We start from the raw sequence: 62050 nt of genomic DNA, 5'->3' as shown, positions 1-62050 counted from the left end.
GGTTCAGCAGCTAGGGCAGGGAGCTTTACTGGCTAAAGCCGATGTAAAGAGTGCTTTTCGCTTAATGCCTATCTGGCCAGGAGACTTTAGGTTATTAGGTTTTACTTTGGAAAACAAATTTTACTTTGACAAATGTTTACCAATGGGTTGTTCAGCAAGTTGCTCTTTGTTTGAAAGATTTTCAACCTTTATTGAATGGGCTTCAGCACGAAGATTCAGCAATGGAAAAAGCATGCATTACCTTGACGACTTCCTTTTTGGGGGTAAAAAAGCTACAAACCACTGCCAAATCGTTCTGGATTCATTCATTTCGGTATGTGCTGATCTTGGTGTACCAATAGCTACAGAGAAGACAGTGGGGCCAACAACAAAGCTAACATTTTTAGGCTTGGAACTAGATTCAGTCAACATGTGTGTGCGTGTGCCGGAGGAGAAGCTCTCTTATTCGTTAGATGCTATAGACCAATTTTTGGCACGTTCAAAGGTTAGATTAAAGGAAATGCAGTCGTTACTTGGTTTACTTAATTTCCTGTGCAACGCAGTTCCATCAGGCAGATGTTTCCTCCGACGAATGATTAATGCAACATGTGGTAGGAAGCCTCACCACCACATAAGATTGACAAAGGACATGAAGAGTGACCTAAGAGTTTGGCAGAGATTTTTGAAGGAGTTCAATGGAGTTTCCATAATGAGATCAAGGTTTTGGGCTTCAAATGCTGATCTGGATTTTTATACTGACAGTGCTGGTGGACAAGGCAAAGGTTTTGGTATTTATTTTGCCGGACGATGGACCTGTGGACCTTGGCCGAATCATTGGGTACAGCAGGGTTTGATGACTAATATTACCTTCCTTGAGTATTTTCCCATTGTAGTTGCAGTTGCGATATGGGGTCCTGAGTTACTCGGGAAAAAGGTCACATTCCATTCTGACAACCAGGCCGTAGTCGAGATCATTAACAAGATGACCTCAAGATCAGATCCAGTTATGTGTTTGGTTAGGCACCTTGTCTTGTGTTGTTTGGAGTCGAATATCACAATTAGAGGTGAGTACATTGAGGGGAAAAAGAATGTTCTTGCTGATGCACTTTCACGTTTTCAGTTAGAGAAATTCAGGCAGCTGGCTCCAGATGCAGATTTGGCGGCTACTCTTATACCAGACACAGTTTGGAAGATTGTGGAAGAGAAGTAAACCGATTACTAGTGGCGGCTATTTCACACAATACGAGGAAGGCTTACCAGGGAGCACTGACCAGCTTTTCACGCTTTCGACAACAGTTCAACTTTCCTTATCTTTGGCCGGTTCCATCAGGACAACTTACAACATATATTGCATTTTTGTCCCTGAAAGGTTTGGCCCACTCTACACAGTGTCAGCACCTTTCAGCAATAAGCTACCAACATAAGCTCACAGGATTGCATGATACCACAAGCAATTTTATCATCTGAAAGATGCTGGAAGGCTCCAAACGACTCAAGGGTCATAGGGACGGCAGGGCTCCAATCATGTATTCCATATTGATTAAGATGCCTCAAGCTCTTAATGCTCTTTGCAGTTCTCCCTATGAAGCTATTTTGTTTACAAGTGCATTTTTTCTGGCTTTTTTTGGTTTCATGAGAGTTGGCGAGTTGGTTTACACTGACCATCTTCATTTGGAACGGCCTCTTAGGATTTCAGATGTCACAGTCCAGAGGACATTTTTAGAAGTAACCGTGAGATCGTCGAAGACAGATCAGTTAGCAAGGGGTTGCACACTCCACATCCAAGGTAATGCAAGTGAAATGTGCCCACTAAAAGCAATGAAGCAATACCTTGCACTTCGTCCAGTGGGTTCAGTTTTTCTGTTTTGCCATAGGAACTGTCAACCTTTAACAAGATACCAGTTTGCAGCTATGGTTTCCAAATGCATCAGATATATGGGACTCGACCCATGTAAGTTCAAATCACACTCGTTCCGCATTGGAGCAGCCACTACTGCCGCAGACATGGGCGTGTCATCGGAGACAATACAGATGTGGGGTCGATGGAAGTCTAAGGCTTACTCAACTTACATTAGACTCTAAACTTTGAATTCACAATCAATGACTTCAGGTAATTTGCTATTTATAAATAATTATTATTATTCCAGATGTATGGATAATAGGCTCATCATTCATTTATTGGGCCCATCGTCAGTCGTTTAGGTTGAAACTGGGAAACAACCTGGGACTGGCTTACCTAGGGTTACGTTTTTACTGGTTTGGAAAGCGGGGGATGAAGTGGTCAGAACTTATGCAAGTCGTCCAGACACAATTAGGCCGTCTAACCCCCCCAAGTCTAATACTCTTGCATTTGGGATCAAATGACCTTGTTGACCAGAATATTGGTTCCCTCCTTTGCCATGTTACTGGTGACATCTACCACCTGGCTCAACTGCTGCCAAGCACAGTTCTTGTTTGGTCAGAAGTGCTACCAAGGTTATACTGGCATGGAGCTGTCAACCCAAAGGCGATAGAAAGGGCTCGACGTCGACTGAACCGAGCTGGGGCCAAAGCAGTGTTGCATTGTGGGGGGCGCTGTATTTATCACAAGCTTACCATGTCTGAAACAGGACTTTTCCGCCATGATGGCGTACATCTTTCCGAAGTCGGAAATGCGTTGTTTGTAAACACTTTACAAGAGGCTTTTCAGCACTTCATGGCAGATACTGAAGTAAAAAGTAAGGTATTTTTGGCTAATTAATCTCTTGCACCATAACGGTAATCACAGTACAAGTATTGGAGGAGTTGTGTATAGACACATCTCGTGGCGGAACACTTTTGGGCTGGGAGTTGTGATTTTGGTGTTTTGGGGGTCTTTGAGGCGTACCCTCTAGGCTCTATTGTATAATGGTGGTTGTAGAGCCTACAGCAGACCCCCTATGCGCTTTTCCCTGGGGGGTCCCATCATTTGGCTCTGTATGGATTACCCTCGGAGCCGCGTTTGCTGTTCTGTCCGGGCACCTTCGGGTTGACAGTCAGCCGTGTTTAGCGTTTCCCAGCCCGGAGTGTTCTCCAGTCCTTGTACTTTTCTGTATATAAACCTGTGGCCTTACATCCAACTCAAGTCTTTGTGTTTTGTTTTGTTTTCTTGCAATGGTGCAGCATCTACTTCTGCAAAAGCATTATCCTAAAATAATTAAGTTTATTACTAACTAATAAAATGCATTATTTTGGTAATCTTACATTATTCCAATTCAAGGGGCCTTCTCCCCCTGTTTTTGTGGTCCAGGGTCAAAGGGAAGCTACTCTTCCTGGTTTAATAGTGTAAGGCACATTATTAGTGTATTATTCAGTCTTTGCTCTTCACATGCACTAAACAAAGAGAAGTAATCCATGTTTCAGCTGAATTTAGTTGCTACATCCTCTTTTCATTCACACAACCACACCAGTAACACGCTTTTTCCCTCCCATCCCACCCATTATTTCTCATTTCAAACATATATATCTGTATAACAATTCCTCAGTTGATAGTTAATCTTATTTCATGTATTTGTATGCTTCATGTATCAGGAACATGTTCTGCTGCTTGTTTTCCTTTATATTGTAGTTGTGGACAAGTTAATATATGCGAGGCAAGAGCTGTCCTGGCACAAACGTGTCGAACAAGTCACGGGTTTGTATGTGCACAACAGGTGGGATGATCCTGGACGAGCACATTCTACACATTACATCGCACGACAATTGGTTTGTACGCGTAGCGGAACACTTTTGGGCTGGGAGTTGTGATTTTGGTGTTTTGGGGGTCTTTGAGGCGTACCCTCTAGGCTCTATTGTATAATGGTGGTTGTAGAGCCTACAGCAGACCCCCTATGCGCTTTTCCCTGGGGGGTCCCATCATTTGGCTCTGTATGGATTACCCTCGGAGCCGCGTTTGCTGTTCTGTCCGGGCACCTTCGGGTTGACAGTCAGCCGTGTTTAGCGTTTCCCAGCCCGGAGTGTTCTCCAGTCCTTGTACTTTTCTGTATATAAACCTGTGGCCTTACATCCAACTCAAGTCTTTGTGTTTTGTTTTGTTTTCTTGCAATGGTGCAGCATCTACTTCTGCAAAAGCATTATCCTAAAATAATCACCTACTCGAAAGCTAGACACATTCACCACTGGTTTGCATTGTCCTTACGTCAATTAACAGACCATCGTACTGACTGCGGGGACAATATTCACCTTCTCGAAAGCTAGACACCACACCACTGGTTTGCATTGTCCTTACGTCAATTAACAGACCATCGTACTGACTGCGGGGACAATATTCACCTACTCGAAAGCTAGACACCACACAACGATTTGTATTGACGTACACCACAAAGCAGCATACGAAATGCAAACTTAATATATTTTTGATTAATTGAAATAACATTGAAAGTGTGGGCTTTCCCGAACCAACGTGCAAACCTTTTTATCCTAGTGTGAGTATAGTACACTGAGGCAAATTACAGCTGAGTGCGAAGAAGACATTGTGTGGAATAACTTCAGAAAAACAGCATTGGGGTCAACTACAAAATCGCTAATAACATCAAGTGGCTATTCAACAACACAATTGCAGATGCTCTTCAAAACAGCGACTGAGGTCTGAAGCGTTTGTCCAAAAAATGAGACACTATGTCCGCCAGTTCATTTTTCTTCTCATGAAGGCCCTCAAAACATTGTAATGTACAATCGCGAACTAGACATGGTTTCAAAGAGTAACCGATTCAGTTTGTTCAATCAACATTATCAAACTTCTTAGATTCGCCGTCATAATGAAAATATGTATTGTTGGCACATCTCCTGCATATTCAAATACTGTGAATGTCAGTTAGGTTCCAATCTCCGGGTCGTAGAGTCCTTACTTGTCTCTAAGAACAATTAAATGTCATCAGCTACCTTAATGGTGAAGTAAAATGGAGCAATATGAAGACTCACTGGGGAGGTCTATGTACAGTACGTTTGACGTGAGATGTCCAAGCAAACAATGGCATATGTCAAAGAAGTGGACAGAGTGATATGTAACCAACACGTTTATAGCAGGTTGTAAACTAGAGCAATTGTTTTAGGTTTGTAATGTGGTCAAACATACAGTATAATTGTGTCTGAATAGATGAATCGGTAATCTTATATTACTCCAAAATTCAACAAGCTAGGATATAAGTTGAACACACGCGTCTTACCACCTTCAGAATAATTCAGTTTTAGTAGATTAATACATTAACATGAAGACTTGGTAGCAAACAACAAAGTGGTGGTTCTCCTTTTACCTTTTCGTTATGACAGCTTGATAATTTGTTCAGCAACATCTGAATTAACGTGGCAACTAATCATCAAACAATCTGATCTTTTTCGAATTTGGCGTTAAGATGCATCACTCGGTTTGGACCACTAACATTATGTCATACTATTAGAGTATTGTGTCGAATGGAAACAGTGTGTGGACACTCACCGTACGAGAGCTCTTTCATCTGATTGAATACAGCATCAGGCCTTTCATGATACATATAAAACCATTCTGCCTAAATGGACATACGCATTGGAAATGCATACAGGAAGGCTTATATGACCTTGACATATAATATTTCCTATTGTAATTTAAAAATCAACTGTACATCAGATACATTTCCGAAAATCGAGACGTGCTATTTGCATCTATTACTGTACGTCTGTGCAAGTTATATAAAACGTTGAGAATATATTCCATATTTCATGTCTTATAAGAGTTTTAAAACCAAGGATTGAACCCATTCTATAATTACTGCAAGGTCACTTTTAAAGTTATTAATAATATATCACTCTTTTTTCGAGCAAACTGTTATGATTCAAATTCAACATTACAGTACGAGAATTTTTTTTAAATATCAAAACGGCATAAAACAAAGCATCATTGTAAAGGAACAATACAGTAGTGCACAGGAGTAAAATGAATCCATGTCACCATATCTGCTAATGATGTTAAATACACACCCCGTTATTCACTCTTATGACGCAAACATTCAGGACATTAGTATTTATTCAAAGAACAGGCAAGTGGTTGCGTCGAAGTTAGTACCTTAATAACCAACAATTATGAAAATTTCGCCCTTTTCTTATGCTAAACCAAGGAAATAATGTGTTGACCGTATTGTCGTAAGTAAACATTTCTGCTTTTAATTTATGTGTAATTTTGTTGATGTAGACGCACACACATGCATGCACACGCGCACGCACGCACGTACACATACACTAAATAAATACTAAATAAATAAACTCAATAAATACATAGACGATACATTACCTTTTATCAGATAATTGCCATCACTGTCAAAATAATAGTTTAAGATGCCAAAGTCAGGGACGAAACTGAGACAGCGAGTGGACAGGCATAATAACATCAATTATGAAGACATTATATGACATCTGTCTATATTTTGAAACGAAACAACAATGTAATAGCACGGGTGACTCAAAACAAACGTGACGCCTCATTCACTGGGGTCCGGCGCTTGCCCCACGAGACAACAGAACGAGTGATCGCGGGAAGCAGCTCAAATGCCATGATTATAGACTGGGGTATCACATGTCTCCAAATCTCTCTCCCATACATAATAGCAATCATGAAAAGCGGATATTTCAATTTCTAGTAAATGCTCCACAAATCGTATGTGTAAACTGGCATAATAAACATTCCACCCCCTATCCTTTAACTTGCTATTTTTTAGAACATCTTGTCACCGCCTGCCAATAGAATCCGGAAGATGGAATACAACTCCGTTGAATGAAGGTTTATGCAAGTTATGTGATATTTGTTTCTTTGTTTATAATGTATTAACTTATTTAGTGTATGTGCGTGCGTGTGTGTGCATGCATATGTGTGCATCAACAGGGTCAACACATTGCTTCCTTGGTTTCATGATTTAGAATAAAAATGGTTTTAAAATAAGAAAAGGGCATTCTGCACAATTGTTGGTTATGAAGGCACTAAATACAACGCCGCCACATGCATGTTCTTTGTGCTGACTAAAAACTGATGTCCTGAATGTTTGCATAATTAGAGTGTGTATTTGATATCATTTGGAAATACGGTGAGATGTATTCAATTGACTGACCGCTGTCTTGTTCCTTTTAATGGTGCTATTTAGTAGGCCGTTTTGATAAGAAAAGGTAAAAATATTACTGTATTGTAATGGTGAATTTGAATCATAACAGTTTACTCGAAAAGAAAGTTACGTATTATAGATAGAGAGAGACATTCGCAGTAATTGTAGAATTGGTTCAATCATTTTTTCTGAACCCTTATATACATGACATGTAGATTATATTCCTAATGTTTTATGTTACATGCACAGACGTACAGTTATGTATGCAAATATCACATTCTCAATTCTCGGAATTGTATAGGTAATGTATAATCATAGCAAATACACATAATTAACTCAAAATTATATGTCAAGCCCATAGAAGCCTTCCTGGCAATGTCTTGATAATATGTTGACGGCGAGGTGTTGTATATTTCGTGTGAGTCGTATGTTAATGTAGTGACAGGAAACGGACTGATCGTCGCAGCGCTACATGGACGTGGACATAACCGTATCTTAAATTACCATGTTCACATCTATTCATGATGATGTTAATACATGTATATACCATTAATGCGACAGCCCGAGATTCAAAATTACCATGTATGCACTTTCAATTGTAGCCACATTTAGACCGAATGGTATTATATGTGACAACAAATGTCGGATGCTGTACAGTAATCAGATGACACAGCTATCCTGCTGTAAGTGTACACCTTCACGATCGCAATGTTTCCATTTCCGCAGTTTTCACAGTATTGTAATAGTCTGATGTTATGTTCGTGGTAAAATCCGAATGATGTATCTCAACGCCAAGTTCGTTGTAAGATAAGATTGTTTGGTGACTAGTTGCACGTTAATTCAGATGGTGCTGAAAAAAGTATCAAGCTTATATAATGTAAGGTAAACGGAGAACCACCACTTTGCCGTTTGGTAACTCTCCCTGCGTCTTTTATGTTAATGTATTTATATTGCTCTCTTATATGAGTCTTCATATTGCTCCATACTCCTTCACCAATAAGGTAGTTGGTGGAATTTCATGATACTTAGAGATAGGTACCCGTAGGTTAGAACCTAACTTGTGCATTCACCGTTTTTGAATATGCATGAGATGTGCTTGCAATACATATTTTCATTATGACGTTGAATCTAAGAAGTTTGATGTTTATTGAACAAACCGAATCGGTTATTCTTTACAACCATGTCCAGTTCGTGATTGTACATAACAATATATTGACGGCCTTCATTGGAAGAATAATGAACTGGCGGACATAGTGTCTTATTTCTTGGCAAACGCTTGAAGACCTCAGCCGCAGTTTTGAAGTGGATCTGAAAGTAAGTTGTTAAAATAGCCACTTAATAACTTTGCTAGTTGACATCAATGCTGTCTTTTCTGAAGTTATTCCACTCAAAGTCTTCGTCACGTTCAGCTGTAATTTGCCACAGTGATAAAAGGTTTGCGTGTTGGCCTTGCTATGTTATTTTAATATATCAAAGATAAATCAAGTTTACATTTCGTATGGCGATTTTTGATGTACGTCAATGCAAACCGTTGTTTGGTGTCTAGCAAGCGAGTAGGTGTATATTGTCCCCGCAGTCAGTACGATGGTTTGTAAAATGACGTAAGGACAATGCAAACCAGTGGTTCGGTGTCAAGCAAGCGAGTAGGTGAATATTGTCCCTGCAGTCAGTACGATGGTCTGTAAATTGACGAAAGGACAATGCAAACCAGTGGTGAATGTGTCTAGCAAGAGAGAAGGTTAATACTGTTGTCCCTACAGTCCGAACGATGGTCTGTAAATTGACGTAAGGACAATGTAACTCTCTTAATGCTTTCCACGCAATGTCAACACACAGTTGAATAAGTATCTGTGTGTAATATTATGAAAGGGTAACATATATGGACAGCTTCTTAATTACAATTGGGAGAGACGTTTCGGTGTAGGTTCTAACACCGTCATCAAGCAGTGATGTACAGAGTATGTTGACAAGTTTATATACAGGTAAGAGGCAGTGTTTATACAGTAGGGAATATTTAAGGTTTAGTACACAAGAGTGGAGAAGCGCGCTATGTATACAAAAGGGTAAACGTACTGACAGTGACATATCTGATGGCGTACAATCGACACATCAAAGACCCAAATCAGTTATTTTCTGTTTGTTTATATTACTGGCTTCACTGGTCAATATAGTTACCATTTTGTGCTAACCATTGACTGTTGCATTCCGGGGACATTTTGCTGATGTAGATCGTACGAGCGTTATCGTCTTGAAAAAGATCGTGGATTGTGGATCGATAACGCGCTAACGGCACAATTATTTGAGCGTGTATGTGTATGTAGTACTGTTCAGTGTCTCTTCCATCGGCAATGGTGTACTGACAGTCACGCTGACCATATCATTACAGACCAACCCCCAAATCTGCCATGTTGCCTAACGTTGACGATTGGCCGACGTTCGCTAGGACGCCGTCAGACACGTCCACTCGTATACAGAAAATCAGGAGTGAATCCGCACTCATCTGAAAAAATACACGAGGCCATCGTCACTGAACAGCGAGATATGCCTAAAGTCGATTGCCTAAAGTCTGGTTTCTGAATAATCAATGTTGGACTTTTGTTGAGGAATAATGGAACCATGTGCGGGGCCGACGATAAGCATTGTATGTCTGCAGAAACCCGTTTCAAAGTCTGCTGACCACAGACTGAGACACACCAAACATATGAGCTACCACAAGCTGAGCCTCCTTTGAAGCATGAAAATAGCCCCTGGGCGTTTATTACGTTGTGGACTACACATTCCAAATCTGATCACAAATACTGCATTAAAAGCAAGAGTAGAGAGCCTTTGTGTTACTGTGGATAAGGAAAATCAACAATACTAATGGCTCTGAGCGATCTGACGAACTTTGAATTCAGTGTCAAAGTAAGGAATAACCCCCTGCCTACGTTCACGAAGGAATTGCATGGTCAACGTGCAAGGTTGTGGTTGTGTTGGTTTAGTTCCGAAACCGATCTAAATCTGGCAGTCATTTTTCAATGTTGATCTATCTTCTAGCGACCGATCATAACAATTATACTTGGAAATTATATATCAATATAAAACGTCAACACCAGGGAAGAACTGCCGAAAACATACGTCATTGGTCTTAAATGGCCACAATATTGGCGAAACCTATATGACTGGATCACAGACATTTTCTTGTGAAGTGCCTGAACAAAAAACAAACAAAGCCGTTTCACTAACTGTATAATTGCTTCCTACGAAATGGATAAGATATGAAAAGTATGCCGACGAATGGTTGAAGAGTATATGTGAGCCTTAAATGTTTTGCAAATCTTGAGTACGCCTTGTTTGTTGTTTAACGCCGCACTCAGCAATATTCCAGCTATATGACGGCGGTCTGTAAATAATCGAGTCTGGACCAGACAATCCAGTGATTGACGTCATTAACATCGATACGATGACATGCATCAACCAATCAGCGATCTTCACCACCCGCCTCTTTCGACACGTATAGTCACCTTTTACGGCAAGTATGGGTTGCTGAAGACCTTTTCTACCCCGAATCTTTACGGGGCCTTGAGTTTGCAATCTCTGAGCAGATTATATTATTTTAACCAAAACTGCATATTTTTCTTGGATTACGTTACGTCGACAATCATCACTAGCAATAAAATGACAGTTGGAAATCACCATTACAACTTTTGTCGTTTCAACAGGTTGTTTGGTTAACTTGCTTGTTTTTTGTGATTTAAGGCAACTGAGATTGTGGAGTGTTAGGACGTAGATCTGGTAACGAGTAACAATTGTTTTTAGCTGGGTCATGCGAACCAGTGGTTGATAGTTAGATCAACCTCACGTGCCGTCACATACGACTCCCGATCTTTATGTTATATTAAGCTAGCGGCTGTTACAACCAGCATGCGCTACCCGTGACCGGAATCCCCACATGAATGTTATGTGTAGCATGATGTAATTTCTTAAAACATGACACGCAACAAGGATAGCGAGAAAAGGGAATGATGTATTTAAAACCAAAAAGACATGTCAACTTGAATAGGTGTATTAACCATGAGCCCGTATAGAATATAGCTGAGGTAATGCAAAGGTATTCAAATATGTCCCTTTTCCCAGTCTTGCTCTCAATATAGGTAGATATTTGGTATTCTGGAACCATGGAGATTGCAACATTTAATAATAGTGGCTGGCTGACCATGTTTATCCAACAAGTAAGCTTATATCACTTATTATCGTTTTCTTTCAGAATAGTTTCCCATGAAGGTACCACAGACCATGGCCTATTATCTTGAATCCTCCAGCAAACAGAATTTGAACATGATCAGCGTTCTGAACCTGTTCTGGCAATTGCGGATAATCAAGACATTGTCCATCTTTTGTTGTTGCTTGAGTAACACTCGGATCTCTGTAGAGATCGCCTGAAGATGTCATGCGATATTTTTCCTCAGAGATGAAATCATCTATGCCACGTATGCTGAGGTCACGCCCACCGGTCGCAGCTATGAGAGCCTCTGGAAAACTTCGCGCTGTAAATGACGCACATGGCTGGCCAGAACGTTTACCTTCTGTTGGAATTGGATTGGTTGTGGATGTGTTGTCGTCCCAGAATTCTTTGAAAGATAGAACGTTCGCGAACTGTTCCTCTTTGGGGGTATTATCATAGATGTAATCTGAAATCACATCATATTGTAAAACCAGGTTAATATGAACATGCAAGTTTCTTTTTCCTGTTATGACTGATAGATTAATTGGTGTTTAACGCCGCACTCAGCAATAGTCAAGCTTTTTCATGGCGGTCTGTAAATAAACGTATGTGCACTTGACGATCGAGTAAATGACATCTTTCGCATCGATATACGCAATTGGGGTACGAGGACCTGTATCATCTTCACGGATCACAAAACGTCAGGCTAACTTGCCTGAGTGCAAACAGAAAACGCTATGTATTTACCCAGATTTGAATGTACTGTTGATATTTATATGATTACTGACTTAACATTACAACAGATGATGCAATTGTTTTGTCAAAACATTTTACAGGTGACATCTGGTGACCTTGACCTTAATAGACATGTGCCAAAATAGAATCACACATCGATAGCTGAATCGTTCAAGTCTACTGTGATCTTGGTGTTGACTTTTATTTCATGCCCAATTATGACAGCAGTACTCCTATGACATGTGCGCCTTCGAAAGCCTATTGTGAACCTGAACGAGTAATCGAGCTTGAAGGTAATTATGCCATTAGCTTAACAAGCTTTAATATGTACACACGTTACTCATCGTAACTTGTTCAAACAGCCATGGTTCATAATAAGTGTCCTAGATCGTAAAGGTCAGTCAACCACATTGTAGCAGAATTTTATGGGTAAGTACATGTACGTCTGGTCCACACACAACCTGTTCAATATGTGATTGTCAAATTCGGACCAACTCATTGATTTCCCTAATTAAATAGATAGATCCTCGGTTTCAAATATACACTTGGAAAAAGGTTAAGTATCTCTTAAGAAATATGTTCGTTTGCAACACAGTACGGATCGTTGTGGGGACAGTTTTAATGTCTCGGCCAAAACGGTTTTTTTGTTGGCTCATCATTATTGATTCATTGAAGAATGCTTCTGAGCCTATGGTGAAAGCGATCGTCATCCTTTCATCAAGACATTGCTCGTGATCATGTTATCTACAGATTGTATCTGTGTCAGTCAACTGCAACTTCGATAGCATCAATCTCTAACCATCTGGTAACATTTAATAGCAATTTGGCAACACTGCTAATACTGTATAAATCCTGGTATATCTATTAAAACGTTGTTACCAACATCATCATGATCAAAGGAATCTATGTTTTGCTGTTGTCTGTACAAACACCATTTCACGTGCAATAGTGAACAAAATATTTCCGGTTATCTTATGTGCATTCTTATGGAGTCATGACATATCTGGTTTTATAACATGGTTTATGTCATGGATACATGTTTTGCTTAAATTATACTTATACCTGTACTGGGAAATCGAATGAGCCTTGTTTAAGCTATACTAATTTAGCATTGATGAAATGACTAACCCTACAAGTCATTTTACGAAATGACTGAAAGAACTAGTCATTTTACGAAATGACTGAAAGAACTAGTCATTTTACGAAATTACTTAATTCACAGTCTGGGTGTAACATATATACCCCTATTGATAAACTCAACACTTGTATAGTGATTGCGAATCTTTGAAAATTAATCTTACCTATAGAACAGTCTTCGGTGGGGCTAGCGTACGGCGTAAAGATAACAGCATCCAGTGGAAGTCTCTGCTGGAAAACAAGAACCGACATCCCTCAGTATGTTTTGTTTAAAACTACTTTGAAAAGGATTTCATTTAAAATCACCGAGTGTCAGCTTATTGTGGTACAGGTTCGAAGGTATTTACCCCTCTGATTAAACCAGAGGACACTGTTATGGAACTTAGTATTCGAACCCACGGTAATCATTGGAATATGATATCAAGCGTTCTTTCTTCTGCTTAAATCACCGAGTGTCAGCTTATTGTGGTACAGGTTCGAAGGTATTTACCCCTCTGATTAAACCAGAGGACACTGTTATGGAACTTAGTATTCGAACCCAAGGTAATCATTGGAATATGATATCAAAAGTTCTTTCTTCTAGTTAAGTGACCAAAGCATCCCAGAGTCACGGATATTATATTACTTCATTGTGGGAACCCGTGAGATTCAGGGTCAGAATACAGGTCCCCAGTAACCTGTTACCTGTGATCAGGATTGGCAACTTGGTTGATTCCCTGATCGGTTCCCAAATGCGTGGATCGATGCTCACATAATTGCCAGGTCCGGATGCCAAGATTTACAGATCGCAGTCATATGGTGCTCCCTCAACCGGTTGTACATGGTACCGTAGCGTAAAATTATTGTCCCCCAGAGAGGGTGCGTAAGCCCATTTCATTCAAAGTACTTTATGTATACCAGGATTTTAATCGTCGAATAATTGTTTGTTTTAATTTTGGCTAAATTTCTCCATAATCACCAGTAACTGAAGGGATGGTGTAAATCCTATCGGGGTCCATGCAGGTAGCAAAGGTACTCTAAGTCCCCATGGTCCCCGGCATGGTTGCCTAACTTTAGTTGTTGGTGATCAATAGCCTGTTTTTATAATGTGTGATCTGTCATAATCCAATCATTTTATTGTTCTAAAACTAGTTTAAAAAAAGTTATAATCTGTGATGTATTGCTAGTTGTTGTACTGTCCTTTGACGACATTTTTTTAATATTATGTAATAACTTGTTCCAAGTGACGATATGGCTGAAATACTGCCGATGTGACTTAAGATATTAACTCACTCACTCACTGTACATGGTTCCTCCGCATACATTCAAACATCCAAATTGTGCGCCGTGCATCAACATGCAAGAGCAAATTGTGAATCACGACCTTAAAGTCGAGGAATGTCTTACTTTTTCCGTAAGTATAGTTGGATTATTGCTAAACGCGGCATTAAACAAACAAGGAATCAAACTAACTAGACGAACTTTATTTGGGATTGATACTCCAAGCACAAGTCGCATGGTTATCTCCCCTTTATCTGTTGACATAACTTGAGTTAAGACCCCTCCAATACTTAATGACAGCACGTGTGAATGTTGCCTATCTGCAAATGGCTGTAATGTGCCTGCTTACCTGTAATATTGATAAATGTTTGCGTTGATCCCTTCCTTCAGCTCCGTAGAAAATCATTACTCGAGCAACACGTCCTCTGTAATGAATAACGTGGTTTGTACTATGTGACATGTGACGTCGACAGAAACATCTGTGCGATGTCATCATATTTCGATACGCATATGCCATGGATACACGGATGGTACCTATTTTCCCCTAATTATAACAAGAGTCATCAGAAAGATGACATATCCCCCCGGCAGGTGTCTGTAAAGTAACCATAAGTAAATGTGCAATTCTGTAAGTAATGAGTCAAGAGTTGAATGTTCTTTAAGAAGCATACATTGTTTACCAACAAAAGATCCACCATGGTCGCATCCATATGAAATGGAAAGTAAAACGTGTGTTTCTGTGTTTTTTTAATGCAAACAAATGACAAATGACAAGAAACAAGCGTATAGTCAACGAAGTCATCTATATCCCCCACCCATTTTAACACGTTAAGGTCCCAAACCAGGTAACTGACCCAACATTTCTCTCAGCCCATGTCAAAATAGTTGCAATGGAAATTCTAAAATAAACATTTCTTAAACATCTTAATATCAAATGGCACCTGTTCAGTATGTACTTTATATATGGACCTGCAATGTTTGGCAAGGAAATATTTAACAGTTTATTTGTTATACTCCATTAGTCAACCCACCCTATATGAAAACTTAAATCCAACTTGTTGCCATGAAAACGTAAGAAAATAAATAAAAATAATTCCTAAAAAGCAAAAGGCACCAGTTCAGTATGTGCCTGGTAGACATGCAAAGTTTTGTAAGAAAGTATTTAACAGTTTTTGAGTTACGCTCCGGAAATGAACACAACCCTTTAAGAACCTAAGTCCAACTTGTTGCAATGTAAACGTAAAAAAATAAAACATTCTAAAATTCCTAAATAGCAAAAGGCACCAGTTCAGCATGAGTATGATAGACCTGCAAAGTTTTGTAAGAAAGTTTTGAATGGGTTTTGAGTTATGCTCCGGAAACGAACTCTACGCTACAGAACCTAAGTCCAACTGGTTGCCATGGAAACGTAAAAAATAAATAATATTTTTTCCCCTAAATACCAAAAGGCACCAGTTCAATATGTGCCTGGTAGACACGCAAAGTTTTGTAAGAAAGTATTTAACGGTTTTTGAGATACACTCCGGAAATGAACACCACCCTTATAGTCCAACTTGTTACCATGGAAACGTAAAAAATAGAAATTCCTCAGTAGCAAAAGGCATAACTTCAGTATGTGACTGATAGATATGCCAAGTTTCAATCAAATACACTGAATTATTTTCGAGTTCTGCTCCGGAAAAGGAAATGATTACGGACGGACGGACAGACAGAGTGGCTGATCGGTATATCCCCCCGCATTATATGCCGGGGTGGGGTGTGGGGTGGGGTGGGGGGGTGGGGGTGTGTGTGTGTGTGTAAAAACAGGCAATATACACAAGAAGGAACAACAAGATATGATTATTAGATCACAAAAAAGTATATATTATATATTTTATAATACCTGTTATACTACAAATATTCATCATAGTGCCAATACAACAATTGTTAAATGTGTTTACTAAGAAGGGGTTAGTAAAAACAATATATACTTATGGCTGTACGTCCTCACATTTCCAAGATCGAATTTGAGGAGAATTTCCGAACGAACCCGTACAAACACGATGATAAGAACAAACAGGCTGCGTCACTTTCCTCGCAAAGAAATGCCGCCACTGTTACCTCAAATAGTCACATCTTCTTACAGGTAGTGACTTTAAACGTAACTCACTCTCACTCTTGCAGGTAACTTACTTCAGTTTTGAACGTTCTTCGTCAGCTTTTTGATCGAACCACTCTGCACAGTGCTGTAACAAACGAGTGGAAATAACGTTTGTATAAAGTGCAATTGACAACAATTAGATTTCTTTATTAGTAACAACTCATTCGCTAAGCAGGCTGTGCAAACAATGTCTTTTCAGTATCAATCAAGCCATCTCGATGATCTTTACTAGATCATATTTAATATGCACATACAAAGGTTTGAAACTAATCATGTCCCATCAAAACACTTTCACTTAACAGGATTTTTTTGATAAATTGAAAGAAACATCATACTTTCCATAGGTATGAATGGGACATGAATGGTTAAATATACCCTTGGAATAATATACTAATTTTAGTATTTATTCACCAAATGGTGATTTTAGGGCAGGACAAGTTCCAGTACCGAGTTGGTATGAGGTTTGGGTAGCTACAATATGTGACCAGGCTGAATGTGTGTCGTCGTATACCTAGACCTTTGCTTCGGATAGCCTTTCCTGACTCTAGTGACAATGTTGATATTCTGCACACTGACTGAAAGCAACAATTACCAACAGGTTTACACTCATAAGCTTTTGTTTGTTTTTTGGTTAACACCACTGAGCATTATTCCACCAATATGATGACGGTCCTTCAATAATCGAGTGTAGATTAATGTTATGAGGAACGATCCGCGCCGTCTGGGTACGATGACACGCAATCAACCAAGTAAGCGAGCATGAACACCTGATCCAAACCACCTCTTACGACAAGCTTGTTCATCCGGAATCCCCAAAGGGGTCTGTCATAACCAATTCATTGTCCAATTAAGCATAAAGCATATTCAGAATTCTCCTCTGATTTGAAGAACAAATAAATTACAAAGGCCACATGAATACCTGGATGCTGAGGTCAGTGTGGGCCGTGTCCAGGTAGTAGGTCACTCCAGGCCGGGAGATTACATGGGCCCTTCCCGGGAGACTTGTTTGGGCCAAACTTAGAAAGGGAAACCAATGTCAGTACCAATAAAGAGGTTTCATTTTACACTAACTTAGCGAAATACCATCCATAAGCTATAACTATGAGTTTTACGAAAATATATAAATATATATATAATTGCATTTGAGTTAGTGACCCTTGTTTAGCTAACCAAGCAAAATTCTCTCGCGTTTACGTTTTCGCAAACCAAAAAGAAAGTGTGCCACGTACACTGGAGGACTGCTGTTTCCTTATTGGCGGATACTAGGGTAAGCGGACATTGTTGCTCAAAAGATGTCACTGATTAGGAGTTGTTTTCCACAGTGTATTATGTAAATGATCAAATAAAAAGTCCCTGAAGTTATTATTGGTGACTTGTTTCTTTATAGAAATGACTTCGCGATTTGTTTTGCGTTTTTGTATGTATAAACAATAAATATTCTTATCATTCTTGATGCTGTCAGTGAGTTTGAATCCTTGTGCCTTTTCGCTTCTTTTCATGATGACCGAGGAGATTGTTTCATCAGTTGATGTCTTGCGGAACCCTGTCACATGAAATGTATACCAATATTAACCATATGACAATTCATATTTAAAAAAAATGGCACAGCTATTGAATTGGATTTGTGAAAACAAATGTGTTACACGTTATGCGGTGTCTTTCTGAAATGTATGCCTATTTATAGCGACATGTAAGTAACATTTCGCATCACCAATGATTTCATTTCATCACAGAATTTGGATAAGAACTTAAGTTAAACATTTTGTTCCAGAAAATAATTGACAAAAAAGAACTTGTCTAAGTTGTCGTTTTTTTCAAAAAAACGCCCAAAAGTGTTTTTGCTCCAGCTTATTATAGATTAGCTCCTTACAGGGTATAAAATTGTATGTCTTTATGTGACGGACACAATCCCCCCGTTCATTCTCCAAAAACCGAGTATTAAATGATCCTACCCTTTGCATTGAGATAGCTCTATGGAGCAGGTTCCTGTAAACTTTTGTTATTACCATTTCCTCCAGCCTTCAGCCAAATCTTACACATCTGTAGTGCAAGGGAAGCGTTGACATTCTGCACGTGACCTGGAATACCCAATCTGATTGGCTCAGGTCCATTGTCATAGGAGGCCAGTGACGGGGTTTCATATAAGGCTGTCTAGTAAAAGAAACAAATAGCTGGAATAAAGCCAGTACAATTCAGGAAACATTGAATGTTTTGCTTAAATCATGTCTATAAAATCAAATCATAAAAAACGTATGTATCCAAAATGTTTGAGATTATCACGACTATATAACCCTGCTCACTGATCGATAAGCTCAACTGAAGAAAAACACGTTTTGTGTTCCGTCCACATTGGCGAATATACATAGGTAAGGTGAGGTAAAGTGAGGGGAGGCGACATGGTGTTAAACGTCGCGTTCAAGATAATCGCCCTTATGTATAGCCACCGATTTGTGTTTGGCTGTTTACTGTAGTCGTGACTAATGCTGGTTTTACATTGCTAACCCAATGAAATATTATGCCGTGGTTTAAAACGGATACCACATTCAGACACACTGCACTAATGCCAAGCTAGACAGTCTATGTTGTGTCCCATTAATGCCGGACGCCACGAAGGCTAACAACTCATACAATCTCTCTTCGTCTTTTAAGACATGGCCAGGGCATCGAAACACTGACCTTACTCTCAAGGCACCCACTCGATCTACTAGACCACGGGGAAGAGGACATAATATCCTGAATAATCGTGTCTGAGTAACTGAACATGTTTTACCCCTATTTCCTCAGCTCTGTCTTCTAGGACTTTCATTGCACGTGGGTCTTGAGGCACTGTCACTGCTGGTGTGCCTGGCTGAAATATACCGAATCGTGACCTCGACTGACGATTATAATAGTTTCAACAAACCATATGTATTTTTACTTTTACATAATGTGCACTGTATTTGACAACTATGGCACGTGTTACAGGTAATATGGATTGCATGCGAGTAGACGGAAATGAGGATCGGATGTCATTTTACAAATTAACTAGCAGTTCAGATTCGTGCTTTTCACTAACATAGACATCACAATAGATTATTGATTATCCGAACCATAAACAATATCATTTCATTATTTTATACTAGCCGTTCAGATTCATGATTTTCACTAACATGGACATCACAATAGATTATTGATAATTCAACTTTAACAATATCATTTCATTGTTTTATATCATGCACAAACCTACTTTAAAGATCCCTCCCTTGTGCCAGGCCACTGATTCTATAGTGTTTCCCAAATAATTTATATGATCCACATGCAGCGAGGTAACGCCACACACAGTAGGTGTTTCAACAATGTTCGTGCAGTCGTACTGGCCTCCTATTCCCACTTCAAGAATCAGAGCATCAACTCCTTGTGCAAGAGAAAGGTCGAAAGCCAGAAGTGTCAGAAAGGCAAATGCATGGGGCATATCGTCTTCCAATTCCTGTAAACAGTCAATTGATTTTCATTATCTCTTTTTGTTCGTGATATTAGAGACATATTCCTCGAGATGTATTTATTGAACTATTTCGAGATCACCGTGATATGTCGAGCATTAATCTGACATTGTTCTTTCTAAAGTGTGAACCAAAACGTTGAATGCAATTAAATAGAAACAGCACACATTCCATGGCCATGATCATGAGAATTAGTCCATTGTATGGTTACAACAGTATCACAAGCATGCGTTGTACCTCACAAGTTGTGAATGAGTTAACATTTATAGTCACATCGGCAATATTTCAACTATATCGTGACTAAATCAAGCTGTACAGTAATAATACATAACTATGGACTGTAAAATCTGTCGACAAAGGACAGTAAAAGAACCACAAGATGTGAAACGTAAACACCAAAAGTCAAAAAGAGCTGCTGGAACATTGCTCGACATTAACGGGAATGTGGAATTGATACTCTTGTCATACAGTTTTATGCATATGTTTATCTATATGACCTCTTCTTAACGGCATCAGGGCAGGGGCCCGTTCCACAGAGCGATCTTAGTGCTATGATTGTCGTAAGCCTGTGTTAAAGTACGGGAGTTACGATCATCTTAGCGCTGAGATCGCTTTGTAGAACGGAGCCCTGATCACCATATACCCGAAGCTTAAGTTAAACATATCTGATCCCTTGTCTTGATCAGAATTTTGACTCGTACGCATGACGAAACAGATTAGGGAGGAGGGGTACACTCTTGGTGACAAGGTCTTGCCCAAATATTCCAACCAATTCACGATGACTCATATTCGTGTTGCCTATACAATAACAATTTTCTCAGATTGTAAATATTAGTACCCTTGAGTATAAGAGTCTATTATAGATGTCCCAAAAGTGGTCCTTGAACACGTTCGTCTCGACTGGCTTGCCGTCAAAAAGGAACCTCTCTGTTATGCTCACCAGATGAGGAGAGCTATGAATGACAGAAGGCAAAATAGGTTTCGTTAATTGTGTTCATATGGTGACGAGTGAATAATGTTTTGTTTGTTTGTTGTTTAACGCCGCACTCGGCAGTATTCAAGCTATATGACGGCAGTCTGTAAACTGATCGAGTCTGGACCACACAATACAGTGATTGACAACATGAGCATCGATCCACGCCATTGGGGTCGATGACATGCATGAACCAAGTCAGCGAGCCTGACCACCCGATCCCGTTAGTCTCCTCTTAAAACAAACACAGTCGCCTTTTACGACAAGCATGGGTTAGTGAAGACCTAATCTACTTCGGATCTTCACGGGTAATCCATCTTTCTGTAAGGGACAGAATTTTTACAGTAATATCGACATTGACATTAATCATAAGATCAACATTTATATTGATCTATATTCAATAGTAGTTTCATTGTTAATCCCTAAAATGATCACCAAGGTCATATCATAGTACAACTAACTGGTCATTTAAAAACGAAATCATGTTCTCTGCCCTTCCTGTGGAATAAAAGAAGGAATGAGAATCTAATTTACGTGATGTTCATGGTGTGCATATATCCCATATTTAAGGATGCGAGTATACAAATGTGAAAAGGTTTCAAAGTGTTCTAATGTTCAATATCAATATCAATAGCTACAAAAATTGTCTTTGCAAATTAGCACAGTCAGAACGCTGATATTATGATTTAGGAAGTCCTGACATTCAGGTCTTTTCAAAATTAATCGAGACTGGAGTAAGTTAATGTTTTGTTGACAGGCTTCGATTAGTTATTTGGTCAAGCAGGAAAATGCCTCATGTATAAACCATCATATCTTGGTCACAAAACAAAAATTGAATCTTCTAAATCCTCCAATCAAATGGCAAAACACTAACAATTCAGGTGTGTAAATTTTGCTCGTGTTTACACGTCTTCTTTTGAAAGGTAATTTACCCATAATGATATTAATTAACTCGTTTGAAATATGTGTTTAACGTTCGTGTCATGCTTGGTCGGTCGGGTAGCCTGGAGGTTAAAGCGTTCGCTCGTCACGCTGAAGACCCATGTTCGGTTCCCAACATGGGGAAAATGTGTGAAAGCCTATTTCTGGTGTCCCCCGCCATGATATTGCTGGAATATTTCTAAAAGCGGCGTAAAACCTGATCACGCACTCACTCGTGTCAAGCTCTGAGTCGACCATACCTGTATACGCCAGTCTTGTAGCCATGGTGACGAAGAATGTTTTCACAAAAAGCGCTTGTTGAGCCTTTGCCTTTTGTGCCAGTGATATGCAGAACGTTCAGTTTGGAAAGGTCTTCCATCTGTAGGAAGAAAGAATTGACATCTAAACATCACCAGCTTCCATTCATTTCAGAGATATATACAGTTGTCATCAGTATAGACTGGTAGGAGGACGCTATTACCAATGTCTGCCCCATTCCAGTCAACTTATGTGAGATTTAAAGTATACATTGCACACCAATACTTATCAAATTTAAGAGAGACCTACACACCAGGCCAGGAGCATCTGAATTGTGTCCCATCTTCGTCAACACTGGTACACTCCTATAGTCGGGCATTCTCTTAAACTGATATACAGTGATATCACGGAAATGGTCTAAAGAGAAACGGATTCTTCAGTGGTTAAATGGCTAAATAGCAATGAATGAATCATTGAAAATCAGTAATGACACTGAGATAAAACGTTCCTGCTCCAACGGTAGCACCTGTCACTATCAACATTTTCACTAGTTGCCAGTGAGTAAGATGAAACCTTTCTGAAGGTCATAATGTTGGCAAGTGACATGACATGTTTGGTAAATTCCTCTGAATGTCAATCATCCAATTCTGGAATGACTTCTCCAGATCGTTGATGTTGAAACTGTGACCGAAAAGCTTAGTTGTAAGCGTAATGTGTATTTCCATACAATTTGCAAAACATGTACATGCTACTAAGTACGTAAACAATTTAGAAATGTAGACGCCACAAGCTGGACCTTGGGGTACATTGTTCTACATGAAGGGGGATTCACGATTGGAAAATCTGCTTGTACCGTTTGAAACAGAAGCTGCTATCATTTCTGTGATCCAGACAAGATATCAATATTGTGTCTCGGTTGTTTCATTGATTTCCAACGCTGATTGAAAGCTGAGGTGAAGATACGCATCTGTCGTGGAATTGTCGGAAGGAAATAAGCCATCTATTTATCTGAAACAGGTTGAACGTTTTGGCAACGCGTCCCTTCTTTGATTTACCTAATGTAGGTATAATTTTCGTTTCGAGTGTGACAAGAAACGTGTCAGCTGAGAGAGCGGAACAATTAGTACCCATGTGGATACCTAGATTGGCCACTTGTCTAAATGCCGAAATTTGTCAAAGATATCTCCTGTCAGGAAATCCTTCACCTCACACATTTAGGTATCTGAATGTTTCTGAGAAGCATTACTTTGAATGTTAACAAATGTGCTGGACCCTGCAATATATCTCGCTTCATATGAACTCTTTTGTCCATATGAACATATGCATGGTATGACTATTAACACACACGTGACAGGGCACAATTACATAATGCTTATGCGAAAAGACACGATCACACATCATACGTGCCACTCTATGCTATTCGAAATATGTTTTTGACGGAATACTGTAATCATCAACTCTGGGAACAATAATACAGTTTTGAAAAAAAACAATAAAAAACTTACATATTGGGGTATGTCTTACTTTGAATCTTAACGAGGCTGGAGCCAGGAATGCATCTCTCGTTATATGAGGGAAGGTAGCGTAGCCTCGTGTTAAAAGCATTCACTCGTCACGCCGAAGGAACACATAGATGGAATGTGTGAAGCCCATTCCCGATGTCCCCCGCCATGATATTGCTGGAATATTGCGAAGAGCAGAGTAAAACCTAACTCACCCACTCACTCTTCATATGGACTTTTATGTCCATGTGAACACATAAATGACAAGACACAATTACATATGCATATCCAAATTGACACGATTATATGTGGATCAATTGATAAAATAGATTCCTTACATTACGTCCAATCCGCTCCATCCAGTGCTTCATGTGACGGATGTTTGCGAAGTAGTTGAAGTTTGGTTTATGCAAACTATGCCAGGTTTTCATGGTTTCCTGAAACAAATCAACAAAGTGTGAATCTTGTCAGAGATTCAAAGGCTCCTCATGCATTCCGACAGTTTATCAAATATATTACAAGGATTTGATCAGATTCACCCTTTTTCGGTTTTAATCTTTTATCCTCATTCAGAGTTCATTCCTCATTTTCGGTTAGGACCCGTGAACATCCGGTGTAGGATAGGTCTTCAGCAACCCATGCTTGCTGTGAAAGGTGACTATGCTTGTCGTAAGAGGCGACTAACGGGATCGGGTGGTCAGGCTTGCTGACTTGGTTCATGAATGTTCCCCGTATTCAGCACCCCATTGCTGATCGTAAAAGGCGACCGAATTGGGCAGCCTGTTTGCCCTGTGTCGTCAGAGGAAGGGAGTATGGTGGTTGAGGGCGACGGAGCCGGCAATAGTGCTTCTTAGTCCAACATACCACTTCGACCCTAAGTTTGTCCATACATGCGATAGAATCAGCTGGTCATATCATGCCTTGTGCACACACTATTTCAAACAATCTTTATTCTTAATATCGTACGAGACGTACTTTTAAACAATAAAGGTCAATCCTCAAGGAACTATACACAAAGAAAAAAGTTATGCACATCCCTATTTCAGAACCATGACAAAAGCATACTATCAGTCACACTTTTCAGCATCAAAATTTATAGTCTCACTAAAGTATTAAACAATAGCGTTGATGGTTCACTTTCTGGGGACGATTTCAACATTTCTTGTCGTGGTAAGAATATGAATACAATAGAAAGACAGCTACAGCTCTGTCTTAACAAAATAGGCCAACGAAAATGGCTTCAAAATTTCTCAATCCAAATAAACTGTATTCACTTTTGTCGTAAATGTAAAGCTCACAAGGACTTATATTTATTGTTAGATGGTACTCCTATCGTAGTAGAACAGGCCACATTCCGGGGCCTCATACTTGACTGTCAACTCACATTCTTACCACACATCAAATATCTCAAGGCAAAGTGCCTGTAGGCTCTCGACTTGTTAAAAGCCGTTTCAAAATTCCGAGTGGGGAGGGGATCAGACAACCCTCATTCACTTGTACAGATCGTTAACACGCTCCAAAATAGACTACGGTTACATTGTCTATGGTGGAGCTTGTAAAAGCAATTTAGAAAAATAAGATTCAATACACCATCAGGGCCTAAGACAGTTTGTATGTGGGGTCTGATGAACCTTCACACGAACAGCGCCGCATTAAACTTTCACTGCCCTACATTTCTAAATTGCATTCAGATAAATCAAATCCAGCATACAATTGCAATTTTTTCACCCTCAATATGAAAACCAGTTTCAAAATCTGTCCAACTTTATTCCACCACTTAGAATCAGAATTCAACTACACACCACTGCCGCTAAAATAGACCTAAATATCATATCACCTTACCGCCTTCTCCTCCCTGGCATATGGTGAAGCCAGAGTTAGACCTCACTCTAACCCAGCTACAAAAGTCAGAAACTAATCGTGTGGTATATCTACAAGCATATAACCAATTACAATCAAAATATAATTTTCAAAGATCCATTTTTAAAGACGGGTCGAAGGATGGTGGCAAAGTTGCAAGTGCCAGAACTGTCTCCTCAAGAATCCCAGATAATAGTTTTATCTTTACTGCTGAGGCGAAAGCTATCTTTACTGCTTTGACCTATATCAAACATCAAACAAAATCTACAAATTTCATCTTCTTCTATGCCATGTCATGCCTTCAGGCACTTAAAAGTGTCTCCTCAAATCATCCTATAATCCTAGACATTGAAGAACTTTTCAATGGTCTTTCTACTTGCCAATGTGACATCGTCTTTTGCTGGTTGCCAAGTCATGTAGGTATCATAGGTAACTCAAAAGCCGATGCTGCAGCTAAAGCAGCTCTTTACGAACCGTTATCTCCACTACTTATCCCATACAGCGATTTCAAACCAACTATTAAAAGTTATAGTTGGGATCTCATGCAAAAGAGGTGGGACACCCAGGTAGGAAGCAATTAACTTCACGAATTAAAACAAACAATCGGTCAAACCTACTTGAGTTGTCAAGACGAGATCGTTTTACGATGATGTCATATTGGCCACAGTCGGTTTACCCACGAATGTCTGCTTAAGACAGACGAGGACGAACCTATCCCATGTGATGAAAGGTTCACCGCCAAGCGCGTATTGCTTGACTGTGTGCACTTTGCAATGGCAAGGGATTCACATCATCAAAGCGTAAATATAAAAGATCTCTTTTCCCGTGTCAGCGGGCATCTTCTTATCAGCTATTTGAAAGAAAATGGTCTGTATAATAAATTTTAAATATGTATATATGTGAATAAATAAATGCTTGTTCTTAAATTTGGTGTGATGCTATTATCAACTGACATTATTGAAGGCTCTGTCCAGGGGGTTAAAGTATTGTAAAATTATTGTCCCATTGTGAGACACGTAATCCTATCATAATCGATGTAAGTATCATCAACCAGTGTTTTTGAGCCAACTCATTGCTAAGTAGTTTTTAATATTGGCTAGCATTGTGCACAACCACCAACAGCTAAAGTGATGACGTAAATCCTGCTGGGGTATCATGCAGGAAGCAGAGGTACTGTAAGTCCCCATGATCCCCTGCGAGGTGGCCTAGCTTTGGTCACTGGTGGCCTATAGCCCGTGTTTCAAAACTGTATACCTGATATTGTAATGCTCAAATATGTTTCATGAATTGTTTTCGAATACTGTATGCTCAAATATGTTTCATAAATTGTTTTTAAATCTACTAAATTGTGAATAAATTAACTTGGTCTATGCTATATGGGTGAAATAATACAGATGCGACGTTAATTTTAATTCACTCACTCACTGGTTGATACATGTCATCATATCTCAATTGCGCGCATCGATGCTCATGCTGTCAATCCCTGGATTATCTGGTCCAGACTAAATTATTTACTGACCGCCGTCATATAGCTGGAATATTGCTGAGTGGGGCGGCGTTAAACAAATAAACAAACACAAAAACATTTTCGGATCTTCACGGAGCTTCATTGAGGAAATTACGTCTTAAACATTGAATATTTAAGAATGACACAATTACCCTCATGTGTTTCTACGTTGCAAATATCATCTGTAAGGAACACAGAATACGTATTCCTATTTACTATACAGAAAAATATTCTGATAATAATGTCTATAACACGTCCCATTTTAATTCTGGAAACCCAAAAGTCCAGAAACTCTACGGTCTTTGCCGACTCTCGGTCAAAGGTATTTACAAAATTAAACATACTGTTTTCATGGGAACATACCAAGGAAGAAAAAATGAAAAATAAATTGTTAAAAAACTCAATATTTACACTATCACGCCCATGGGCCTGCCCATGGTCGAAGACTGGCACATGGGTAGGCCCATGGGCGAGAATATGTTCCTTTACTCAAAACTCATGTTTGTGTTTCGCAAATACATTAAATGTATTTATTCAAGTATCATGACACAAAATTTAACTCATTTTAACTTAATTCAACTATTTTATAGCGATATTGAAATATTTCGCCCGTGGGCGAGAAAAAGGTTTGGCCCATGGGCGAGAATATGTTCCTTTACTTAAAACTCATGTTTTTGTTTCGCAAATACATTAAATGTATTTATTCAAGTATCGTGACACAAAATTTAACTCATTTTAACTTAATTCAACTATTTTATAGCGATATTGAAATATTTCGCCCATGGGCGAGAAAAAGGTTTGGCCCATGGGCGAGAATATGTTCCTTTCCTTAAAACTCATGTTTTTGTTTCGCAAATACATTAAATGTATTCATTCAAGTATCATGACACAAAATTTAACTCATTTGAACTTAATTCAACTACTTTATAGCAATATTGAAATATTTCGCCTATGGGCGAGAAAAAGGTTTGGCCCATGGGCGAGAATATTTTCCTTTGCTCAACAATTTTAGTTTCGCAAATACAAAAAGGGTTTTATAAGCATGACACATGATTCAACTCATTTTACCTTAATTCAACTATTAAAATATTTCGCCCATGTTTTCGTCAGTCCCTTTAAATAATTAACTAATTGTGTACAGAGTGTATTGTATCATGTGAAATATACTTTATATTATATCATTACATTACTATTTAAAAAGGGCCTTTGGTTGGATGTTTCCTTTACAAAAGTTTTACAAATGTCACCTTTTTTACATATTGCAACGATACGCCAATTCATTGGCCACATTTTCCAACACATTAAAGTTTAGTCAGTTTCTTTTTCATTTCCCATTTTATGTCTCGTTGAAACATCACACTGGGAAAGTAGGTGACACTAAGTATGCAATATACAGGTACACGTTCGCGTATTTTAATGGCAACAAAAAACGATTCGTCTTTCATTACATAACGTCTGGCTGAATATCTCACATTCTAACGAAATCTCGAAATAATTATTTAATTATATGCGGTGTCGAACTGACCAATGGGAATTATGTTTACAGGCGATTGAGGAAAACTTGAGTGAATAGTATAACACTAAAGCAACTTTTAAATGCATTGTCACTTTTGGTATGAAAATGGTAACAGTTCAGAAAAAACAACAGCCTTCTTATGATAATTCTCATATTCTCATTAGGACGTTGTATCCAATTATAGTGTCGGTCTTATTTACAGGTGATTCTACAATACCTGCTCTCGGTCAATTACGATCTACCACACCACGCGTGAATAAACAGTTATGCAGGTGTTGCTGTGGGCAAATACCTAGCCTGAAAATGTATATTTATTTTGTGGATACATGTTTTACAAGTTTTCGTTGATATGTGGATATATTAAGCACAAAGACAAAAAAAAGTTTATGAAAGATGAATTAGTGCCTTGAAATATTCATCGAGATGTGTATCATCGTTTAATGGGGTCATTCAATAAAAGTATGTTTGGAGGAGATATCAAAGGAGCCGCCCAATATACACAGTGTCGTCCAGTGAACTACCATCCCACCCTGTCAAAAATAGTTATGTAATCGGTACACAAATATATTTGATGCGGTGTCAGTGTGGAAGGAGTTTGAATTACGTCTCAGGTTATTATTGTTTGGTGTTCACATTTTTGGGCATTTCAGATACTAATTGAACAGAGTTCACCTGCACATGTCCACTATAGTGAGACAGACTGTAACCAAAAATGCAATGAGCCGTAGCTCCTAATCCCTTATAACAACGGTAACAACAACCAGGGTGAGGACACAGTAAGGTTAAACCGTGTCCAACAGACAATATCAGGTGGCTAACGCCATATCTCCCATCAAGTCAGCTCTGTTTTTAAGCGCATAATTATATTTTTACATATTGAAATAAAAGGAATTAAAAAAATGATATTTAACAAACCTACACATTACCAAATACAAAACCTGATAACCCTTTCTAGACTTCGTTCCAATTAACCTGGATAATTCAACTCGCTCGCGAAGGTCGTATACGACTTTTAAGTGAATACATCTACAGTGTATCATATATACTCATGATAAGCAATTATTTTCGTCCCTAATTCGAATGAGCACATTCTGAGGCTAAATCTGCAAAAGGACAGAAAAAATATTTCTTTGTACAATGCAAACGATACAAACGTAGCGGCTGATAATGGAGACAATGATTTAATAATCTGCAATATATCATTTGTTCTCGTTCAATTTATTGTAGATATTGATGTGATTGTAAAGTTTCAAGTAGTACTAAAATGTTGTGGTATTATGATGTATTTAGAATATGAATAGCGAAAAACAGTCACCATATCGGATGTACATGTATAACTTGTCTTCCATCACCACGCTTGTGCCGAGGCCAATGGTCATAAAATTAATCGGTCCCATAAAAGGAGCAAATAGTTTCGCAGATAGTACTTGCTATGGTTCACTCCCAATTGACAGACGACCTAATCATCAGACAGACCAGTCAAGTGTGACCAGTGTACCTGCCTGGTTTTACCTCCTAATTACTGAGCTGCCCAATACTGTCATACTGTGGGCAGAATAAGCGGCGCCAACTTGTTGAGTGATACAGATTAACCAGATTATGATTGTGTTTGTAAGTTGCGTTTAATCTGTGTCGGGTTGCTGTTGTTTTATTAGTCAAGACCAGGGGTAGTTTTTTCAATGAAACCTTTTAGCCGTTGAGTTTGTTATGTATTCATTTAATTAAATACATTGTTAGGTAGAATAATAACACGTTATATGGATTAAACATCTCCCTAACCTGAGTATAATCTCATATGTACTCTAAGTTCCGTACTATATTACTTTGCGGAGACATTGAGTATAATTTTTGAGTTGGCATTGTATGCTGTCTGAATGACTTTACACAAATCCCTGCGTCAATGGACCCGTGAAGATCTTCAACAATCCATTCTTGGCGTAAAAGGGCGACAGCGCTTGTCGTACACTACTGCCTAAAAGTTCATTCCCCTAACACGCGTTGAGAACGCGTGTAACACGCATGTGACACGGGTGCTCAACGGGTTGCACACGCGATTCACACCCGTTGCACACCCGTGTCCAACGGGTGTGAATCGCGTGTGCAACCCGTTGCACACGCGTGTGCCACGCGTGTAACACGGGACCGGGTTCCAGTTGAAGTTGACAAATTTATCAAATGAATAGTGAAATAAAACAAAACAGTGAGATGTGAAATTTGAGTTAATGAGCGGCCATTGAGCTGTGTTCACCAGACCGTAAATACAAGGTCGGCCCATCTTAATTAGTGTTCGGTTGCTAGACTTTTATGGCATGAACCATTCCACTAGGGTCCAGTCTAGCCATTGTGGCTAGCCGACAGTAGAACAGTAGTGAATTTAGATGCGAGTTTATTGCTAAGAAACCCCCGTGTTGACACGATTGTCGCGGGTTGGTAAATGTTCGCCATTAATAAAATAATTGTTTGTGGATTGCGAACATATTCATTTGCCCACACGAGTCATTCCATTTGATTGCAAATATAACGTTTTTCGTTCGCCAAATTTATGCTTTAGACAGTTCAATTATGACATAGCCGTCACCACTACTAATGTCTTATTATTTCACGTAGGAATATGTCCCATTTCCCCACACCCAACTTTCTGTGTTGTATTTTGAAAAATAAATAAAAGAAGGTTTTGTGTGGGACACTTTTATACTAATTATAAGAGGATGTTGTAAATGAATATGAACAGCCATGCTGTCTGACAGTTGATAAAATTTGAGATCTTCACAATCACCGGGTGTGACCATGTAGACAGAATCTCGTTAGGGTTTGTGATTTTTACATTTGCCCAATTACCATAGTGAGTATTGCTGGGGATACCAAACGTAACAGTTTATTATTAGAGGTTGTGAGTACCTATACCACGTAGATAGGATATCTTTAGGATTTTAATCCTTCTTTGAGAGGCATTTAGAAGTTGGAGTACTACGTTAGGATAAGATTTATGGGTGACTTTAATCCTTTCTTTCTCTGTGGGTAATCCTTTCACGTTCATTTGAGGAAGTCACTCAACCAGGTCATGACAGGTCGTGAGTTTACTTACTAACTACTGTGAGCGTTTTTGGCATGACATCTTTTCTTGTATAAACATAGAAACGATGCTCACTCACTCACTGTTAATCTTCTGCAGTTTGCTGGCAAAGTGGGGATAAACCTCAGTGTCAAAGACGATCAAACTTAGTTCGAATCCTTGTTTATATGTGACATCTCCCAAATGGGGACATTTTCATAAACTTGGCAAGTGATGATGAATTTTAATATTAATATTATTATAGTTTATGAAATTGTTAATAAAACTTTAATAAAATTGTGCTTCACTCTCACGAAAAATATATTGCCTGTGAGAAAATTTATTTGTCACGTTACATCGGCATTTTTCAGTGATATTGGGACTACATGAAACATGGCTGGTTTTACATTTCTGATACAGGTGCTTGACTGACTGAGTAGTTCATGATCAATAAGATATGTTTAAATCAGTCAAGTTTGCAACAATAGATGAATAAGTTGATACATTTGGACCGCAGTTACCGATTAACAACTTAAGACATAGAGACAGGGAGGAGATATATAACCAAACCTATGATCCTGTTGAGACAGTTGACAGTTAGAACGTTGGATTAAACGACAGTAACTAATTTGAACATTCCCCAGTTATATCATAAAATACATCATAACCCATAACAGTCCGAGAGACAGCTTCCAGACATATACTAGTATTGAAGGGACAATCGCTTTTGACAGTTTAAAAATAAACTCACCTTAAAGTGCTTGGCAAATCAAAACTGACCTCCCTGAATATGTTTTTTAGGTTTGACAGCAACTATGCTTGTGGATTTCAGAGATAGACATGATTGGTTAGCTAGATGTTATTACAATAAGCGAAAATGTCTTGAAAGTCCACAGTTGGTTTAATAGTACAAAAAGTGTGTTATAGATCTATCAACGTTTTCTTTTATTGAACATAATATTTGCACTATATTGCTGTAAGCTGTAAATAATCTAGCCTCCCCATGTACGTAACTTACATATATTTATGTATGGCCAGAACAGCAAATAGAGTTCTGGTAGATAGGTACCTCGGAGATATAACGTGCGCTTTCCGACTTAAGCCTATCTCGCACACGGGGAAGCACTTGTACTATTAGGGTAAAAAAAGGGTAATGATTAAATAAAGAAGTGCAATCTATTTTCTATATATATTTGTAGATATGAAGCATTCTAGTTAATTGTGGATGCACCGGGCAGACAGAATTGTGTTTATTTCCAGGCCATCCTGATCGTCGTTTACTACTATAAGGTGTATGGTTGGAGGCAAGATCAAAGGCGCCGCACAGCATTTATTAGATAACAGACGGGGTCGTCCGTTTCGCTTTGAACAACCACCCCACCTGTCTGTAGGAGTTATATAATCGGTGCGCAAATAATTGTGTCAAGTCCACTGCCGGGCTGATGCGGTGTCAGTGTCAGCGATGAACATGAATGCTCAAATTATAGACTTGTAGCACTCACAAGTTGCTTAGCCAAATTATTTGAAAAGTGTATGTTCAATTCTCTGATAACAGGAAATATAACCTTAGGAAAAGATTCAACATACAAACAATCAAATGTAGAACACAGTCCTATGCTTATTATCATTTTTTCTGGATATGATCAACCTGCGGAACCCTCTATCCGATGAAGTAACTAATGCTCGCTCATTAAAAGAAATCAAATCCTTAATTAATCGTTCTGATGCAATTATTAATAATTTTGACTTCAAATATTTTCATAGATCATGCCAAATTGTCCACTGTCGCCTTAGGCTCGGCTGCAGTGACTTAAACGCTGATAAGTTTAGACGACATGTATCAGACATACCAGACTGCACTTGTGGATATCACCTTGAAGATGCAATTCACTTTTTCTATAACTGTTAAAAAATACGATAATATCAGAAACACTGTGTATTTCTACACACATGGGTATGGTCTAAAAATTATATTACATGGCAGTAGTTAAGCAGTTCTACAAACATGACTCTTCTTAAATCAGTTCATGACATCATTGTCAAAAGCAAAAGGTTTGAGTAGCTTAAGTTTATGCATGTAGTAAAGGAAAACTGCATTACCTTATTTCAAAGACACCACTTGCTTGCTTTCATTTGTGCATTTTGTATGTTTATGTTCATCACTCTCTTATATATATCCAGCGGTTGTTAAGTTGTTACCTGGAGAGGTATTACATAAGCATGTTTTGCTTTTTTACCGATACAGATTTCTTTTGAAATAAAAATACGTTTAAGCCAACACAGCTAACGGTAAAACACATGATTGTAAACTATTCAAAAAGGGGCACTAATCTCTGGCTTCTTCTCGGGTGTCGGACTCAAACTCATTTATTCTTAGAATAACATGACATACAATTATCTACAATTTTTATTATGTACAATTTAATAAAAATAGGATACGTGGATACTAATACAATTTACCAATTGTATTGTACACATTGTTAAGGAATTTAGATAGGCCTTTAAGATTTCTTACACTGTTAGTGGTCATAATTTTCTTAAATGTTTGGAAACTTAAGATATTGCTTATTTAAGAGTTCATATCGCCGTTGGTGAAAAGCTTCACATCGGATGTAATGCAATTCATCTCCCACGGCGATAGAATCACAGAGTGGACACTGGTTGTCTTCCCTGGGAATGTTCAGCCATCGACCAGTTTCAACTGGTACTCCTTGGTTAGAAAGTTCTGACTTTTAGTATTGGGAGAAATATTGATTTTGAGAGCAGTAGATATTTCGCAAATGAAGGTTGATTCTTCAGGTAGCACGACCTTTGGATTTCCGCTTGGGCTTACTAGCTGCCGTGAGTCAATTTGCAACCGAGCGTGACAAGAGACTGGGCTACCAGTCTGCAAGGACAGCTAAATAAACTTACGCATTTTTGAAAACTGATTGGTTACCCGTGATCTATGAAGATTTCAACAAAGGGCGCATGGTAATTAATTTCTTCAGCCTAAACAAACAGACAAATAACGGCGAAAGCTCATCGGATGTCGTCATTTGGAAATACCCCTGATTGTTACAGTTTGATAATAAAAAAGTATCCCTGAGTGAAAGCATTTGCGGATTTCGGATTGCGTGGATGATACAATTACTACTCCCTTGTTGTCATCCACATTTTCTGGTATAACCCTACACTTGTGTATTTGTCGTAATTCACTTGCTGCTCAGTTAATGAATTTATAACATGTATACTTAGTTGTAGCACAACTCAGATTACCCGATAAAGGTTCAAATTTGGTCTTTCTTGTACGTGGGGTAATTATTTAATCTAAATCCAGGTTTGAAGTGAGGTGGAATGTGAGTTATGCACGTCGCAGCCCAGCAAGTGATGTATGATCAGTTGCTTTACTTTTTTTGTAAATCAACTGATCATTCCCAGACATCAAAGGATCAACAGGAAATACGTTGATTGATTAATTACTGTTATCTTGCACAGTGGATACGTCAAAAGTAAGTGTTTACATGTGAAGGTAGGGTTACTAAACCTAGGGAATACTCATATCATGGCGTGAAGTACAGATGTAAAAACAACATACAGTCAAGTCTCGTTAATCCGACACTCGTTAATCCGACGCTCGGCTTTATCCGACACAAATGATGGGAACCGATTGATTCAGCGCTATTTAGTCCCGTTAATCCGACATTCTCGCACTCCGACTCCGACACACCTAATTTGCAACGAATTACTGAAATCACTCATTAATCAGTCTCGTTAATCCGACACAGTGGTCAGCGTACTCCGTGGTCATCTGCCCGCGAGTACACAACCCCGTGTTTTGACACGCACCGGCTGCAGAGATTAACTTTAACAATTAACACTAGATGCCAGGATCATAAAGAATTTCAAGCTTTATTATAAGAAACAAATGAAATTACACCTCGACAATGTTGATGCTGAAGGACCATCGAATGTACTTTGTTCAAAGGGTAACCGATAATACACTGACTAGTTGTTCATTGTTATCTAACTCAATGTATGTTTTTAAGAACCGTGGACATTATAAAAATAGTTGTCACGTGGGCTTTCTCAGCTAACTTGGCACCTATGTGAAACAATTGAAACAAAATAAGTGATCAGTTAAGAAACAAACACGGGTTATACTATTCGATACATTTAAATAACGTTTAAAAACGATATATTTAAATATTTTAATATATTTCATATATATTCCAAATATTGTTTCCAAATATTGTTTCCAAATATTGTTTCCAAATAATTATTATTAAAGTATTTGATTCTCACATAGACATTTTACATCGAATAAGTATTTTTGTACAGCTGCAGACGCAATGGATATTGTTCCTGTATGTTGATATTCCCGGATACATTATAACTTTGGTAGGTTGTTATAATGATATTTGCATTTTGTTTTCATTCATTCGCTGCAGCTTTGAACAGAATCATTCTTGTTCCTTTCCGTTTGGTTGGGAAGTTTTTCGATGCGCGATAGACGGTGTTTTCACAAGTATTTTCTTTTGTAAGCGTGTATATGTTACAGTCAATGTGTAAAATATGATTCACTCAGGCAATTTATTAAATATCTAAATATTTCAGTCATTTTACAAATTGACTGAATAATCCATTCATTTATTTAACCGACTGACTAAAAATGATAAAGACGACCAAGAGAGCTTAAACACATCACAATATATTAATTATGCTAAGAAAAGAAGCCAAACAATACAGAACTGTACTTGGTGATGGTATTAAACATATTTGGAATTCGTTATCATATTAATAAAGATGGACATATTTTTCAGTTAATTTGTGAAATAAACTGAATATTTAGGCGTTTTAATACATTTCCTTAGTGAAATCTGTTTACATTTTGAATGTAAACATATACACACGGTAAAATAAGCAATGTTCAGTGAAATATTTACTCTGTGTTGCAAGTCAAAATAGTGTACACGAAGATTGCACAATTACTAAGCAAGTGACTTATCAAAACTGCATCACCATTACCGATGCTCCCCACAAATATACCTACATTTCAAAAACTGTATTTCATTTTTGTTGATCAGTGTGACCATACGTCCTTCTACTTTCAATTAAAATGCGCTTACGAATGGCGAGCACAGGTCGCGAACAAGTCTAGATTTCTGCTATATCATCCGGGTACTCACTGGGAAAATACAGTAATGCACAGGTAACAACTACTCCCGCGGAATTGCTTTAGATCAGTGTCCTTTGTACGTTGAAATACTATATATTGTGAAAGACAAAATGATGTATCAAGGATCAAGTAGAAGATACATTGACCGTTGCGCTGGGAGTTTATTCAACAGACCGTGAAAATAACACTGCTGTATCTTATTATTTATTTTAGATGATGCAGGCAAAGCTCACTTCTCCTGGCGGCCATTATCAAACGGCCAGCTAAAACACAACCCCGCGCTTACGTCTACAGGTCTCTTCCTGTAGTACGGTAATTAGTATTCTCTCCCTCAAGTGTATCCTCAATGATATAACCCACCCTCATTAATTACATGCTGCTCTTTTCCAGCCTCACGGCTATGGAGCTGTGATAAAGAGTCCAAGTCATCATAAAGTAATCAGGGTCCAATAAAAACAATGCGCCGCCAAACCTCATACATATTATCACTGAAAGTCGTACTACAGACGGTTAATGTCAAATCACAATAAAAGCATTTCAATTGCAATAACATGTTCCAGGACCATGTATTCTCTTAATTAACACCATCGGATTTAGAAGCAATGGTCGTATAAAACAAAACAGATCTATTTAATCGCAACAGTATTCATGTTATTCCCACAAAATCACATAAAGAAAGGAGACATTAGGAAATACATGTGTATTATCATTTTTCGTCAGGATAACAAAATTTTCTCTCCTTGTTACCACCTCCAGGTTCAGCTTAAGACGGGTCCTCCTTTGGTCAAAAGTTTGTTCCCCCTCTAATGAGTGTGTCACGCGTTGCACACGAGTGGCGGACGGGGTGCACACCCGTGTGCAACGCGTTGCACACGGGTCTCACACGCGTGACCAACCCGATGCACACTGGTTGCGTAACGCGTTGCCCATGCGTGTAAGGGGAATGAACTTCTAGGCAGTAGTGTAAGAGGCGACTACCGGGATCGGGTGGTCAGGCTCGCTGACTTGGTTGATGCATGTCATCGTATCCCAATTGCGTGGATCGATGCACATGATTTCAATCACTGGATTGTCTGGTCCAGACTTATTTACAGAAAGCCGTCATACACTTGAAATATTGCTAAGTGCGGCGTTATACAACTAACAAACAAACAGAATTTTGAGGAATTCACAACAATCACTATGACGAGGTATGCATATCTTGCAATCAACCTGAATCCAGTTACTGGAATGTCAAACCCGCTCTTGTAGTCAAGAGATGCAATAGCGAGGCAGAACTATGTCAATTTATGAGGGACAGACAGCTACTCGAACATATAAAAACATAGCAGCCAAAGATAAAAATGAAATCATATCATGTACGAAAATAGAAATCATATCAACACAAAACGAGAAAGTGTATGAGTACTAAAACTTGCAATAGATATGTGTACCCTACGACAGTCTACAACACACTGACATCGCATCAAATATATTTGTGTACCGATTACATAACTCTTACTGACAGGGTGGGGTGGTAGTTCACGCGAAACGGACGACACTGTGAAATAGAGCGGCTCCTTTGATATCGCCTCACAACATACTTTTAATGAATGACGCATTAAACGATGATACACATCAGGATCGCGGAGAAAATACAAGATTCGTTCTCGTTGAATACATATATCAAGGCACCAATTCATCTTTCATAAACTTTTTGTGTCTTTGTGCTTAATATATCCACATATCAACGAAAATATGTAATACATGTATCCACAAAAGATATACATGTACAGGCTAGATATTTGCCCACAGCAAAACCTGCATAACTGTTTATTCACGTGTGGTGTGGCAGATTGTAATTGACCGAGAGCAATTATTGTAGAATCACCTGTAAATAAGGCCGACACTGTAATTAGACACAACGTACTAATGAGAATATGATCATGTGAGAATTATCATAAGAAGGCTGTTGCGTTTTTCTTAACTATTACCATTTTCATACCAAAAGTGACAATGCAGTAAAAGTTGTTTTAGTGTCACAATATTCACTCACGTTTTCCTCAATCGCATTGGAACATAATTCCCACTTGTCAGTTCGACACCGCATGTAATTAAATAATTATTTCGAGATTTCGTTAGAATGTGAGATATTCAGCCAAACGTTATGCAATAAAAGACGAATAGTTTTTCCATTAAAATACGCGCACTCGTTACTGTATATTGCATACCTAGTGCCACGTAATTGCCCAGTGTGATGTATCAACGGGATATGAAATGGGAAATGAAATAGGAACTAACTAAACTTTAATGTTGTGGAAAATAACTCCAATGAATTGGAGTACACGCACATGAATTCGTATCATAAACTGTCAAAACGTTTTGAGAGGTAAGGCCGGATTCATTAAAGATCGCTACAATATGTAAAACAGGTGAAATTTGTAGAACTTCTATAAAGGAAACATCCAACCAAATGCCCTTTTTAAATAGTAATGTAATGATATAATATAAAGTACATTTCACATGATACAGTATACTTTGCACACAGTTAGTTGATGCTTTAAAGGGACTGACGAAAACATGGGCGAAATATTTTAATAACGACGTAAAATAGTTGAATTAAGTTAAAATTTGTTAAATTATGTGACATGAAACTTCTAAGAACTATGTATATGCGACACTAAAACACAAGTTTTGAGCAAAGGGAAATATTCTCGCCCATGCGCCTGCCCATGGGCCAAACCTTTTCTCGCCCATGGGCGAAATATTTCAATAACGCTATAACATAGTTGAATTAAGTAAAATTGAGTAACATTATGTGCCATGAAAATGGTAAGAACACCTGCATGTATTTGCGAAACAAAAACATAAGTTTTGAGTAAAGGAAAATATTCTCGCCCATGGGCAAAACTTTTTCTCGCCCATGGGCGAAATATTTCAATATCGCTATAAAATAGTTGCATTAAGTTAAAATTAGTTAAATTTTGTGTCATGATACTTGAATGACTACATTTAATGTATTTGCGAAACAAAACATGAGTTTTGAGTAAAGGACTATATTCTCGCCAATGGGCCTACACATGGGCCAGTCTTCGCCCATGGGCGAGATAGTGTAAATATTGAGTTTTTTAACAAATTTTTTTTCATTTTTTCTTCCTTGGTATGTTCCCATGAAAACAGCATGTTTAATTTTGTAAATACCTTTGATCGAGAGTCGGCAAAGACCGTAGAGTTTCTGGACTTTTGGGTTTCCAGAATTAAAATGGGACGTTTTCTATTCATTTTAATGCTTTCCACATAATGGATTTGTTAAGTGGAATACATTACAAGACACAAGTCACAGCTGGAAATGGCTATGAATGCTTGATCAAATCAAGAATATATTTGTAATAACATATCCGTTTGATCCATATGGTTAAACGGCGGTGCAATATGTTTGCCTTCCAGGTGGAAGCCCATTGTTCATTGTTATATTTGTGGGGGGTTGGGTTTAACGCTGCTTTGAACAGTATTGCAGTTATATCATGAAGTGTCAGCTGGGTGTGGGGGGAAAGATCGAAATAATACAGGCCTTATACGTTTACCACTCTTGTGAGATCCACGAGCACGGGTATGATTCTGGCAAACCTAGAAACATAATTGGGGCGAACAGGTTCAACCCCAACCCACGCTCATAGTTTTCTGGCATGCCCATGGGACGGAATTATGAACAGCGAACAGCGAATTATATTGACTGCATCAGTTGAAGGGGATAAAGTAGTTCTGTTTTCACTGCCTGTTGAATAAACTCCAAGCGCTACTGTCAATATATCACATACTCGATCCTTTACAGTATATGTTTTTCAACGTACACTAATAGTTTACAATAATGTGTTTTAAAATATTTTCAAATGTGTTGAATATACAAGCATTATTAGAAATTTATGGTGGCATTTAAATATAAAACGTTCAATGTAAAATATGTACGTAAGATGGTAAATAATAGCATTTAAGTCGCATTAAAATACAATGATAACAATATACATTCTGTAACCCTTAAGCTTATGTTCAACAAGCCCAGAAAAGCCACGAGGAAAACTGATTAAATGTAGAGAAGATATTTGCCCTTACATACATGTACATGTGGAGACATCATCCGAATAACTATATATGTAAATGAAAGGATATCCTTCCTGTTGACACGAACTATTAAAAAATGGGCCTAAGAGCATGGAGGCAAAGGCTACATTTTAACATCAGGAACAATATATGTGGTAATTATTGATTTATTTTATTCAAGAGGATCCCCTAAAAATCATTAAACGTTGAATTATTAAATTTTCGTTGTGTTCATTGATATTCCTGTATTCTGATTAGCTGAGTTGGTCACGTGTTATTGCATTCATTTCCCAATGCATGTAAAAAATTAAGCCACGCCCACCGAGGCGCACTACTTTTATTATTTGTAATGTCGGGGAATCCTAATATTACAGTCGAGGGAATTCCCTTTCTGATCACGTGTATCGTCATGCACAAGACATTTAGCGACTTTCATGCGTATTCATTGTCCAAACAAACCTTTGAAACCGAAGGCGGAGAATGAAGCAAACAGCAAACGTGCAGGCTCGCTCGCCTGTTTTTTTTCTGCTTGCCTCGGTTCAACTTTCATGTCTTGGGGTTTCATTTCTAAATAGCATTTTTCGAACTGTGTTTTACCTTTATCAGGGAAGTAATGTTTGAATCTGGCGGTAACTGACCATGTAATTTGAAACAGCCGCCTTCTCCCGGACATATTTCTTCCGGTTCGTTACAGTCTGACTGTTGCAGTTCTTTTCGCCTCTTGTCTTAATTGATAGGTCAAATGAACATTGTTTTGATCCTGCTCTCTGTTGATTGGCTACTGACTGTGTATATGTGCATAAATTAAAAGATCACCTGATTCATGTCACGCCACAGTATGTATTCCTACACCTGGAATGTTTATCAATCTCGTCTTTTTTGTCTGTTTTAATATATACAAATGTTTTTAGTTAAACTGTTGTAGATAAAACACGTTTTATGTTTACGAATTTAATTATAAGCATTGACTGTGTATTCTTTCGGTTCATTGTGGTATGAATCGAAAAACCAATGTGCCAACTGCATAAATCCGCGTAGCGGATTCTTACAAAAATTATATATATCTGCCAATATGCTGGTACCCATTGACAAAACACTCTGGCGAATGTAATTATCACAATTTGTGATATCAAAAACTTCTTTTGATATTTCAAATATCACAAATTTCATTTGTTTATAGGATAAACTACATTAGTTGACATAATACATGCATTTATTGATATGTAAAAAACACATGTGGCCTAAACTCCATATACAATGTTACATGAACCCGTTCACCATGTGCATCAGTTACCCACACCCATCAATATATGAAAGAAGGAACATTAATTTATTGCAGGGATTACATTCAGATCTCACTACTTATATGTTTTACATTGTGCATGCATGGAGGATGGGTTTTGTTTGTTTGTTTGTTTTTTAAAGGCCGCACTCAGCAATATTCCAGCCATATGACGGCGGTATGTAAATAATCGCGTTAGGACCAGACAATCAAGGGATTGACATCATGAGCATCGATCCATGGACTTGGGATCAATGACATGCATCAACCAAGTCAGCGAGCCTGACCACCTGATCCTGTTAGTCGCCTTTTACGCCAAGCATAGTCGCCTTTTATAGCAAGAATGGGTTGCTGAATACCTATTCTACCCCGGATCTTCACGGGTCCATGGAGGATGGGATTAAAGGAGAATGCAAATGTATGGGATTAAAGGAGAATGCAATGTTTTTTTCTGTTTCTATATCCTAGTGGAGGATATTTGAAAATACTAAATTGGAGAAAGCATCAAATTAGTAATGATAGTTCCCACGGGGTAACATTTCCAGTTTCGAAGAACTGGAAAAAATGAAATCAATAAAATTGGAAATAGAGTGAAAACAGTTGTTATTTAGTACTTGTCTAAAGGAATCCCACTTCCAAAACCTTCTATAACTCTGTTGCAATACATAATGTAAAAATGAAAACAAAATAATATACGTGCAACAGGGTCTTCCAACTTGTCCAAAACATTTTGTTATAGATATAAATTGACCCAAGCTTGGTGATTGAAAAGACAATGGGGGATTAAGTGTGTGTGTGTGTATGTGTGGGTGGGTGGGGGTGGGGGTGGGGTGGGGGTGGGGTGGGCGGCATCTCACAAAATTAGTAAACCACAATCACACAGCTAAGTAGTAAGTAGTAAAGAAAGACCGTTCACAACGAAAGCTACATCATTACCCACACACATTACCTTCGGCGCAACATTATAAAGTCCACCTGAAAAAAAACCCAATTCAATCATACCACAATACAACATCAACCCCCCCCCCCCCCCCCCCCCCCAAACAACCAACCCCCCCCCAACCACCCAAAAACACAAACAAAACAACCCCCCGAAAAAACACAAAAAACAACACCCAAAACCAAAAAAACAACCCAAACAAAACAAAAACCAAACAAAAACCAAAAGAAGAACAAAAAAAAAATCTTAACATTTTTATTTACCCCGCAAAGACAAAAATCAAAAACAAATCCCCCTAACTTCTCAACCAACCTCCATACAGAGAATAACTGTAGCTGACATTCACCCTTCCCCACCAGACCCAACATACAAATACACCCTATCCCCCCACCCCACACACCAGCCATATTCCCCAAACTAACCCACAATTCCAACAACACACACAACCACCCAGACCTCCATACAACCACGCCGCCTCCACCCACACTACTCAAAAAAGCATTTCTCCCTGAAGCATTTCTAGACTGAACACTTGTGGTCTGGTCCATGCATTGAAGTCGAGCACCCGAACACGAATTAAGCCGGCTGACCTTTGTGTTTATGGTCTGGTGAACACAACTCATTAACTCAAGATTCATATCTCATTGTTTTGTTTTATCTCACTATCTCATCTATTTGTCAACTGAAACCCGGTCCCGAATTACACGTATGGCACGCGCATGGGTCACTCGTTGCACATGCGTGCTCAACGAGTTGACCACCCGTTGCACACGCGTGTTCAACGAGTTTTTAGCCCGTGTGCAACCCGTTGAGCACCCGTGTCACATGCGTGTGACACGCGTTCTCAACGCGTGTAAGGGGTATGTACTTCTAGGCAGTAGAGTATTACCGATTCACACGCATGGGTCACTCGTTGCACTTGCGTGCTCAACAAATTGACCACCCGTTGCACACGCGTGTTCAACGAGTTTTTAGCCCGTGTGCAACCCGTTGAGCACACGTGTCACACGCGTGTTACACGCAGTCTCTTACCGATTCACCACATGCATCGGTGCGTTCTTTATCTTAAACTGTGCTAAATATGTCTGCTGGTATGTATGTTTAAATTTTATTCAAACTGACCCTTGCAAATAGATGGACAGGCAAGTTTATATAAATACACAACCATATGATAAACAGCATAGAGACAATTTGAACTAGCTAGATTTCAAATTGTAATTGCGGTGCGGCGATATCGCGACAAAGGTCATCTCAGCCCGACAGTATCAATGGGTGGAAAGACAAGTTTTGATAACAAAAAGGAGCAAATTTCGTTATATTGTAGATGTTGCTACTTGTGCAACCATATCCCGGCCAAGGGAGTCTAAGCCTTAGTTTTAAAACTGTTGCTGGTGCACTATTGTTCCCAATTTCATAAAAAAAATGTGATTTTGTTTGCCAACTATTTGTGAAAATGAAACAGCATATTGACACTTTGATCTATTTCTACCTCTTTCCCTTGTGCGACCTTGTTCGGTGATTAGTCTCGGTTTCATAATTAACCGAAAGCGTGTCATCGTGCCTCGACCGCTTCGGTCGTGTCTCGTGATATGAATTATTTCATGGTCTGGTCCAGACTCGATTGTTTACAGGCCGCCGTCATATATATTCATATATATCGCCGCTGGGATATTGCTGAGTGCGGCGTTAAACAACACATAAATACATTTCCTCTACCAACGTGCATTTCATGATCTTAAACTACAATATTAAATATAAATTCACATGTTAATTAAAGTTTTGGAATCAAACTACCTTTTTCAAGTCAAACGTCCTACAAGGAACAATGGACAGAGATAAAACAGAAGGCTTTTTGCAGCTATTATCGAAACACGCTATGCTGCGACAACCTTCTATCAACAGGATATAATCTGGCCTTGCTTCCGCGACATGGTGTTGTGTGTTTGTAGGCGAGACTGTACATGAAAACGTTGAGATATAATCGAGACATGCGAGAACGGCGTATTAGATCTAGAATAACTCACGTCGTATGATATAGAGTGATGTCTGATCTGTTTTCCAAATGTTGTCCCACGTGCACATCTTTCAACCCAACCACAACACTTCAGTGTTCTCATCATCGTTCGCTCTTCTTCGTTACCACACAGCTTCTGAATGACTGATGGTAAAGCCGTCATCATTTTATACTCTACAGGAAGTATTTGTAAATGGAAATAAACCCTTAGACGTAATTCATGATCTATAGTAAATGTGCTAGAAAGGAAATAATATGGCACGTAATCAATATTATGGTTATTGTGACGGAACAAAGATATGTAGTTGGTTGGTATCAATTTCTGATAGCACTAGCGTCATAATTATTATTATTTCTGGTTATGAATACCCTTAGAATCCCAATGAAGAGGACTTTTGGATTTGACTGATTTACCCATACACACTATATATACAAGAGAAACCACATGGGTGATATCTGAAGCAGTTCCTTTTTTTGACCATATTAATTCTTTTCATGTGAACAATTGACATGTCGTTGCATGTGTTTGTGATGGGTACAACCGGTGGGGCAAATACGCATTCGATTTCTTATTTTGTACAGCTGTGTAATAGATGACCAAATGTAACATTCTGCAATCTGTTTTAGTCCTGCATTCTGATTGCCGAATTAGTATCTCAACGACGTTAGACCATAATTTTACCGATGAGAAAATCACCTCCAGAAAAACAACAACATATGTCAAAGTATTTACTTTACAAGTCAAGACTGGTAGCAATCTCAACCCCTGAATATACTAAATAAACGATGTGAAATATTGTGTTTGAGATACACTGTTGTAATGGAGCAATACATTTAAACAGAAAACCCGATGAGCAGGGTATATACAGGTCATTTATAAATTATAACTTTTCATTTGGCGCATCAAGTACTATAAATGTAATATCGTCACAAGACTTGGGAAAATCTGAAGTACAGTATTACATAAAAAAAACAAAAACTTTCGGCTAATCACATATTTATACATGCATATAACTGGTTTTGATTGTTTGTTGTTTTATGCTGCACCAAACAATGTTCCAGCTATAGGACCGAGGTCAGTAAATAATCAAATCAGGACCATATACATAAACATCGATTCATACAGTTTGAATACAATCATATGCAAGTGATGACGTCACCGAGTCTGACCACCCGATACATATAGTAGCCTCTGACGACAATCATTCTTAGGTTGCAAGTGGGGCAGTCCTGGACCCCTTGTACTTTATACCAAACACACAGCTTAGCACAAATAATTGCCGAGTACAGGATTTATCGTCACTTGATATTGTCAATACACTTTTCAGTACATACTGTGTGGACCCGTGAAGATCCGGGGTAGAATAGGTCTTCAGCAACCCATGCTTGCCGTAAAAGGCGACTAACGGGATCGGGTTGAAGCATGTCATCGATCCCAATTGCGTTGATCGATGCTCATGATATGAACCACTGGATTGTCTGGTTCAGACTCGATTATTTTACAGACCGCCGTCATAAAGCTTGAATATTGCTGAGTGCGGCGTTAAACAAACAAACAAACAAACAACATACTGTGTGCGCTCATCTTGACCAGCCTTCCGATATATTTTATACATCCTCGTAACTCGATGACATTGTCAGAGTGTCACAGTGAGAAAGGGATCTGTTTCGCACCTAGCATATCATCACCGACTGTAATAAGACATATGTGACTGCTAGTTTTTCAATCATCACTGCAGGCGCGATAGTCGTTATACATAATACCAACCGAACTTGATGTATAGGCTTCGTACAAACAGTTGCCAAATCGTTAGTTTCTCTGGCACAAGCCTCGCGGTTTTCCCCAGCATATAATTTCAAAAACTGATCCAAAATGCAAAATACAAATATTTATAATACCTCCGTATCAGCAATATACTTCGTCTAAATAGCAAAACAGCAATTATTTTCGAAATTTGGTCTTTGCTGGGGGATTCCGTACACACATTTCCTATCACATGTTGACCCGCTTGTCGTGAATATGAGTTATCTGATGTGCTGTATGGTGGGCAATACCTTGTTTCCACCTGGGACCACCTGAATTGTATACCGTACCAATTCTCATGTACCAAAGTAATGCTTAAGAACAAGACTATACTCTGTGTCATTGAAAGAAATTAAACGACTCCAGCAACTTTTGCTGATGGGTGGGTCTAGAAACAGTAAAAGCCCACAGCATCGACAAGAGAGTATAGTTGAAGCGTTTGGCCAAACCAGAAACAGACTCCACTATATCAGACAAAGACGGCATGTATTGAATTTCGAATTTGGTTTCAAATTCAATAATGAAGTTAAGTGTCATAAATTGATTTAAAAATAGGAATTCAACGATTCTCAGTCGATGACGTCTTATTCTTGTGTGAGGGAAGTTTCAAATCACTACTAGAGCACAGCACAAGACGGATTCATACTGCCACGTCACTTGCGTGAAAGAACCACCATCAGCCCAAACAGTGAGGAGCCATTTACGCGCTGAAGCTATTCGCCCTAGACGACTAGTTCGAAGTGTCATTTTGAAAGACCTGCATCGTCGGCTGCGACGTCAATGGTGTCAGAGAGTATGGCCACAACTGCGATGGATGCCCAACGCAACAGCGCCATCGGCTAACTGCAAACAGTAGAATTATCTTCAGCTGTTGCAAGGTTTTTCCACGTAGCGCCAAGCACCATTACGAGGCTGTGACACCGTTATCAGACACTGGACCTTCTCAGACAAAACTGTACCACTTACGAAAGCCCCATGAATGAGTCGTTGAAACATTTTTGGGTTAGTGTTATGGCAGCACACCATCCGTCAGCCCACGATTGACCCCATCCCTTGTGCCACCCTGCCCTCGGTAAGTCATTTCAGTGTCATCAACTTGTTGATGCGAGTTAGAATCAATTATCAACGAGTTAAAAGTAAACATTCTGAGCTCTTTTAGTCTCCTCTGATAACTCTATTACTAAAAATGCGTTGTTTATTCTCTGGCATTTAAGTTCTATATTTACATGAACAAAGTCCATGTTTCTGTTGCTTGAATGAAGTCAACGAGTTTTATCATAAGTTCAGTAGCATATGTCAATTATGCTGAATCAAATACAAAAGACATATTTTAGGTCGAGACATTTAAACTGCCCACGACTGTGTTGCACAACGAACATAGTGTCTTATTTTTGTTTGTGTCTTATAAACAGCAGAATCTCTGCCCTTGGTCCTCTTTATGTACAGCTAGCCGTCTCATGGCAGGATTACTGCTGTGCAGCGGTAGGCCACAAACGGGCACGTTTTCATGCAAATTTTGAGAGTTGCAGATGCCAGCGGTAGGGTAGGACATGCCTATAGGTTTCACGAACACCTGGTGTCAACACTTATTTTCAGCGATCCGTTCACCGCTATTTTGCCCTTTTGCGCCTAATGGATTTCGTTTCAGTGGATAAGCATGACTGTATATTCTCAGTCAATCTTTATTCATGGTACTGATGAGGACAAAGGCATGATATATGAAACATAGATATATTTCTCAGTTTCTGTACAATCACATGTCATTATATTACAAAATGAGTTACCATTTGGGTTGTGGTAGAAATAGTTATTCAGATAATTTGTTCTTAAATCATTATGCACTTGATATACACATAAAAAGTGATATTCAACTTCAATGCAATCGGTTTTACACATCTTACAAAGTCTTTTTTCTCTTGCATAACCTACATATGTGCCTGTTTCAATAAATAGATCATGTGAGCTACAATGAAATCGAGAAAGAGCTGTTCTAAACTTATGCAAATTTGCACTTAACAGATAAGGTTCTGGTATAACAGTAGTCTTTAATGTAGTGTATATATTTGCTTTTATAGAACTGGACAAGGAACCGTGCCATTTTTGGATAAGGTCTGTGTCAGACGGCTCAAGAAATGTGTCGTGTCTAATGGTAGTTGTAACCATATATAACCATATCCACATTTGTATAACATGTTTTTAAGTTTTGATGCCGAATTTAGTCTCCCATGGCTGTCTAGCATCATACTTAAAAAAAATACTAGGGTTTCTTGAAGATGGTATATTTAATAACTTGAATCAGTGTTTAATAAGCTTTAAATTATGATAGATACTACATGGAAAACCTTCCGCACTCACTATAGACCCTTGCATTTTCTGTGCTAGATGTTACTCCCAAGAACGTTTTACATGCATATACATGTAAATGTTCCTGGCCCCCGTTTTTGTATCCACACAATAGATTCAGGCTTATTTTCGGGATCTAGCTGTATTCCATGCAATTATTTTCGATTTGATATGCTAATTCTCTCATAAAAAGGAAAATTGAAAGGGACTTTATTCATATAAATCATCCAAATCAATGAGCCTAACAACCCGATCCATTTAGTCCCATCTTACAACCAGTATAATTTGTAGGAACCTATTCTAATCCAAAATCCCACATACGTGTGTAACATGTGAGCTAAATTGATTGGCGGGAGAAATATTGGTTTGTTCGTTAATGGAACCATGTATGGCGTGGTAAAATGAAGCCTTATTCAAACACCAATGATGTGCATATATTCACAAACACACGCATTTATATAGTCTATAAATTACATTAGAATATCAATACAGAAAGTGTTGCATATTACACATTAATAGCATATATCAACTCAATAGGATATGCTGTGTACAGAAGATTCACTTCCAGCATACTGCCCCATTATCACTATCTATTTCTTAAATGGAGTCTTATTGCGTACAAAATACATACAAACTGTTGTGGTTTATTCAAAGGCGACTTTATGGATCGGGTCATCAGACTCTGCGACTTCGTTGTTTTGCAGATAATCGTCTCCCGCAATGTGGGACGATGAAACCAATGTCCTTTACTCAGTCATCTCTATTCATAACATCACCAACACGTTGGACTGTCTGGTAAAGACCAAACTGCAATTTTGTAGTGGCGCTAAATACCAAAACAAATATACCAATCAGAGATGTTCATAATCTGAACTTGATTCACATTTTGATATTAAGAGATTCAAAATGTAGAGAACAGACATAGCGAATTAGATGTTCATACATCTGAATTTGATTCACGTTTTAATATTCAGACAGATAAACTGACATCCAAATCGTAGCAGTACATCTTCCACCTATATGGATATCTTGAATTTCAGGGTATTGACACTCGCACACGAAGAATCATGTCAGAGTATCGATCTCACCACCCTCGCTCCTTCCTCAATCGCTCATATTAACCAATCATAATGGGAGGGCGTGGTTTGATTAACGTGGATGCTCTTCATGATAGAATTGAATTGTGCACTTATGCACACATTTATTTGTCTGATGATCCTTTTGTGAAGCATGCTAAGACTCATGATGAAAACGAGGCATTCAACATGTTTCTTAAACGAGCCAAGGATGTGGGACATACATGTACTCTCAATGTCAATGTTGATTTTGTTGATGGTTCTCTACTGCTGGACGGTACAGAAATGAGTGTCAACAAAGCGAAGTGCCATATCAAATCGGCCCAGACTCAGTTCAAGTTTCAAGGAGAGGCTATCTGAACGCCCACTGTACCAAGTTTATGTGCAGTATTGTGAGACAGCAACCCTGCAGAGTACTTCACTTGGATGAGGTCGGCTTGCCTGAAAAGTGAAACAGAACGCTTTCTGTTTGCTGCCCAGGACCAGTCACTTCCCACTTGAAACCATCAATGTGTGATTTTACATCAAAATGTAAATATGAAATGTAGATTATGCAATGAATGTAATGAGACTGTCCAACACATTGTCAGTGGATGCCCAGCGTTGGCACGAAACAATATATTAAGCGACATGATGGGGTGGCTCCATCAATTTACTACCGTCTTCGCCAGGTGCTTGTGGTTTTGACAGAGAGGTCATGGTAAGGCCCAGAATATGTAGATGGCGTGATGGAATATTTAAATACAAAATTCTTTCGAATTGGACCGTATACAGCCTCAGACGTATCAAGGCCAACAAAACTGATCTTGTCCTTTTTGATAAATCCAATGAAAGATTCAGGAAAAAGAGTTCAAATATGCAGGCCTCGCTTTCGAAATGTCACACTTGCATCTCAAGTATCAAGTTGTCCGACTCCCCATTGTTCCCGGTGCCCTAGGTTTGGTATCTCCCAATGTGTTGAGTGACATTAGGAGAGTTTTCGGGTTTGCTACAAGGAATACAGCCCTTCTGCCAATCTGGGTAATGCAGAAGGCTGCAGTGTTGGGGAGTCTTCACTTTCTCCTAAACGTTCTGGTTGGGTTTGACTAGGCTGTGCTTCCTGGGAGAAGTCCCATTCCCTGTCTGGGCTGCGTGCAGAGAGGGCAAGGGCCATGAGCTGATGATTAGCCTGACCAGCCTGACTGTGCCAGGATCACCTGTTGATGCATTTTTTATTTCAATCTGTACACAATAATAATATTGTAAAAATACATATCTCCTCACCAGGAAGGGACATGCTGAAGGCCTATAAATATGACATAAAACACAAAATATATACAAAATAAGGAAAGAAATACTTTAATGATGTTTAATTGTGACGCTCAAAAAAGTGTGCCTTTAATGTTCACATAATCTCAAATAATCGAGCCTGGACCAGACAATTGAGTAAGGGACATGACCATCGATCCACGCCATATCATCTCCTACCGCTACGTCCCAAAACGTATATGTACGTCACATCACGTGGACATACCTCAAACGTATTCCCCGTGGGGACACTGGGAGAATAAAACAAGAATGTGTCCTCAGCACTCCGTTGCTGGTCGTAAAAGGCAACCAAATTTGGCAACCCGTTAACCGTGGGTCGTAGAATGGGCTCGATTCTATCAATCAGCTGGTCACGCCATGATCTGTACATGGATACATGTCATTTTAGAAATATATCCAAAAAATTTTTTATGATGGAATATGACTAACCTACATATACAAATCTAAATAATGAGAAGAGTCCTATGCAAGAAGGTGGTGGGCCAATCTGGCATTTTAGACCTCCGGGTTCTGTTTGTCTTCAGGTAACTGTCTAGGGCCGAACCAGCCTGACCTTTATTCTGTTTGGCAGAAATAGCTTCCTGCATCTTTTTTGCTTGAGTATACATGTAGCACCCTTGTAACCTTGATGCTTCTAGTCCGTTCCTACAACAGCATCGCCCTTGTTGACACTCGATGGCGGGGGAGGAGCAGGGGTGTCGGATCTCCTTTCTTTAACCATGTCTACCCCACAATACACTGGTTCTCGTTCTAAAAACAAAAGAAGACATGTAGAAACAGATAATGTTTCATCATCTGATGATGAAAATACTGGACAAAATCCAGATTCATGGCCGCGATTTCCAGTCGTGGATGGCAAGTCGCTTAAAATCAACCCTTTTGTTGTTTCACAAACGATGTTAAAAATGTAACTCATCTCCGTAGTGCTTCCTTGCTCATGGAGTGTGCTAAATAACAACAATCAATTAATCTGCCACTTTGCAACTACTGAAATCGTTTGTCTCTGAGCACAGATCTCTGAATTCATCCAGAGGCATTGTGCCAAATGCCTGTCTGACATGACAGAGGAGGAAATTGTTGCAGAACCCAAATCCCAAGGGGTCTCTTCTGTTAAACACTTCACTAGAAATGACAATGACACAATAATTCAAACAAACACCTACCTTTTTACCTTTGCTCTATCTAAAATCCCCAATTCCATCAAAGCCGGCTACTTAAACCTTGGAGTAGATATTTATGTGCCGAATCCTCTCTGTTGCTTCAACAGTCAACGTTTCGGACATGGAGCTAACACCTGCACTTAGTCTAAAATCTGCTCCCGTTGCAGTGCCAGACATGACAGCACTGATTGCACAAATGCAATCAAGTGTGCAAATGGCAAAGGAGAGCATCAGTCTTCATCAAAACAATGTTCAGTCTTTTAGAGAGAAACAAAGATAAATAGAATTAAATGCACAAATGGAATCTCTTTTTTAGCAGCAAAGAAACTTGTTGCAGATCAATCACCAACTACATCGCGCACATAAACTTATTCTACAGCTTCCTCCTCTAACCATAAAGTAGACAATTCATGTCAGACAGCAATAAGCTGGGTCAATGACTAGCAGACACTTCTCCTCTCTATTTCTGACATGAACACCTCTACCTCTGAAACACAGACTGAAGTACACTCCGATCCTCTGTCTGAGTCTGATTCAGAACTACCGCAAAATGAGCAACAGCAGGAGGCAAAACAAAATCCTGAAAATTTAACCCAAAAGGACAGAACATTATTGAAAAAGAAAGAATCAAAGGCAATCAAACGGGTTGAGCTGTCTTCATCTTTAACAACCCCTGTTGAGGTTCATACTTCCTTTGCACCTCTGCACATGGAAGTCACCGCTTGTCGAGCAGAATGGAAATTCCCAAAGATCTCCTATTGAACCTCCATGTCATTGTAGAGGACTTCGGCATAATTTTAGTGACTTACAGCTTTTAGTTCAAGATTTTAGACCATCAGCTTTATGTTTACAAGAAACCTTTTTCAAAACCACAGATGCATTTGACTTCAGACAGTACAGTTCATACCATCATTTCTCACCTCCGGGTGATCTTCAATAGTTGTGAGTCAGGATGTTATCCATAGCCCTGTCACACTTAATACCCCTCTTCAGGCCATTGCAGTCAGGCTCACTTTACATTGTGCCTTCACATTCCTCCTTCATCCTCTCTTCAGCAGTCAGATCTTCAACTCCCCAGATCAACTCCCCAGGCCCAGTATCATAACAGGCGACTTGAATGGCCACACTCCATTTTGGGGTGCTAATAACACAAATGCTAATGGGAAAGCATTGAGGATTTCATCTCCAATAATGATCTATGTATATTTAATGATAATTTACATACTTATCTGCACCCTGGAACAGGTACATATTCTTCACTTGATCTATCCCTTACTGACTCAAACTTACTAAATGAATTCAATGGTCGATCCACGATAACCTCTGTGGCAGTGACCACTTTTCAACTATTCTTTCAACCATCTATAAATCAGATGTTTCACCTTCATCTAGATGGAATTTCAGGAAAACTAACTGGTCTTTATTTAAATCATTATGTACAGATAAACTTATTGAATCATGCCACTGACCCTATTCAAGTGTTTTCAGATCAATTAATCGAAATTGCAGATGGTTGTATTCCGAAGTCCTCTACAAATCCACATATCCGTAAACCATGGTTTACCACCGCGTGTAAACATGCTTAAAAAGTTTGAAAGAAGGCAGAGAAATATTTCCCCCACCATCCCACAGTCCACAACTTAAATACATTTAAAATATCATATGCTAAGGCTCGTCGTACTTTTAAGCAAAACAAACTACAGTCTTGGCAGAATTATGTTTCAAAACATTATTCACAAACACCTATGTCTAAGGTTTGGAATATGGTGAATAAAATTAAAGGAAAAGTCTCCAAAGCAACTGTTAAACATCTTACGGAAGGTACTAACTTACTAACAAACAAATCTGTTATAGCAAACAAATTAGGTGAAACTTTAGCTTAGCATTCCTCCTCATTAAATTATACACCAACATTTCAGAAAGCTAAAGAACGTCAGAAAGAAACTAAACTAAATTCTACTTCTAAAAATGGTGAAGATTACATTGAAATGTTTTCCCTTCATGAAATGCTTTGGACAAAGCTCATGATACCGCTACAAGGACTGGTAATGTTCATTATCAACTTCTCAAACATTTGCCTGATTCGTGTTTAGAAACTGTCTTCAGTATATTTGTCAATATCTGGACAACGGGTAACTTCCCTTCATCTTGGCAACTTTGATAGTTTGTATGTAGAAGCTGATGAGACGTCCCTTAAACACCGCCGCATTAAATAATCTTTACAGTTTATCTCTTAACAATGGCTGATGCTGCTGCTAAAGCAGCACTCAACAAATCTGTGACACCACTTCTTATTCCATATACTGATCATAAGCCAGTGATTGGATCATATATCCGAGATCTGATGCAGAAGAAGTGGGACACCCAAGTAGGTGTTAATAAGTTACATGAAATTAAACCAAATATCGGTTACACCTACTTGGCTTGTCAGTCCAGATTTGATGTCATTATGCGACGATGTCGTACTGGCCATTCGAGATACACACATGAGTATCTACTAAAAGGTAAGGATCCTCCGTCTTGTATCCCTTGTGATGAGAGAATCAGGCATGTCCTGCTTGACTGTATTGATTGTTCCATCACAAGGGATATATATTTCAGTGTTAAAACAATTAAGGATCTTTTTAATGATGTTAATGCTCATTTAATATTATTTTTGTAAAAGAAATTGAACTTATTCATAAATTTTGATGTATTATTCTATAAATTGGTAGTGCTTATTTATAACTGAGATTGTTAGTGGCTTAACCCTCGAGGGGGGTTAAAGTAGCGTAAAATTATTGTCCCCCAGAGAGAGTATGTAAGTTCCATATCATTCGAAGTATTTTTATGCATGCCAGGCTTTAAACGTAGTATATTCGTCATTTCAATCGTTGGCTTATCTGGTACACTGTCGCCAGTGACTGAAGGGATGATATAAATCCTGCCGGGATCCATGCAGGAAGCAAAGGCACTGTAAGTCCCCATCTCCCTTCAGTGACTGACGATCTCTAGCCCATTTTTATACTGTGTTGTTCATTAATACTTATTGCTTTTAATATTCTCAACTAGTTTTAAAATCAAATCTGTGATATTCTAGTTATTGTACTGTCCCTCGTTGACAGGTATTAATTTAGTCTAAATATTTGTTTCCTTAATGTAAAACTTCTCGTCACGATATGGCTGAGATACTGCCGATGTGACGTTAAATATTAACTCACTCACTCACTAATTCACTTCATCATGGCTGAATGCTGTCGTCATTCCAATACCTAAACCTGACCGGGATCATACTGATCCTTCTAATTACAGGCCAATATCTTTTACGAGCTGCGTTTGCAAAACTATTTGGAAACCAATCATCTCATTGCAGATACACAATGCGTAAGACCATGGAAAGAATGGTCAATAACAGATTAATATGGTACTTAGACACAAATAATCTTATTACAAATATTCAATCTGGTTTTAGAAACAAATAGAAGTACAATTGATCATTTTGTTAGATTGGAGACATTTGTTAAAAATGCTATTATCAATAAACAATACACTGTATCAATATTTTTCGATTTAGAAAAGTCTACGTTAAACCTGGAAACATGGCATTTTAAAAGACCTTCATGAGATGGGATTGAGAGGCCGTTTACCTAATTTCATATCACAGTTTTCTTACAGATAGAAGTTTCCAGGTACGTGCAGGGTCCACCTTGTCTGATGTTTATGATCAAGATCACAATACACCACATAATGATCCAGTAATACATCTAGCGGCCACTCCAATTAAAGTTGTAAAGAAAGCGAAATTCTTAGGAATAATTTTTTATCACCATCTTACCTTTCTACCATACATTAAATATCTTAAAGCAAAATGCTTAAAGGCGCTGGATCTATTAAAAGTTATTTCCAATTCCAAGTTAGGAGGGGACCAGTCAACCCTTCTTCACTTATATAGATCCATCATCCGTTCTAAACTGGATTATGGCTCTATCATTTATGGTGGAGCCTGCAAAAGCAATCTTAAAATTTTAGATACTAGCCACCATCAAGGTTTAATACTCTTGTCTTGGATCTTTCCGTACTTCTCCAATTGACAGCCTGTATGTTGAGGCCGATGAGCCATCTCTTAAAAACCGCCGCATTAAACTAGCTTTACAGTACATCACAAAGTCATATTCTAATGAGTCCAATCCTGCCTACAACTGTATTTTTAGTTCTCCTTATGAATCTGGATCTGTATGATAAGAAATCATCTCTTGTTCCCCCTCTAGGAATTAGAATTTAACCTTTCCTTCCTGCTGCTAATATTAAACTTGAAACTTTTTATTCTTTCCGACTTCTGTCTTCTCGTCCATGACAATTCGTGAAGCCACAAGTCGATCTGTCACTGTCCAGGCTAAAGAAAGCAGAAACAAATCAATTACAATACCATCATGAATATAATCAATTATGAGCTTCATACAATACTTACAAATCAATATTTACAGATGGATCGTTGGAACCAAAACTATATCAACTACATTGCCAGGTAATTCTTCAATATTTACAGCAGAATCAGAGGCTTTTTAACAGTTCTTGAATTTATCAAACTATCTAAACTCTCTGTCCTGGCTTCAGGCTATGAAAAATAATTCAAAATAAATTTGTGTAAACATCCCGTTTTACTTGACATCATTGAATTACATAATGAGCTTGCTACTGTCCTTTACAACATCATCTTCTCATTGGCTGCTGCTGCTGCAAAACAGTCAGCAAATCTGTGACACCACTTCTGATCCCATACACCGATTATAAACCCGTGATTTGATCTTACATCCGAGATCTAATGCAGAAGAGGTGGGGCACCCAAGTAGGTATAAATACATTACATGAAATCAAACAAAATATCGGTTACACCTACGTGGGTTGTCAGTCCAGAATTGGAGAGGTCATTTTACGACGATGACGCATTGGCCATTGCCGTTACACCCACGAATATTTGTTGAAAGGTGAGGATCCTCCGTTCTGCATCCCTTGTGATGAAAGAATCACCGTCAAGCATGTCTTGCTTGACAGTGTTGATTTTACCATCACAAGGGATATATATTTCCAGGTCACATACTCGTATATAGGATTTTTTAAAAACTATAAATACTCATTTAATTATTGTTTTTTGTAAAAGAAATAGAATTGTATATAAATTTTGTTAATATGTTTTGTGTAAAATGGCTTTTTTAAAATTAGTAGAATGAATTTATATCTGAGATTGTTAGTGTCTGTATCCTTGAATGGGGTTAAAGTAGTGTACAATTATTGTCCCCCTGAGAGTGTATCGTAAGTCCATATCATTTAAAGAATATTTACATCTACTACGCTTAAAAACGTAGCATATTTGTCTATGGCTATGGTATTAACGTTATACAATTCCCACTGCCTATCTTCTATTGAAAATCTGGTAGTGATACATCTAGCTAATTGATTAAGTAATATCATCTTTAATACTATGTTATAAACATACTTCATAAATGTTATTTAAAACTTACATTTATGGAACATTTAGCTGCATATTACATAACCAACCTCAACATGCTGAAGACTTCATATTTGCACAGAGTTGAAAGACATAGTTTTAATGGAAAGTCAAATTACTGATGTCAGATATAACAAAGTGACAAAATAATACCAAATACGAGAGCCCGATGAATGAGTCCTAGAAACGTTTCAGGGTAAGTCCTGTGGTAGCACATATCCCACAGGCCACAAGCCAGCCCATCTCAGATGCTCCCCTGCCCTCAATTTGCCATAAAAGTGTCATCAGTCACACTGGTAACTTGTTGATGAGAGTAAGAATAAATTGACGGTGAGGTCAATTTAAACATTCTGAGTTCGCTCTTGTGTTCGCCAGGGATAACTGTATTACGGAATATACGTTGCAATGATGTTTATTCTCTGGCGTTGGCGTTTTATGTTTCATTTGTTTGTTTGTTTGTTGTTTAACGCCGCACTCAGCAATAATTAAGCTGTATAGACTGTCAATAATCGAGTCTGGGCCAGACATCCAGTGACTGACATCTGAGCATCGATTTAAGTAGCTGACATACGATGACATGCATCAGCCAAGTCAGAGAGCCTGACCACCTGATGCTGTTGGTGGAGTCTTATGACAAGTATTGGTTGCTCAAGATCAGTTCCAACCCGATCTTCACTGGTCGGTTTATATGTATTCGAACTGGTGGACTGAGGTCCCCGAGTTGCACCATAAGCTCACTTGCATTTATCAATTATGCTGAATCAACTATAATAGAAACGTTCTGGGTCGAGACATTAAAACCCCAAACTGTGGTCCAAAGCGAACATATTTCTTAAATGTTTTCTTTACTTAAACAGCAGACACGTTTGCGGGAAAAAAAAGTTCTCTTTGGTTTGGTTGTTTTATGCCGCACTGAGCAATAGGACAACGGTTTGTACATATAATTGAGTCAAGACAGACAAGTCATTGGTATTACCAGCGTAGGTTTCTAGGGACCTATTCCAACCCAAAATCCCAACGGGGATATAAATTTTGTACAGAACAGAGCTCAAGTTAATAGAGAACTATGGGTTTGTTCATAAATGCACACATATGAGTTGTGGTACCTTGAAGCCTTTTTCAAACACCAATCATATACATTAATACACGAACAAATGTCATTTATAAACTTCATGAATTACATTAGGATTCCATCATCGGCAGTAATGCATATCAGTATACACATTATCAACATATTTATACTTAACGGGATATTGAAAGCTGCTGTGCAGCGCAAACTAGGTGTTTTCCAGTCCAGCGTAGTGTCTTCGTATTACTGAATATTGACATCCATATCCCATATGGTGTCTTATTGCGATTTGATGCACACGACTCAGAGGTGACTTATTGGATCGGGTGATCAAGGTCGATGAACAGATTTATTGCACGTCATCGTAACCCGCAAAGTGGGACGTGGCGAATAAATTGTTCATGCATCTGATTAATTTGAAAAAGAAAAAAAGGTGTGACATGTTAGCTCACTTGGCTGAAAGTCAAGTTTATGTCACCTTTTCGGTCGTAGTAACTTCTTGGGGGGCATGGGTGGCCCAGTCGTCTAAGGCGCAGCGATTCGCTGTACAGAATTGCGTCCCTTGGGCACGCTAGGAACCTATGATTGTGGGTTCGAATCCCGGTTTGCCCCGATTATGTTTCTAGGTTTGTCAGCACCATACTCGTGCTCGTGGGTTTAACCGAAGTGGTAAACGTCTAAGACCTGCATCATTTCGGGCTTTCCTCCCACATTAAGCTGACACGCCGCTATATATATCTGGAATACTTTTAAAAGCGGCGTTAAACCCAACTCACTCACTCACTAACTCACTCATATCAGCAATATTCCAGCTATATGACGTCTGCCTGTACATAATCGAATCTGGTCGAAACGAACCAGTGACTGATATTCTGAGCAATGATCCACGACATCGGAATACGACGAGGCGCTATCAAGCAAGTCATCGAGCCTGACCACCTGATCTCGTGTTGCTAACAGGGATCACAATGGGAGATCTAAACAAAGTGAGTGAGTAGAGTAAGTTTCAGTACATGTATATATATCACATCTGCTCATGATATTAATCCCTGGATTATCTGGTCCAGACTCGATTATTTAGAGACCGCCGTCACATAGCTGGAACATTGATGAGTGTGGCGTTAAACAACAAACCAAATCATATGTTTTTGAAGGTTAATAGTGCAGAGTGATAGTTATACATCATATATAAAGACAATACAGACATCCGACTTCAGGTGGAAGAACATGTTGATGTGAAACACCAGACATGTGGTGGAAGAACATGTTGATATAAACCGACACATAGAAGGTACATGCATTGGAGGCTACATCACTGTAAATGTCGGTTGAAGATTATCAGCATATTATGGAAACATATATAATAAAATCAGGCGAGTCATCAATATCAAGCTGTCGCCTGATACAAGTCTGTTCTTACCGTTTTACCATATAACAATATGGAAAAACATATAAAATAGTTCATTACCAAGGGGTAGGTTTATTTGTCGCTTCAAGTGGAGTATCCATCCAAATCTGATGATATATTAAAGAAACATTTCCGAAGCACCTAAATTATTCAGATTAAATGATGGCCTATTAATTGCTTCATTTCCACCTATTTCGTTTCGTTGCTATCAGGTTCGTTTACTGATGTGTTTCATATTGTCACTATACGACCATATACAGTTCAGTTCGACGATATTTTTTAACAGATACATAAGACTACGGCAACAGTTTTGACATATTTTGCTATTATGGTATTGTTTGTTTGCTTGATGTTTAACAATGGTCGAAGCAGGACCTGATGACAAGTCAGTGATTGATATTATGACCAACGTCATGACACGATGACACGATATCAACCGCGTCACCAAAACACATCATATAGTTTGCAGTAGCGCCACAAGGTGTCCTTGCTGATTTCCTGATACACTATCAAGGCAGATTGATTCATTTCTCTGGACCATTATTTCTCTCAATCTTAACTACTATTCTTATCATACATTTGTGATTTCAGTTCATTTATTGTTTTTGTAGGAACAAGCGATGCGGCGGTTGCAACGTGCGGAGCGTCTACGGGCTATTGACATTTTGAAAACTGGAAGAAAGTCAGCGTTCAGTAGCCAATACGTTCTATGTTTCACAGTGTGTATTCAGCAGACTATGAAACAGGTACCCAAAATGTTGACAATGGATTGATCAGAAACCAGGCTCTACGAAATCGAGCCCCAAACGGCGAATCAAATTGCTGCAACTTTCATCAGGCTTCTGGAGTACGATTGGAAATCGTCTACATGCAGGTCATCTCAATGCTCGACGGCCACATTTTGCCCGCCCCTTTCAAATCGCCACATTGCCAACAGACGTCAATGGTGTAAGCAATGTCGAAACTGGCGTAATCATCCCCATTCACTTTTCACTCCCTTGATAGGCGTGGTCGTGTCTGGCGACGTCGAAATGAACGTCAAGCCGATGTCAACCGGAGACCTCATGACAAAATTGGCGGTGGATCGGTTATGGTGTTGGATGGCATCACTATGCCGGAGGAAACGTCAATTCATATTGTGCAAGGAAGGGTGCTTGCTTGTTTAAGGTGTTAGGATCTACACCGAAACGTCGCACTAATTGTAATTAAGAAGTTGTTCATCCATAGAACTCGTCTTACTTCATCACACCAACTTCTAAAATGCCACTGAAAGAAGTTAAACGTCATAGACCGACGACCACATTGGCTGAACTTAGCCAGG

At 38.7% G+C, this 62050-nt stretch overlaps 1 protein-coding gene across 1 annotated transcript; it reads right to left on the bottom strand.

Annotated features, from left to right (window-relative positions):
- Window positions 1-10952: 10952 nt before the first annotated feature.
- LOC124142858 (folylpolyglutamate synthase, mitochondrial-like) lies at window positions 10953-45197 on the bottom strand. Its single transcript, XM_046511543.2, has 13 exons — window positions 45087-45197; window positions 24009-24107; window positions 22171-22289; window positions 20855-20969; window positions 19764-20003; window positions 19308-19385; window positions 18544-18688; window positions 17982-18080; window positions 17457-17554; window positions 16570-16622; window positions 14747-14822; window positions 13302-13368; window positions 10953-11731 (listed from the first exon to the last, which is right to left on the bottom strand). The coding sequence occupies exons 1-13, from the start codon at window positions 45180-45182 to the stop codon at window positions 11304-11306; spliced, it is 1713 nt and encodes a 570-aa protein (XP_046367499.2). The 5' UTR covers window positions 45183-45197; the 3' UTR covers window positions 10953-11303.
- Between the last annotated feature and the right edge of the window lie 16853 nt (window positions 45198-62050).

This window comes from Haliotis rufescens, unplaced genomic scaffold (assembly GCF_023055435.1).
Source record: "Haliotis rufescens isolate VD_foot unplaced genomic scaffold, xgHalRufe1.0.p SCAF_59, whole genome shotgun sequence".
NCBI lineage: Eukaryota > Metazoa > Mollusca > Gastropoda > Lepetellida > Haliotidae > Haliotis > Haliotis rufescens.
This window is presented reverse-complemented; position numbering and strand designations above follow the sequence as displayed.

Bases quoted from the DNA above. Each gene is read 5' to 3' on its own strand.
- LOC124142858 (XM_046511543.2), bottom strand. From the start codon at position 45,182: ATGATGAGAACACTGAAGTGTTGTGGTTGGGTTGAAAGATGTGCACGT. The intron at 22,290-24,008 runs GTAAGGAATCTA...TTCTTCCTACAG, and splicing joins TGGAGCGGATTGGACGTAAT to ATGGAAGACCTTTCCAAACT. The intron at 14,823-16,569 runs GTAAGTTACCTG...TATTCATTACAG, and splicing joins GAAGAACGTTCAAAACTGAA to AGGACGTGTTGCTCGAGTAA.